We start from the raw sequence: 64,762 nt of genomic DNA, 5'->3' as shown, positions 1-64,762 counted from the left end.
CTCTCCTGAAAATGAGGGAAATAAAGACATTTCAGTTATTAGTGAACAAATGTATTTTCGCTCATGCAATTCTTTCAACAAGCACAAAGTAACACTCATATCTAAAAGAAGAAGAATAAAATAACTCCCAACATAAACAGAAGAACAGGCCAGCTTCAAACACGAGTGCTTCTTGCTATGGGACAACAACAGCTTTTATTGAGCACATTTATTTATGCAAAGCACGCATAACAGCTCTTTTTAAATCTAATTTCAACTCATATTGTATTTCCGTAGTTCAGACAGTTCACGTCAAACCCTCCCGTAGAGTATTTCAGTGTTACCGGCAGCACATGAACTCATCAGCAGACCAGCTTGATCCAGAGGAAGGAACTAATCCAGGGCAGCTGCTGACTCAGAGGCTCACACGTCACAGATTCAAACTGCAGGCCACGTCTCAGAAGTCTCTTCCTATTGGTAGAAAGAACAGCAACAGAATTCATCCAATGTTTGAATTGGAAATACACAGTAAATATTTGACGAAGAAGAACGTTTAGATCCCCATTGACCACATGCTACAACAATGGATATTACAGGATTACATATTAATTTGCGGCCCTTGACAGCCTTCTATAAATATATGAAACCACAGTTGAATTGCTTTCATTTAGTATGACAGTAAATTGATTCTATTCTCTGAATTATGGCTGCTAACAAGCTAAGAACTTGATCCCACTCACAGATGTTTGGCAACAAAGCTAAAATTAAGTAGAAGTAAAATCAGGAAACTGTAGTTATTAAAGTAGAACACTGTCTCCTGTGAATGTAATAATGCATCATAATATTATCATTACTCGTGCATTTAAATAAAAGCAAGACTTTTCTGTTGTAGCTGGAGCTCACTTTGAACCACTGCAGATAATGATCATTTTCATTATGGATTCATCTGCTGATTATTTTCTCCATTAATCAGTTCCATTAGTCCAGTCTCATCATATGTTTGTTGTGCAAACCTGAATCTGTGAAGTAATTTGTTACTAAAGCTGCCAGATACATGTAGTGAAGTACAAACGTTTTCCCTCTAGTCTAGCTGTTTTGGGAAGGGGGCACAAACACATCTCATGGCATCTAGCCATGTAGAGTTTTGCTCTTTAGATGTCTAGTTAAAATAAAAAGTAAGATATGGATCATCTGGACAAATTGTACTTAAAAATGTTGGCAAATAACAGCTAGTAGTAGTTGACCCTTCAGGTCAACTGAATTAATTCATGAGAAGAAGACATGTGCTGTTACAGCATGCCATGTGACATCTTTGTGTCTCCCAACATGCGACGGCCCTCTCTCTCGTTCCACTCACAACCGTCTCCTTCCTTTTTTCTAGCCATGGAAATCCCAAACCGTCCCAACAGACAACTCATTCAAATTGCAGCTGGCATGCATCCAGACTAAAGTGTCAGGTCAAGTTGGATCTGAATAGAGATGTCAGCTGCTGTTTGTCAGTGTTAGCCTAGTTTTAGATAGTTTCGAGTGTTGGTTTACGAGAATTACTTCGGTTTTGAATAAAATATTCAATTGTTTTAGAAATATTTGTTGTTGACTTTGGCTTGTTTCTAGATGTTGTCTTTCTCTTCAAACAGTTCATTATTTTGTGCTTTCTTCTTCTCGAATAGTAATTCATCCTCAATGACTTTCACATTGGAAACAATTTACAATGTTTGTTTTTTTCAACCCTTCACATAATGCAATTTATTTGATTTGATAATAAAATGAAATAAAATGTCCCAACACTTTTGTTTCATGACAATGTCGTCAGGCCCTCTTCTTTCTCAGCCAATCAAATGCACCCTGCCTCGTAAATGTGCCATATACAGGACTCAGAACATTTATATAGCAGCCAACAACTATTATCTATGTGAAGGTATAGAGGAGTAATGTCTACCTGAGCAGAGAGTGAGTCACTCTCCCTCCAGTTGCCTCTCAGGTAAACACTGTTAGCTCTCTTAGCTGCCTTGCACCTTTATGATAGCAAGCTTAACAACTGTGACCAGAATTAGCCAGTTAGCGCCTGTTAGCGAGAAAGACTACAATGCTTATGTAATTATATACTGCCTAGCTGCTGCTGTAAATAAAAACATATAGCTGTTTATAGTTATTTAGCTTAACAAAGCTGCACATGCTACCTACCTGTTAGCTAGGCGGGCTTGTGAGCTTGGTTTATGGGTCAGCATCACAGTGAAGAGAAAGTGTTTGTGCTACAGTAGCTCCAGAGCAACCAAAGAAAAAGTCTGTTTGCTCTTGACAGCAGTTGTTGATGGTCTGTTGGGCCTGGACAATGACCTTTGACCTCTTCTCAGTATTTAGTGTGTATCCAAAACCTTATATATCTTCTTTATCTGTGCCAAAGACCTCTATTGTTGTCCAAAAACTATTAAAACACATCAGTGAGCCACACTGTTGCACTGAGGAGCATCTTCTTTCATTAACATGAACACACACACTGTAGTTTATTTGAACTCAATCCCACGTACACCGTCCAACTGCCCTAAATACCCAGTAGAGCACCAACTGTGGCCCCATGATAATAGTCCCCAACAATGAACGGTTGGGGACTAGCTGTTTTGGAAATTACCAAATAAAAAATTAAAAAAATTAATATTCTAAATATTAAAATGATATCTATCCTTAGTATTGATAAATGGGCTTGAAACCAGGAGCCACAGACCAGGGTGGAAGTCAAACACTAATAACAAACGGACTAACACATTGTTGGTTTAGGTTTTTCATGGAATTTCATTGCTGTGAAAGATCATTGTTCGTGTTCCTCAGAGAATATGTTTTTCCCAATTACACTCCTTGAGCTTTTCTCTAGTTGCTCCATCAGAAAATGTCAAATTGTGCGTTTTGAAACTGAAATAACATACACACTGTCACAGATCCTGTTTCATTTCAATAAGTAACACAACAAAAATAAGAATTTAAAACTGAATGTCTAAGGCTCCTGTTAATCAGATCTGGAAAAATGCTACCGACTTATAAATCAGAGAGTGAGTAGCTTCTCCTTTTTGCATTCAGCTTGTGTATCCAGGTGATACAAATGCATTTAAGGAGCAGAACCTGCCAGAGGGTCAAATAGCAGTCAAAGCTATCAGCCTGTAGATAATTAGTCAAGTAACGTTAGGCTTGAAAGCTAGTTATTGTATTTATCAACCATCAAAAATGAGAAGGTAACAGGGTGACTAAGACTATGCTAAACTAAGCTAATCAGTAAATGCAGAGTCATGCCTATGTTCCACAGCGGCATCCTACCCCTTGCATATCTACGTATATACATTTTGGAGATATCGGGCCAACAAAATCCGATGCAGACAGGCAGTCTGGCTAGTACTCGTTGCCTTCGTTGGTTGGGTTGATTAGGATTCGTCATAAGGAATGAGATTGATTATGGTTAGGGTGAGACCATTAGAGCGAGCCAATCAGAGGAAGATTATGTCAGGTCAAGCCTTCGCCATAGTTGTTAAAACAAGATTACAACTGGAAAGGTGGGATACCTTATTCTGCATAATAATTAGCCATGTACTGTACATGTGTGTTTGTAGTATTTTCTGGAAAATGAGCCTTAAGATCAATGGGTGTTTGTTTTCAAGATAACATGCTCTCGGACAAATTCGATTTTGGAACCCAGGGTTGAGGGAATATAGGTCTGAGGGAACATAGGGCTAAGGGAACATAGAGCTGAGGGAACATAGAGCTGAGGTAATATAGGGCTGAGGGAACATAGAGCTGAGGGAACATAGAGCTGAGGTAATATAGGTCTGAGGGAACATAGAGCTGAGGGAATATAGGGCTGAGGGAACATAGAGCTGAGGTCATATAGGGCTGAGGGAACATAGAGCTGAGGTAATATAGGGCTGAGGGAACATAGAGCTGAGGTAATATAGGGCTGAGGGAACATAGAGCTGAGGGAATATAGGGCTGAGGGAACATAGAGCTGAGGGAATATAGGGCTGAGGGAACCAAAGGTTGCGGGAACATAGCGCTGAGTTAACATTGGGCCAGGGTAACATTGGTTTGAGGGAACATAGGGTTGAGGGAACATAGGGCTGAGTTATTGTAGGGCTGGGATGACATAAAGTTGAAGAAACATAGGGCTGCTGGAACATTGGATTGAGGGAATATATAGGCTAAGGAAACAAAGGTCTGTGGGAAAATAGCGCTGAATTAACATAGGCTGAGGGAACATAGGGCTGAGTTAACAGAGCTGAGATAACATAGGCTGAGGGAACGGCTGGGGTAACATTGAGTTGAGGGAACATAGAGTTGAGGGAACAAAGGTCTAAGGAAACATAGATGCGCTCCTGTAAAAGCAGTTAATATGATAATTGTGGGGAATACAGAATTGTACTTCTACAGATGTGAAGGTGTTATGTCTGTTTTTTTGTAATTTTTAGATATACGTTATTAAGTATAGGTGCTGTACACACGCACATGTTTCATTCTGCACTCCGTCTGTCAATTTAGGTATTATGAGAAGTCTAGACAGGGGTAATATTTGACAAATCCTTGTCGTTTCACCCCCATGTGAAGCAGCTGTCTAGATCCTGTTTCTTCCACCTACGAAACATCACAAAACTGAGATCTGTTTTATCTACGGTTGAATTAGAGATGATCATACACCAGTGGCGGGCCGTGGATTTTCTACTGCCCTTCAGTGGATCAGTTGTTTACATTTTTTAATAAGATGACAAAATAGCTATAACTTTGTGATTCTGTTTAAGCCAGCAGAGAAGGCTTAGCAGGCCTTACCGGCCCACCACTGTCATACACGCTTGTATCTCTTAACATTGATTACAGCAACGCACTTTTCTCCGCATTCAGTAAATCTGCGATTAACCGGTTGCAGGTAATCCAAAATGCTGCTGCCAGATTACTGACGAGGGCAAATAGACGGTCTCATATCACCCCATTTCTCAGGTCTCTTCACTGGCTCATAGAGCATAGGATCCACTTTAAAATCCTCACCCTCACATACAGAGCCCTACACGGTCAGACTCCTTCATATGTGGCTGAACTACTTCGCCCTTATTCTACAGCCTGCAACCTCAGGTCCAACCAGTTAAACCTTCTGTCAGTCCCACACACTCGCCTTAAGACCCATGGTGATACCTGCTTTTTTTATCTGTTTTTATTTATTTAATTGTTTCACTATTTGTTTTATTGTGTTTTTTACTGCTGTAATGTTTTTAGCCGCTGTTGTCGTCAGTCTGGTTTTAACACGTTTTTTCTTGACTCCTGTAAAGCACTTTGTGACCTTTTTGTCTGTGAAATGTGCTTTATAAATAAACGTATTATTATTATTATTATTATTATAATTAGAGCAGAACTACATATTAAGGTTATCACAGTTGATGTACATTGATTAAACACCAGACAATGACAATAACACTGTTGCTCACTCGTGTCATGCATATGCTTTGCTTATATGTTTCTGCTTGGATTTGAAAGTTTGATTCAGTGGAATATTCTAGCTCCTCCTCAATGCTTTAAGCAAGTTCAACCATAATTGTCCCCAATCGCCACACACCAACTCTGTAGAAATGGTTACTGTTTTGGACATGAGATACAAGATTTTCAGACAGCTGGCTGTCAGCAGCCTCGCCGTGTGATGCGCAAATCTGAAAAAGGCTGAATTGGAAATGTAGTCTCCCCATCAGCCTTGGTGTGTGGCAAAATTGGAGCCAGCCAGTTGTCAGCACCCGACAGAAAATCCTCCCAAGCAATTTCATGATATATCCATTTAGCATTCCAATGTTGGGTTTAAAACTTGAAACGTAGCCCTGTAAAACTACTGGCAGAACGTACTATCAAAATGGAAATGTTTCTAAATCAAAGGCATACTTAGTTCATCATAATTACATTTAATATACCCTGATAAATACATTGTAACATTCATTAACGTCAGTAGCAACTCATGAATGCTTACAGTGAAAGGCCTACAGAACATTTCAATCACAGGCTTCATGTTTAATAAGATAGGAACAGCTTCCAAAAAAGTTATAAATTTGATATATGTACATACTGTGACAGTATGTATGAGTACAACTTTACTGTGGACATCAAATATTATCAATCAAATGTGAGCAAATTTTCAGTTGAGCAATGTTCACGTACCCAATTGTCAATAAATGTATTATGCTGTCATTTGATAGAACCGTTCATGGCTGTATTTTAATTTGGTTGATCTATAAATGGCTACACTTATATAAAAAAACATTTGAATGTTTACTAAATACTTTACATTGTTACAATACATTAGCACAACCAGTATATTTCAAATGCCACTCTAATATAATATAATATAAATCAATTGGTATTTTTTTTCAAAAGGTTTTCAGGGTCTAAAAGAACTGTGTATATTTCCTCGGCTTTAAATGTTTTTCTTTTTTCTTTACACATGTATGACTCCAAAAAATGTATATACTTTACAATTTACAAGGATAGTTTTAATAATTTGTACCACTTTGGGAAAATGCTAAACTGTGCATGTTAGTTACTTTCCTTGCTCTTACTTAGGGGTTTTGACGTTTCACTTCGATAAAACTGCAGTGGTCCTGAGGTGTAAAAGAAATTGTCAAAAAACAATGTGGTCCTCGGTTGGAATCCACAGGCCGGTTTATGTCTAACCATCTGCTGTGTGAGTGCTTATTAAAACAATTATGGATAGAAATAAATAAAACATACATCCTCTTTTAGACACCACAACATTACAGAATTCACAGCATTTACAAAAACACAACATTTCAGAAAACATGACATTTAAGAAACCAGAAGAGGTAGCTGCTATCTTTTATCCTTAAAGGTGCAATGTGTAAGATGTGGCCAGAATTTGAGTTTATAACATTCAAATAGTGAACGCACATTATCAACAGAATGTGAAGAGGTTATAGTGACGTTATGTCAAAAACATCTGTGTTGCAGAAAAATCTGCTAAAATGAGTATGCTAACCAGCCAGCTTCGGCCCGACCTGTCTTGTAATACCACTTGTACCTGGAGAGGCAACAGTGAGTCACTTTAGCGTAGCACACTAGTCAATAATAATGATTTGCTCCCCATTGCTGTGTCTACGGTGTATAGAGCAAAAATGTAAGTCGCTTTGGATAAAAGCGTCAGCTAAATGAAATGTAATGTAATAATACATCCATAGTTCATGGACATTTTATAGTTAGTTTATTGGATTAAATCCAAAGTGGCAGACACAAGAGGACATTGTGAGTTGTCGCCCTGATCCTACATTTCTGGCACATAGATGGACCTTTTGTTCGCAGTTAACTTAAATTCAGCCAGTGGTACAAACCCCAGCTCTGGGAGTCTGACCATGTGGGACGGCCCCGGTTCCAACTTTCTGTAGCTGCCGATACACAGACCCAAGCCATTAAACAAACTATGAAAACATACCCTGGCTGTACAGCCCCGGTAAGTATCACAGTTAGTAGATGGCTAACGGGAAATATAGACCGACGCCACACTGAATGATTATGGATGATTTTTTGTATTCTTTGTCCTGCTGCAATTGAAAAGTTGACGGTTGTACATGTAACTGGAGACTCTAACTTTAGATATGGACCCAGTGGTAGAGTTAACATGCTGAACCCTAGTTCTTTGGAGCATGTGACCAGATCTTACACAGCGTAGCTTAAATGCATTGAACTTGTTTTCATACTGATTTATTCATCTTCTTAAAATACTGTAAGTGCTCTCAAGACCAACTGCAGTGAATTGCTAAAGGGAGTAAATTAATAAGCAGTCAAATATGGCTGTTAATACAACTCTATAAATACACACATGCCTGGTTGCAGTTTGAACAGCAACAGTTAATTCTGTGACTGTAGATACACATGGCCAGGGTGAGCATGTTTTCCTCCTCAGCACGACCCTGACAGGTGACCACCCTGACCAGCAACAGGTAATCTCACAAAAAAACAACAATAAATGAGCACACCTTTTCCCAATTCCAACTTCTTGATCCATCCCAGGAAGTGATCTAAGAAGCTGTGTGTTATGTATGTTTTGTTAACTGCATTATGTTTTCCAGTTTTGCACCTTTGGGTCTACCACGTCTCTGTTCCGCTAGCTTTGACCAGACAACGTGTTTTCTTATGGTAAATTTTCGTCTTCAGTCTTTCAAATAACAGAAAAATGATACTGGGATATTCCGTCCATGTTATTACATAAGTACGAGTATCTGTCAAATGATGATTGGTCAGAACATTGACTAATTCGTCAGCCGTCACATTTTCCAGACAAAATAGGTGGTCGTTTATCTTTGTTAGAATGATCATCATGTTCATATTTGACCAACCAGTAGAGTATCGGGTACACACGGTGAGTAACTATGATGCAAGAAGCCATACATTCAGTATGAATTCACAAATGACAACCATAGTTTTGTGATCTGGGGAATTCTTTTTATAGAAGAAGTTCAGGGAAACTCATTGGGCTTCATTCAAGAAACACAAACAGATTGGTTCTCAAGTAGCTTGTTTGAGTGATTTAGTAGAACTTGCATTTTAAATTGTGTCCATGCTACAACCACAATGTTTGAGTGGTTGAGGGGCTCATGTGAAAGTAGTCTGCTGTTATCCATACACTAAAATATCAATATGAATTTCCCAAGCTGCAAAACGAGATATATGGAACCATTTCTTCTTCTTTCCATGACAGTACAACTCTTAGGTGATTTTTTAATTTTCCCCTTGCCTCGTCTTTAGCAGGTCCCTCAATTCTGCTATTGATGCAGTTAAAAATTGTACTTTCCTTCATCGATCCATGAAATCAGGACTTAGGACACATGGGGCAGGACCTTTTATGGTATAACTGGCTCATTAATTATACTTATTTGCAGTTCTCACAAACACACGCTTATTTAAGCACATCATGTGTAAATACAAGTACAGGTCCATGTTTATGCCAGTCAGTTCTCTGAAGTTAGGAGCGTTTCCTAAATCTGATGTGTCATACACGTTTGAGTCCACCGTACGAAAAAAAGTGGGAAAGTTAAGATGAGAATACCAAAATGTTCTTGCATGAGGTCCAATGTTCTGCCTGGTCAGTGCAACATGGACAGGAAAGCTGATTCCAATGATATTAAGTGATTGGCTGGATGCAATAGTGAGTTCATATTTATTAAGCCAGCTTTTGTTCATTCTGTTTACTCAGGAGGACAAATTACTACAGTAAGCTGAGGAAAAAATGTCCCACTCGCTAAGAAACCTTTGAGATATTATAACACATGTATCCCCGTTTATGTCACATGCTAAGGCAATTAGCAATAAATAAGAGGTTCCTATAAGTAATCCAGTGTTTTGTTGTGAAAACTACCTGGCTACCAAGAGGCCAGTTTATCAAAAAGTCATTGTAGTCTTTAGAGATTCATCATAAAATCAGAACAGCATCAGAACAGCATCAAAACAGCACAACAATACAAAAGCAGTGAAAAATACATGATCTGAATATTTTTTGTTTAGGCGCGTTATCTCAAGATCAATACTTGGATAGATATCCTAAGTTCACTTCATCCAAAGATACTTTTTTTTTCTCAGCTGTGCTTCCATCCACCTGCTTTATCAATTTGACCATAAGTAAAACCACATGGAGCGATGAGGAGATTATGATGTTCCTCAAATTAATACATGAAGCAAATAGAAATCTCCCATTTCCCACATGGTTTTCCATCGTTTGAGGTTTGACCAGGGCTCCTCTACTTATATCATGTTGAGCCAACTTCTTCTGGTTTAATGGCAGCCACCAACTGTTTATCCAAGACATTATTTCACAGCCCGTTCCCACTCCCAACACGTCAAATTGCACAGCTTGTTCAGTGACCCTTAGACACCAAGGCTTTCCAATAATTCCAATGTAACCCCATCCACTTGGAGTAACTGACGTAGTATACAGTGCGCCAGAGGTGTGTAGGTAGGAGTGGTGCTGGTGGATGGGTCAAACAAAAAACAGGACTACACCCAGGAGACCGCTGTTCGTGTTCTTTGTGAGGCTAAAAGTCGTTGACTTATTTTGTCACTTCAGTTGTTAGTATCATTGCTCCCTTAAGTCAGGTGATTCGCTAGTCACATGAGTTATTTCTATCATGTGTCACTAGTCACGTGAGTCGTTACTATCCTGTGTCACTAGTCACGTGAGTCATTACTATCCTGTGTCACTAGTCAAGTGAGTCATTACTATCCTGTCACTAGTCACATGAGTCGTTACTATCCTGTCACTCGTCACGTGAGTCATTACTATCCTGTCACTAGTCACGTGAGTCGTTACTATCCTGTGTCACTAGTCACGTGAGTCATTACTATCCTGTGTCACTAGTCATGTGAGTCATTACTATCCCAGGGCTCTCAAGTTTTTAAGACAGGTAAGAGTGACATCTCTCTCTCTCTCTCTCTCTCTCTCTCTCTCTCTCTCTCTCTCTCTCTCTCTGTCTCTCGGAGGCGCAGCCGGGGGGGCGGGATTACATTTCACCCAGATACAACAGATACGTTTTTCTGATTGGCTATTCGTGTAGCCCATTTCTTTTTATTGATTGGCAGGGGATTCGGGGGAGACGTGCTTGATTCCTCCATGGTGAGGGCAGCGCGACCAGGTCATGTTTGCGCGCTGCGGCACATTAAATAGCCTAGAGTTTTTTTTCAGCGTGAGAAATACGATGTGTGGCGGGAGGGCGTGACTTAAGACCGAAATGCATGACAGTCACGCTCAATGCGTGACACTTGAGAGCCCTGCTATCCTGTCACTAGTCACGTGAGTCGTTACTATCCTGTCACTAGTCACGTGAGTTGTTACTATCCTGTCACTCGTCACGTGAGTCGTTACTATCCTGTCACTAGTCACGTGAGTTGTTACTATCCTGTCACTCGTCACGTGAGTCGTTACTATCCTGTCACTCGTCACGTGAGTCGTTACTATCCTGTGTCACTAGTCATGTGAGTCGTTACTATCCTGTCACTCGTCACGTGAGTCGTTACTATCCTGTGTCACTAGTCACGTGAGTCGTTACTATCCTGTCACTCGTCACGTGAGTCGTTACTATCCTGTCACTCGTCACGTGAGTCGTTACTATCCTGTCACTAGTCACGTGAGTCGTTACTATCCTGTGTCACTAGTCACGTGAGTCCTTACTATCCTGTCACTAGTCACGTGAGTCGTTACTATCCTGTGTAACTAGTCATATGAGTCCTTACTATCCTGTCACTAGTCACGTGAGTCATTACTATCCTGTGTCACTAGTCATGTGAGTCGTTATTATCCTGTGTCACTTCTCACGCAAGTCGTTATTATCCTGTGTCACTAAGTCAGTTACATAATGTCTCAACGCTATTTTCTCAGGTGGTTTTGTTTCCTAAACCTATCTTCCTGTGAAGACAGCAGTATATTTTGAAAAGACACAATCTGCTTGTTAGGAGCGTATATTCGTTAAAATCCGACGCTAAAGGGCTAGGTAGAGTATCATAGTCTGTAGCTTAGGGCCAGTGACCAAGCTGCCATCTTTGATGAGTTGGAAGGGAGAATGTGTTGAGTATTCACATCACAGATAACGCTTTCAGGAAAAAAATGTGGGCTCCATTTGGATGACATCACGTATACCTTTAAGTCCTAACCCTAATCCTAATAACTCTAGCCCTAACCCCTAATCCTATTTATTGTTTGAGTTGTGTTTAGAGGTTGTACATCGGGATTATATATTATTGTAGCCCTGATTTTTATGTTTAATTTGATACCTAACATGTTTGTTCTTTTGGGGGGGAGGGATTTATACCATGATTTTTTCTTGATTTTCCTGATATAAAAGGGTCCCCCGATTGGGGGACCCTAGGGCTCAACAGGTTTTAAATGTCACGGCAGAGAGTAAAGGCTCATTGATGTAATCCACTCTGACCAACCACCATTTACGGAAGCCTGTAATCCTCAGATAAAGTTACATTAAATCACTAGAACACAGTTTTTATCCTGCTAGCAGTGGAGTTCTAGGGAAGGTTCGGGAGTAGTTACTCTGGTCCAGACTGACATATTCTGGAGAATATTAGATGGATTGTCTTGCAATTCTACAGACATGTATTTCCGCCAGATGGTAAATCCTATTGGCTTTGGTGATGGTCTGACTTTATCTGCCTCTAACCAACCATGAGGTTGACTTATTTGTTTTGTTTGGAATGAAATATATCGACAACTCTGGGATTGATTATTATGAACTTTGGTACAAACATTCATGTTCTCTGCTAAATTAATTATAATACCTTTGGTTTTCCAGAGTTTTTATCCGGCACGGTACTTTGGTTTATGACCAAACAACAGCAAAAGTAATGGCATTCCCCTCAGCCTCAGCTGTACTGGGTAATGTTTATCTGGGATGGTGGATGTGGTAAATGTTACCTGCTAAACATCATCATAATGTTAACACAAACATGTTAGCATTAAGCTAAAAGCACCACTAAATACAGCCTACATCATTTCTTTTTAGATAATCGGCTTAAAGAATATGGCCAAAATGTGTCATTGGGGCATACTAACAATTCAATGTAAAGAGACCTGTCAATTGAGTATCTCACAGCAATTAACCTTCTGGCTAATGAGGAGCTTTTCAACAGCACTTGACAGTTAATGAAGCTGAAAAAGACTGAAGGAATTAGCATCAGTAGTTTGAAAATAGCATTTAAATGACTATTTTCTTTGTTTATACTTTAGAGTGTTAATGAACATTCAAATTGCTGCATGAGGAGAAAAAAAAGAGAAGAAAAGTCAAATCAATGCTCAATCAATCCCAAAGTCTCAATGCTGAATTTGTTGTGGAACTTGTGATTTGCAGAACCAGACATCCAGCATAACAGCACCCTTAGAATTGGGTTCCCATTCTGATGCAGCATTCATACTGCCTGTGTCTTAATCTCTCTGGTTTCAGTCCAGGCCCAGGAGTGTCTCTCAGCAGTAGACGGACCAGTAGATAAGGTTGAAAAAGATGTAAGAACCAGGGAAAAACATCCGGGAGTATTTGTCAATGGCGTGAGTGTTCTGCATGATGTTGAGGGCCCGCAGGCTCTTCTTCTTCTTGGTGGTGGTGGACTCGCTGCTCACTGACAGATGGACCACCATGTGTTCTGGCTTCTCCGGAACCTCGTGCAGCTCTTCCTGCTCCTCCTCTGGCACCATCGGTTCCTCAGTGTAGCCGGCCAGGCTGTTAGTGTCGGCCTCGCTGTAGGTGCCATCCATCATGGTCATGGTTCGCGTCTGGGAGATCCCGCAGGTGCAGGGCAGTGACTTGCAGGGAATAAACATACAATGTAATCTTTATTGTGACAAAAGGGATTTTTTTCAACAACCTTTGTGCGGATTATCAGATAAATGTTAAAATAAGTAATCAAACTCATTAGTGTCCTGAGTAGTTCATTTGTTGGTCGCTCCAAAACTCTGGTCCAGAACAGGAATTCTGGACCAGACAACTATAGGCAATAGTACCACAATATTTGTTATGAATAATCATGGTCCTCAGAGGATAATCTGATTTAACTGTGGTGACAGCTTTCCTCTTGACTGACGCTTTAGTCAACGCTCCAACATTCTGGTCCAGAGGGAGAATTGTCAACAACTACAGGCTTGAATGCAACGAATTTTGGTATTAATTTCACTGTTGAAAGAGGACAATCCCACCTGGCTCATAACAGGGGGGATACATTGTTGGTTTTGCTCTGCTCATTGGACTTGTTGTTTACAATGGTTTACTTTGGTTGTAATCAATTCAATTCAGTTTATTTTATATAGCCCAACATCACAAATACAAGTTTGCCTCGGAGGGCTTTACAATCTGTACACATGACATCCCTGTCCCGGGACCTCACATCGGATCAGGAAAAACTCCCCCAAAAAAGATAGTAAAAACCCTTTCACAGGGAAAAAAGGAAGAAAGGAAGAAACCTGAGGGAGAGCAACAGAGGAGGATCCCTCTCCCCGGATGGACAGAAGCAATAGATGTCATGTGCACAGAATGAATAACGTAACAAAGTTACAGCACATTACATGAATGTGACAGAAATGATTCATATAATGAGTAGTAGACATGGTCCATGATCCAGATAGCCACGATCCATTAAGCAGAAGGATGTAGAGAGGATGTGTATTGCGTCAGGGATGTGTGTTATTTCATCACCAAACCCTGTATATAAATGAATGTACAAAACTACTGCGTTTTTTTTGTTTCTGGCAAACTGAGAATCAAAATGACTGTTATGATAAATGTAATGTTTCTGCTCACAAATAATTCATCGCTCTTTCCATGAGTTACTTAATCAAGTCCTATGAATAATGAACACAGAGAAGCCATTTCAGGAGTGTTTAGTGTGCAGTAAAATGAAAGGAGTCTTTTCATTGCCAAAGGTAAGTACAGACATCAATCACTGGGTCAGTCTGTGGAGAAACAGCAGTGCACATGATTCACTGAGGGTGCCAGACCACCTGCGGTGTAGTACTCAGCAGATGGCTCACGGAAATCAAGTTCAACGTCAGAGCTCACATCCTCCGTTAACCCCAGCAATTCTGAGAGAAAGATTAGTCATGAAAACATTAAAAATCAAGCAGCATTTACTTTAGGCCTGAGGGAGGATTGTTCAGGGTGCCCTCATGTTGAAGCTACCTTATGAGGGGTTTTGCTTTTACTATTTTGCTTCTATGTGTTTGTAATGGGTGAGTTCCTCTATTCGACCCAAAGCAGATCCAGTTATTCCCGTTCAACGGGCTAACTGAACAGAACTGCACTTCAGGCAATGAGATGTTGAACTCTACCAACGTTCTCAAACTAGCGTCAAACTAGCAACTTTCTCAAACTTGCTCTTTGTTTCCGTAATGGATTTTTTCTGTCTTTGCGGTTCAAGAAAATAAGTAACTCACTCTCTCTCTCTCTTACTCAACCATCTCCAGTGTATAAAGCACCGGCTTTATTCTGTGTCCTTTGCTCGTTTGCGCATCTCATTCATTTGACTGTGATGTAAGTCCGACTGCAGACGCTTGAAATTGAACTTACAGATAGACAAAAAGTTAACTTTCTGTGTTGTTCAACAGAAATTGCCACCAGAGTTTCTCTCCTTGTGTCCCAGCTGCTCTTGTCTTCCAGTAATGTGTCCAGACGGCCTCACAGATGCTCTTGTAAGTGAAATTGCAGAGTCAATGAGAGTGGCTGGAGCTTTTGGAGTTCTCTGAACCACTAAAGGGACTGTTCTGGCTCATTACCTGGGAGAGGGATGCCTCTCTTTATAAAATGTTTATATTGCATGTCAGTTTGGAGTTTTTTCTCTCTCACAGCACCAAATAGCAAACAGCAGAAACACACCTGAGACCGCGCCCGTTCTCGCATCTTGCGTTCCCGGCGGTCCTGGACGGTGGACAGGTAGTTGACGGCGGCGTACTCCAACACGGACAAGAAGACAAAGACGAAGCTGACCCACAGGTAAATGTCCACCGCCTTGATGTAGGACACCCGGGGCATGGACGCGTTCACTCCGGTGATGATGGTGGACATGGTCAGCACTGTTGTGATGCCTGGACACAAGAGACACAACATTATAGTTGACCGACGGGGAACTGCATGTTGGAAATGTGTTTAAATCTGAGTGTCTATTTTTAGACACAGTATAATATTCGGCTCTAGATCAGGAAGAAGTGTCGGGCAGCTGGAGCAATACCATGACCACTTATACAACATGATGCAATGTGGCCCAACAGCCTGCAATGAATACTCTGTGTAGGACCCGGCCAGCACGGCTTCTAAGAGATGCAGGTGAGAAGGTATCAGTAGTGGAATATGTACTCAGAGCTTTTACTAAACTAAAAGCAATATAACCACAGTAGAAATACTCTGTTACAAGTAAAAGTCAAGTGTTGTGTAATTTTCATTTGTCGACTGATTTGATCAAAAGACCATCAATACGTCCCTTTTCTCTTTCTCTTTCTGACTCTCTCAGGCTTTCTGACATACATCTTTGAAAACAATTCAAAAATATATAGTTTCAATAAAAAAGTATTTTTTTTAATCCTCAGAGAGCAGGTCACTGTAGTTCGTAGCACACGCGACCCCAACAGAAGAAAACAGAGCATTTGTCGGGGACTATTTTCAGCGGCGGACTTATACACATTTAGTGCTCTAGTGATGTATGGCAGCAGGACATTGGGAATGAGATCTATTTAAAGTTGGGATATAATTATATATTTCCAATAACAGAAGGGGGAATACAAAGCAAACTGCAGTGCAGATTTAAAAAGCGGTCTTGTAAAAATATTCCGTTCTATCAGCTGAATTTTACGAGAGCGATGACATGAGGCATGAGAGGATCTCAGCGAGGGGTGAAACAACAGACGCCTGTACGACACGCACAGCAACAGCCCCAAAACAGAAAATAACTCAAAAGAAAAGTGAGAGTGGGAGGTTTGCGTGTGCATGTGTGTGTTCCTGACTGGTGGAGTCGTGTCACAGCCAGCTTTCATCTTTTCACAGACAGATTTTCCTGAGGCATGCACAATCTCTTCAAAGCCCCTTCTTATGCTACCAAAGCTGCTATTTTTCTTTCTTTAACGCAGATTTAATCTCAATTACATTTCACCAGATGATTTTTAATGCTCAGTGTCTGTGTTTTAACTTGACACGAGTCATTGAAAGACTCACACGTCTTAAACCCAGATGTCTAGAGACGAATCAACGCTTTTCAATCTTTGAATTACCTCAACACTCGAAAAAGATTCTCAAGCACTTTAGCAAGCCTTCCTTTACAATTTAATTGTTTTGAAATGTGTCTGTGATTATGGATTGGTCTTTTGACCTCACTTGTTTCAGTTATTTGATACTACTGGCTTAATTTCCAACTGCGTAATTGCTGCACTGCTTCCATTAAAAAAAGCCCCAAACTATTATTTCTCACATCCTAAATAACCCTTTGGCAAACCACTCTCTCTCTCTGCCAACTCTTGCCTCCCAATACTGTTGTTGACTGCAAGTCATGCCTCCAATAGCGACACTTTCTCTTTCACCCATTACTCTGTTCTCGGCCCCAGACCATGGACTGGCCCGAACACACTATCTTCTTACAACTGGCTGCTGAGATTATAACTACACCAGTGGCACACATTTGTAATCTCTCTATACAAGACAATGTCCTTCCTGATGTCTGTCGGTGATCCCACGGTGCTGAATAACTATAGTCCCATTTCCAAGCTCTCAATTTTAGTTCAGGTCAGGTCTCTGAAAAGCTGTGAATGACCAAACTAAGAGATATATGTGCTTGAATAACACTTTATTTACTCAGCAGTCTGGCTTTAGTAAGCAGCACAGCACACGATCTGCACATTGGAAGTAGTAAATGACATTGTGGACGCCTTGGACAGCAAGAACTATTGCACTGTCCTTTTTGTTAAATATGCAGCTCAGTGCTCTCTTCACAAGGTTCAGTTTAGGTCCCTCCCCTTTCACAATTTATAAAAAATAACGCTGACCCGAATGCTTTGAAGCTCCAACTGTTGATCTAATTGACGCCCAAATGAGTCTTTAAATTACGCCTTTTTTTTTTATAAAGACTACGCATTACCCCAAAATCCCAAATAACCCATATTGTTAATTTTGCATGAACAGGAATTATTAGTTATTCGAAGAACAATTTTTGTCCTCATCTCTCGTGAGACAAGTGAAGCACAACATAAGTAAATAATGACTGCAAGTTTAAGCAAAGTTTGACAGCTTGTCTTGTCGACTTTTTACATGAAAGTATTGTCTGTCTGTAAATGTGTGTCATATGGCTGTTGTGTCCTAACTAGGTCTGTCTATAGATCGAGAGCCCGCGTGTCAATAAAATGTACGGTATAAATTAATAATGGTTAAACAACAAAAACAAATACACATTTATTTTTCTCACCCAGGGACACTCTGGCTGGCACCGCCCGTCTGTCGATCCAGAAAGAAACCCACGAAAGCATCACCATGAGCGTGGCGGGAAAGTATGTCTGCAGCAGGAAGAAGAAGATGTGGCGCCGCAGCGTGAAGTTGATGTAGAGACGATTGTACCAGCCTGAAATCACAGCAGGAGACGAGCTCAAAGATTCAACCGTGTAGAGAGAAGTTACACAACGTTTCACATTTCAAACATGAGGTTTCATTTCCTGCATTTAAGAAATGTGCTCAATAGCTAAGGGTGTGACAAAATACTAAAAATAGAGAGTATCCCGATGTTATGTTTTGTGATACTGTATCAATTCTTAAAAGCATTGAGCGGATTATTAATACGTTTAAATGCAAAGATTATACTTCCTTTGCGCCTTCTCAGTTTGATGTTCCTTATTATTAATAGAAAATGTGATTCATTTAACGATGACACGATGTCAAACCGCAAACTGTCCCGAAAAGGTGCTGGAGCCAAATCTTTGACCTCGAATATATAAAAGGCATACACCAAATGTAGGCGTCACATTTCATTTCTATCTGAATTAAGTCATAAATGAAGAGAAACATCCAAGCCAAGGAGCTATATTTGGTCTGCAGGGGATACACAAGGCTGCAGCAGGGAGCATGTGTTGGTAGATTTCCTTTGGCTGACAGTGGAGTCTATGTCTAAATATAAAATAAGAGTATTTCGATATTTGGCCGGATGCGGTGAATGCAACTCTGAATTGTTGTCTGTAAAGTCATTTAAAGTCTTTTCATGGGATAATGTGCATTTGCCCTCTGACACTAATCTTCAGAGATGTTTACTTCTCACAATGAATTCATCTAATTCAAGACTCCCTTCAGTCCCCTTGCTCATCCTCACTGATTAATGGGAAATTACTTATATGAAGCGCTTTCTAACTTTTGTTTGGAGGAGTGAGAATATGTATATAGATCTTTGCATCATGTCAAAGGAACGTCATATTAACACATGGAAGTGTGTTCTGATGGGACTTCCCTATCAGCGGGAGGACATCGTTTGTCGGTGCCTTTCAGGAGTTTGGGTTGGGTTTGGGCCTCAGAGAGACCTGGTTAGGTTTAGGGAAAGCTCACCCTTGGGTTCAGAAAAGTTATTTGTTTAAGGTTTGGGAAACATTGTGGTGGGTTTTACATATTTGTTGAGCCATCCATTCACCCTGACCTCCCGCTACGGGCACGTTGTGGCAATAACGCCACCTACTGTCCTTCTTTGCTCGATTATGAATCCAATGGCCGCTAAAGGGCTTTTCCTCTTGACTCAAACTCTATCAGACTGTTTTACAGTCACAGCCTTGCCAGCAGCGTTAAAGCAGCACTAATTATAGAACATGTGTCCTGAGGCACAGTAGGAGGAAAGGTCACGGGGTCAAAGAAGCCCAGTCAGCAACTGTAGGCCTTATACGGAAACGACTGCAGCTGTGATTCATTGGGACAAAATAATTGTTAGTCGCATCATGATGTTGTGCATAAGAACAATATTTAACAAGCATCATTTGTTAATTATTTTTGCAGTAGTCCTCTGTGTTTGTGTGTGTGTGTGTGTGTGTGTGTGTGTGTGTGTGTGTGTGTGTGTGTGTACCAGTGCTGCTGTAGAAGGCCAAGCGAGACGTGGTGTGGAACTTCTGGATGAGGAACTGGGACAAGGAGATGCGATCATCAGTGCTGAGAGACTCGTCTCCGCTTTTCCAGTATAGCATCAGGTCTTCATCCGTGTAGGCGTCTGCAAAACACCACGCTGTCCAATCAGAGTCTCCGACATTGAATTATTAATAAAAAAAATAAAAACAATGCCCCGGATGTACAGAAGTGTATAACAATTTCCTTTCGAGCCGCTCACATTGTTGCACAGTTGCTGTGTATTTATGTGTGATGGGAGATGATGACAGCAGCACAAGGCACCACTGAACGCGCTATAACAGAAAACCACCGGCAGGAACGTATTTTTTTATTGTTGCACACAGTACCTTTGATATACTTTAGTGCGTATTTGTTCATGTTTAGTAGATCTTTTGTAAAACATCTATAGACTTCACAATCAGAATTTCCAAACACGCAGACGCAATTCATTTAGAAATAAGACAAACACATTCCGCTGATAGAAATCAAGCATTTACTTATAAGCAGGACACAGAACACAGTATAAATACCACACACTGTGTATAAATACTCAATGTTTATTAACAGGTAACAGACGAGAAAAGTTTTCTCGTCTTTATTAGTACAAGTATAGTGATGATAACTGTGTTTTTTATTAGTATTAGTACAGTGATGATGTTTTATTATTCTTTTATTCACTTGTGAGCAATGCTGCTGTAATCCTGTAATTTTCCCACTGCGGGACTAATAAAGGATTATCTTATTTTATCTTATGATAACTGTGTCTTTATTAGTATTAGTACACTGATCATGTGTACAAACACAAACTCTGTCAAAGTCTCTCCAGCTGTTAAAGTCAACTGACAGCTAATCCAGCTGTGATCAGACGTCGCTTCACGTGACGGTTCATTTCTCCTCGAACATATTTCCTCGCATGAAAAGATGCAAGTGAGGGAAACGTGGCTGCAATTAAGAGACTAGGGATGCAGGCTTGGGAAAAATTGTGTCCTCAACAAAAACGAATGATCTCTGGTTGGCTTTTGTGTGTATGTGTGTGTGTGTGTGTGTGTGTGTGTGTGTGTGTGTGTGTGTGTGTGTGTGTATGTGTGAGTGTGTGTGTGTGTGTGTGTGTGTGTGTGTGTGTGTGTGTGTGTGTGTGTGTGTGTGAGAGAGATAGAAGGGGAGAGAGAGCAGCAGCTGTGCTCAGCGTGGGTCTAAGAAAAATACAGAAAAGGCCTGGGGAGGTGTTCTAGGGAGACTCCTGCTGTGGTGTGAGCTGAGGAGACGAGACGAGAGGAGAGGTTTTCAAAATCCCTTTTTTGATCCATTGCAGGGAAACACCAGACCACTGTCATCAGTTCAGCCTAGACAATAAATAAATAAATCAACTCATCCAAGCACAGAAAAATGTCAACCTATCAGAAATGAACAATCAGATCTTCCTCCTCCCTCACGGAGCATAAACCCCCAACAGCACAAATGCGTCTGAAAGCCGTCACATTGTCCATCATCTGGTAGTAAGTGTACTCCACCCTCAGTCGCCCTTCAGGACCGGGACCAGCTCCACACTGTCAGCACTCTGAGCCCAGTTCCTGTGTGCTAGCGAAAAATGGCCAACTTCTCAATACCAGACCAACAGTTGCATGCAAGTGAGCAAGCTGGCAGATTGCGAAGGTTCCTCAAACAACCACATTACGGGAACCTCAATGATGGTGCATGTGGTCTTGATTTGGTTGCAGGAGGAACAGCTGCTTGTCGTAGCCCAACCGCCCAGCTCTGCTCAGCAGTCGAGTCTGTTCAGGCCGCAGTTGTAAAGCAGCCTTTGAGCTGTCCGAAGTCTAAAAGAGACTATTTTTGACCGGACGGTGCCTGCCAGACTAGAAAAAGTCAACAAAGGCTCTCTGGATGTCCTCGATCAGGCCTCTCCGTGGCGTCAGAGCAATGAGTTTGTACCAAAGAGTTGAGGCAACTAAGTTATTGGCAACCAGAACTCTTCCCCGATACAACTGTGGTAGCAACTAGTTCCATTTCAACAACCGAGCGCACATGTTCCAGGACCCCCTGCCAGTCCGGCCCGCGGGACAATTGTTAAAATAAAAAAAGAAAAGCTGAGCCAGGGATCAAACCACTGACCCACTGATTGAAAAACGGCCACACTATCCATTGACCCAGAGTCACAATTGATTAGAGAATTGACAGTACTACACATATTGCTCAACTGCGAGGGAATCTCCAGAGGAGAGCCCAGGCAGATAAACAGTGGGCTGATGTCTGAATTTTTAGTCTTTATGTTTCTAGTTTATGTAGAAAGACCTTAAAATAGGGTTTATCATCCAAAAGCCTTCACCAATGATTTAAACATAGAGAAATATTGTCGTTATGTATGCGTTATTATGCTGTGATTTTACTGGTTCGGCCCACTTGAGATCAAAATGGGCAGCATGCGGCCCCTTAACTAAAATGAGTTTGACACCCCTGCCCTAAATGCTCTTGATGGTAATTCTTCAGCTCATTGTCCAGTATGGTAAAGAACTCCACTTTTTCTGTTTCCTTGTTTGGTGCATTTAGAAGCAGAAAATAGAGCTCGCTATTTCTGCCCCGACAATCAGCAGCCGACCCTTCACCACCTCAGTAGAGGACAAGGTGGTCCAAAACAGAACCGCTACCCCTGCACTAATATCAGTGCCATGGCTGAGGGCGCACGGCCCGTCCTACCTTGTCTGATGGAACCCTGTGTGTCTCCTGCAGAAACAACGCTTCCACCTTTTTTTGGGTCGAGACTTCAGATATTAAAGCGTTTTTGTTCCGATCTCTCCCACCATTAATATTTAAAGACACTATTCTACGGCTTTGCATGGAGGCGTCAGAGAAGAAAAACAATCCAAATGTAAGAAGCAGAGAACAGTACAGAGGAGAAAACACTGTGACACATTATCATTTACGTTTGAACCTTTTTAACAATTTTACCTTTTTGTGCTTTCCTCAGACTTGAAAGCTTTTTGAGGCGGAAACGTTTCCTCTCTTCCAAAAGATCGAAACCTAACAGTTTTTTTTAAGTACGTCAACGGATCTGAGGAAGTTGTTGTTGTCTCTGAAGTAATCACTCACTTTGACAGACTTTTTAAAGGTTTCATCTAGAAATGAGTTTATGTCTTCTAAGGAGTAGAGATCTGTGTTTTTATTGGAAGTACCACGAACAGATACTGTGTCTCGCTCAGAGTCATAGTCCATGTCGTCTCCACATGACACCTAGCTAGTAGAATCACCCTGTTCTTTATTTGTGGCCGCAAGCCTCGGTCCGGCCACAGGTCCGCTAGCCGGAGGTTTGAACACAGGTCCGCTAGCAAGAGGTTTGAACACAGGTCCGCGAGCCGGAGGTTTGAACACAGGTCCGCTAGCCGGAAGTTTGAACACAGGTCCGCGAGCCGGAGGTTTGAACACAGGTCCGCTAGCCGGAAGTTTGAACACAGGTCCGCTAGCCGGAGGTTTGAACACAGGTCCGCTAGCCGGAGGTTTGAAGACAGGTCCGCCAGCATTTGGATTTAGGATGATCGAAAATAAGTGGTTACCATTGGCACATGGTAACCATGAACAATCACAACATTTTGTCAATGCTTTTTCTTAAGGCTACAGCCATACACCACCGACACATTTTTACAAAAGAAGATGTACTTTTGTGACGATTATATGATGATTGTACTGTACACTACAAAATACACTACATAATTGCTCACATACAGCCACAGGAAGAAATATCTCTCTCAATATGTTTGTGAATGTTTGACAAATTTGGCGACAGAGGCAGACAACAGCTGCTGCTGTTAAGCAAACACAACGCATGCACACATAGAAACCAGTAGGTTTGAAAATCAGTTGGGATGTAACACTGGATAGACGGAGGTGGCATCTCGGAGAGGAGAGAAGAGGAGAGAAGAGGAGAGAAGAGGAGGGTGCACTTAGCAACTGATTGGTTTATGCTAATTTTTTATTCAGAAAACAGCCTTTTTCAATTTTCCTGTAATTTATTTACAAATTAACTTTATGAAAACCATGCAGGGGCAGGCTATTTTTCATCATTTTCTCCACTTGCCAGCAACAACCATTCCTTAACTATTTGTAGCCTATGTATGAATAGTGTGGCTGTTTTGACTGATCCTTATGTTTATTGGCTTCAGTATATATATCTTTTGACACTGTTGTAGTACATATATTTCCTTTTTCAGCAAAGCAACGACGGCTCGCAACAGGAATTTAAGTTAATTAAACCAGAAGCTAAATCCACCCAAAGTGCTTTTTTTTTTAAAAGTGGCGGAATGCGGCCTGCAGCGAGCTGCCATGCAAAGTCTATGGGAAGCTGCGGCGGTTGTACCCAGCTCAGCGAGCTGTGAACGCTTTGAACCGGTAAAGTGCAGCCAAAGGACAAGTTGGGGATAGTTGTATTTTATGTCAGTAAGAAAGAGTCCGGTGGCTCCTGTTGACCTGTGTTATCAAGAATAGCTTTCCATCTGAAACACGGCTGCAGAATAATGTAATTACCTTTGCCGGTGCCTAATGGTGGAGACAACAAACCCAACACTGTCGCAAACAGGCCCCTCCAAGTCCGTAAAGAGCGCACAGTTGAATGTATTTAGTTACATTATGTAACGCACAGAGAGAGTAGCCGTACAATAAACATTTACTCACAGCTCTCGAGTTCCAGTGAGCAGGTCTGAGAATCCAGAGGAAAGCGGCTGAAGTCCATGTTACAGGCTGCCGTCACCGTCACTCTTTTCACCGCAGAGACAAGAACAGACACAGGAAGTAAGAACAGTCATGCTACTGTAAATAGTCATTAATGCCAGTAGATTATCTGAACTCAGTCATATGGTGACTGGAAAAGACCTCTGCATTACACATGGATACCGTGACTTTGTTTCGTGTGCCATTCCTCAATTTATTCTGTGCTGTTTTTAGAATGCTATCACAACATTACAAGCTAAGACATCACATGGAGTAACATGTTGTAGTTCTCCTCAACACATGAACACACCTGTGAATGTGAGCGCCATCGGTTAGTGCCATTGATTTCCATAGTCGGACAGGTAGTCAAGCTCACAGGTGAGCCAAACATCCATTACAGTTTGTTTCAGCTTCCTTCTGCTGTGCTTAATTATTGATCTGATGTTGGATGGACAAGCGAGTAGCAACTAAGGAGCAACCTTTAGGTCTAAAAGTGAAGGGAATGGCAAAGTGCCTTTAAACCTGCATTCTCTCTACTGGCCATCAGGGGGTGACTTCTCTGGTTGTTTAGAAGTCTATGCATCATGTGTTAAAGCGGCATTCTATCTACGGACCACCAGGGGCGACTCCTCTGGTTGTATAGAAGTCTATAAAAAAGTGACTCTACTTCTCTCTTGATTTATTCCCTCAGTAAACATTGTAAACACGAGTTTATGTCTCAATCTCTAGTTTCAAGTCTTCTTCAATACAGCATGATGCTCATTAGAGCCCTGTATATATATATATATATATATATATATATATATATATATATATATATATATAGGGCTGGGCGCATTAACACGTTATGAATGCATTAACGCAGCAATCCCATTAACGCCAACAATGATTTGATCATGCGTTAACAGCATATTGTTTTTTTTAGCATTGGGAGGGGCTTAACACTGCCGCAGACAGGCGCTGCACTTTAATTGGACACTTTCACTTTAAATCTCTACCAGACCATCTGCGCGCGCACGCTTACGCAGCCTCACCGACGGGCAGTTTTTTCAATTTGGCGACTTGCAGACTGACGTGAAAGCACGTATTGTTATACCGTTTCTGTCTAGTTTCTGTCTAGTGAGCAGCGGTTGCTGCCGTGAGCCTCCGCCGTCCTAAAGGTCTCACAGGCGGTCCACTCCCAGCTGCAGTCTCCAAGTCCAGATTGAACATTAATCGTACATGCGCAAAGCCGCCGCTAATCCTGACCTGCACTTTAAGTCAGTATCACTTCTGGATCTGTACTCTTCTCTCAAAGAGGAGAACTTTCCACACATGAGGAGGCCTGCTCAAAAGATGTTAGTTCTCTTTGGATCTATCTCCACATGAGAACAAACATTCTCAGTGATGAAGTTCAACAAATCCAGATCCAGATCCTTTCTCTCTAATACCTGTCAGCTGTCCTTCACATATCTAAATGGAATATATCCAGGGTCATCCAGAATTTATAGAACCATAGTTACCTTCGTAACTTTCGATTTATATACTGTTGTTTACTTGCTGTTGCTCCGAGTGCCTGTTATATTGTTCTGATAACATTACTTTAAAATAAAAGCGTGCAATACACTAGTTTTTCATTAATTATTGAATTTTGCGCATAATGCAATTAATCGCGGTTAATCACAGAAAAATCATGCGATTAATCAGTTCCATTAGATTGTCAGACACTATTAAGCAGTATGTGTTTTATTCAGTCAATCATTACAATACAATTAGTAAAGTCACAATCTAATATACAAAACAGAAAGACTGATAGGTAGAAGCATAATGCTTGTATATTCTTATCCTAAATTTGTAGTAATTTATTTATTAACAATAACAACCGTAGCCGGTGGCAAAAAACAAGCACTTTTACATTGATGGAGAGGAGTAGTCTTGAAGGATTTATTATATTCTAGCGTCTGCAGCGCTCTCCCTCAATACTGGACCAAATTCCAAAATAGTCGCCCTCATTGGTCAGATATTGGTCAAAAACATGAGAAAATATGAATGTAACTGTGTCTAATGTCTCCACATGTGTGCCTTTAGAAATAAAACAATGCCTGCGAGTGACGCCCTCTGCCATCGGCTCAGCAAACACGTCTTTGTAAAAACAGAATTGCTTCGGACCACCTGACCTGTATAGATGCTCTCCTCCAGTGATACAAACGATGTCACAGTGAGCCACTCAATTACCGGCTGCTGCTGGTTGGTGGGAACCCGTTTGCCCCCCAGATGAAATGACCACTTTCTTTGTGCCGCGTGCTAACAGGGCCCTCAGTCTGAAGGGAACATTATTCCGTGCCAAACCCCTTCCAATGAAAATTAATGACAAGGACGAGTGGCTTTCTTCTTCCTGAGAAACAGCTCTGAAGCAGCACTTCAGTACAGTAACATGTGAAAACAGGCTGAGGGGTTAGCAGCTCCGTCAGGCAGCATGACCTGCCTCATTATATAACAGAAGGAAATAACAAGGCTTTGTGGACTTTCACAACGAGAAATAAAAGGAAGAATCAGCTTGTTTTCTGAACTGAAACCACCATTATATCATAAGTGGTCTAATATGTGGTGGAGCTGGACAGGTTTGCGGTGGTTTCTCACTTATTTTAGGCTGTCAACATCTGATCTTGGGTTTAAAAGATGTTTTAACTATGGAACTATGACACTGTGGTTTAGGCATTTAAAAGACTATACTGTAGGGCAGTGGTTCTCAACTGGTCTGGCTCCGGGACCCACCATCACCCCTGAATGACAAGCCGTGACCCAAATCGAGGAACATTCTCAACTTCTCAAATTAATTTAATGAAAAGATGGTGCAGTTTGAACCTGAGATAGTACAGGATACGCATGCCAACACAAAAACAAGTTTAATGATGAACCAAAACGAGCAGCTGGTGGCGATGCTAGAGAGGGAACTATTCCCTTTTACACTCAATTAACTGCATTTTAATTAAAAACTAAAAGTGCATCTTCAGGACACAAAGTATTACAACATAGATAACAATTCAGAATCTTCAGCCATTTTTAAACAGACTCAACAGCTTTCATGCACAAACAAAAAAGCCCAACAACTAAGAAGTAGTTTCAAAAAGACTCAAATTACCTAAATTTAACAGAGAATACACACTCACTGAATCTATGACAAACACTTTACTAGGGAACAAGTCACTGTCTTGAGGAGCAGCTTTTCCACAAATTCAAAATAAATGAAACAAAAAGTGCAATTCAAAAGGATTCATATACAAAATTCACTTTTCTTGTGATTACCTCATCAGTAAATACTGAAAAACATTGTGCTTTACAGAAAATTAAGCAGCACTCAATTCTCCTCACGACCCCAGAGTTTTTTCCTGCAGGTCATGCAGGCAGCGCCATCCAGTTGTGAATTTATATTCAGTAGTATTCTCAGATGCTGGAATGCTACAGACCTCAAGCTGTAGAGGACGTGTCCATCAGGGAAGACCCGCAGCATGATGTTATCCGTGGTGGTGTCGTGGATGAAGGACCTCTTGGAGTGGACAAAGAAGACATCGGGGACCCAGATCTTCTTCACCAGGCGCCCATCAAACGTCATGCTCTTGTTGGTGCTGCTGGTGAACGACAGGCGCTCGTCCTTCCAGTAGTGCCTCAGGTACAGAGTCATGGTGAAGTCCTGGTGGAGTCAAAGGACAGAAGGACGTGTTCAACAGTCTCCACCCAAACCAACGCGCTCTCACTCACAAGAGCTTGATTAGTGGCTCATATTTATAGTCCCATATATATTAAAGTATCCCAACAGTTGCATTAACGTCTGTATGTAGTCAACTACTGACTGTCATTGAAAATATAGAAAGTTCAATTGAACAATATCTCAACAATATTCATCGTTAATTTTAAAAAACTGAACTGAATTGTCCTGCTGCTTTAATTTCAATTCATTCAGGTGAAGTGATGTCAATATAAAAACTAGATATGATATTGTTCTCATCTTCTAATAAGATAAATGAGAGCAGGGACTGTATCTGTGGTGATTGAACCTCTTGTTTCAGCTCTATTCTCCTCTCTGCTCACATCCTTGATGGGAGTGAATTCATGAGTTATGATTCTGATCATATTGAGCTCTGTGGTTATTGTATGTGCCTTCTTCTCTGATGTGAGTGGGTACGTTTGGTCTAAAGAGTTGTGCTTTGCCTCGTAGTGGAGCTTCATATTACTGCTTTTAATAATCCCCACGGCCTCTGAACATATGAGACATACTGGTTTAGAACTGCTCGTGTGAAGACTGAACATGTAACAGTCTGTCCATTCTTGGTCCAAGACTCTGGTCTCTGTCCACTTTTCTCTTCTTGGAGAACGTAATAACTTAATAACTTCTGACGCGTTCTCTCTGAATGATGCAACCCTGCATGTTATGTACAAAGAAAATCTAAAAAGTAGGATTTTCTACGCGTCGGGCCTAATAACACCCTTGAACTGTACATTATTGACGATACAGTACTGTCTCTCGTACCTTATTGCTTAAATACGAGCCCAGAAGAGGACCATCTGTCAAAAACAAATACATGTAACTTAACCCTGCTTTCATTGTGTGGGGAAATCCCATTCTGGAGACTGACTAAAGCACTTTATTGATTCTGACGATATTGATTGTTTATGATGTTCTTTTGGTCTGACAAAGAAGACGTAACTGACTATAAACATTATTAGTCTTATTAGACAGGTGTTGGGGAGTGCACGGACACGTGCATGAGCTTGTGTAGTAATGATCCGGGGCTTATTACTGAGGATCACTTTCAATACTTTAATGGACTTAATGAAAGTGACTGAGTACACAGAGTCGGATACAAGCACAGCAGTTTTAACAGCTGTTGACCTGTAAATCAGGGAAAATACTCACGCTGGTGTGTGTACGTGGTACTATAGTTACCAAATGATAAACATAGTATTAGAGCAATTATAAAAATGCTAAACATGAAAGAGATCATGGATAATTCTTTGATTTTATGTAGCGCTTTTCTGAATACTCAAAGACACTTTACATAGGAATCATTCACCCACTGATGAGAGGAGCTACCATGCAAGGTGCCACATCAGGACTATCTAACATTCATACACCGTAGGCGCAACTACGGGAGCAATTTAGGGTTGAGTGTCTTGCTCAAGGACACATCGACACAGGCTGGCGGAGCTGGGGATCGAGCTGCCGATCCTCTGATTGGGGGACGACCCTGCTCACCACTGCGCCACGGTTGCCTGATGAATGGATGTGGCAACAAAGATCGTCTATTCGAGCGAGAGCTCTTCAAAGACGGCTGTTCCGTGCGCATCAAGAAGGACTGCGGCCACTCTGACTTCCTGCTGCACACTGATGTGAGATGGCTTATAGAGCTCTGTCCGGAGATAAAGGAGTTATTCCATGTTGTTAAACATGCAGAATACAACCAACTAAGAGCATGTCAATATGCTCACGTTTCTGCATTACAATTTAAAACGTGTGTAAATTGTATGTTCCCCTGAAGGAGGGAGCAGCAGGACGTGGGACTGCAAGTCATTTTGATTTACTTTTTGATTTACTTTTTTTTCAGATAGATTTCTTTTTTTTACTTTTGGACTTTGAATGTCACTTGCAGCCCAGTTATTTTGCACTTTCAGAGGCTTGATTGCTATTTTAAATTACTTGTAAAGCTTTAATTGTACTTTTTCTTTACTTTTAAAGCATATTTGCACTTTAATTTGTTTATTTAATGAATTTGTTATGATGATGTTCTGATGTTCAGATCTTGTTACTCAAATACATTTGAAGTTTAAATTCCAACATTTTGAGTCATTATTATGCTATGGGAAACAGTCATTAGATTAGTCGATTAATCAAAAAAATAGTCGATAGATTAGTCGATTATGAAAATAATCGTTAGTTGCAGCCCTAGAGTCAGCCTTTTCCCACATGAAAAATATTAAGTCTAAACACCGTTCCGCCATGACCATTTGGAAGTCTGCCTGAGCAGCAGCTACTGTCCGGACTATGCAACCCTGCTGGTTCCATTCAGTGAGTAAAATGTAATGACCAAAAATGTACAGAATTGTATTGTGTCATAAGGGTTCTTGCAAGGTATGCCAATATTGTAAACATAAAGTATACTCTGTATATTTATACATTAATAATGCTATATATGCTATATATATATATATATATATATATATATATATATATATATATATATATATATATATATATATATATATATATACTGCATAATGTAGATAGATCTTTTTGACTTGGTCATTTTAAAAGTAGCTCGCGAGCCAAAAAAAGTGTGGGCACCCCTGGTCTAGAGTGTATAGTGCAAAAATGTAAGTCGTTTTGGATAAAAGCATCAGCTAAATGCAATGTAATGTAATGTAAAAAACAACCAACCAGCCCCTGAAGTAGCTCCTGGGTAACCCTGCATTCATACCAATCGGGTAAATCTGGCTGCTGTAGAGCATCAAAAGCCCTCAGCTGGGTTATGGACACTTTTTAATTGCTTTTCTATATATCGTATATCAATAAGTTGTTTTACACTGACTTATAACCCAAAATGCTGATTCTTAGTCCCGACCACCTGCACACACAGATCATTTCCAACATATTCAGCATTCTGTCTGATCATAGGCGTGACCTTTAAATACAGCACCAACTTGAATCGCATGTTAGCAAGGTCATCCAATCTTTTGCACTACATCTCAGCAATATTGCCAGAATTCATTCAATTTTGCAACTATGGCGGCCATGGCGTCGCGTACACAACGCAAGGCTCTGCGTCTCTCCAGACTTTGCAAAATAGTAATTATTTACAGCCGACAAGAACTTCTGGACATTCGTTCACACAACTTGGACCACTATATCATCAACCTACGACTCATTCCTGAGATTGTCAGGATACCAGATACTATCGATCCAGTTCCGCCAGCTGGAAGGCCTCGCAGGCGGCGTCGAGATCGTAAACAATGGCGGGGGAAGAGAGGAGGGCTAAGGGCTAAGCTAAAGCTAACACCGCATCGGCTGTCACTACCCAGCATTTTCCTTGCCAATGTGCGGTCTCTGGCGAACAAAATGGATGAGCTGCGGATCATCACTCACAATTGGATTATGGACTGCAACATCATGTGTTTCACGGAAACATGGCTCAACAGCTGCGTTCCCGATAGCGCCGTTGAGCTAACGGAACGCTACATGCTCAGAGCAGATAGATCAGCAGATGACTCCGGTAAGACCAGAGGCGGGGGACTGTGCATTTATATCAACAAAGCTTTGTGCACGGACACCGCTTTAATCAAGAGTCACTGCTCTGTTAACCTGGAATATCTAATGGTTAAGTGTAGACCTTTCTATCTGCCCAGAGAGTTCACATCTGCTGTTGTGACTGCAGCATATATCCCCCCGGATGCTAATGCTGCGCTTGCAATGAAAGAACTGCATGCTGCCATTAGTAAACTACAGACTAAACACCCAGAGGCAGCCTTTATTGTTGCGGGTGACTTCAACCACTCCAACCTGAAGTCTGTACTCCCCAAATGTCATCAAAACGTCTCCTGCCCCACTAGAGAAGACAAGACCCTGGACCATGTTTACACCAAAGTGGCTGAGGCCTACAAAGCCATTCCTCTCCCCACCTGGGACAGTCGGACCATCTCTCTTTGTTCCTCCTCCCCAAGTACACACCACTCATCAAATGTGCAAAACCAGCAGTGAGAACAGTTAAAGTGTGGCCAGAAGGAGCAGAGTCTACACTTCAGCATCGGTTTCAACACACGGACTGGAGTATGTTTGCCATTCAGGCCACCTTGGACTCCCACACGGACATAGACTCTTTTGCCTCCTCTGTTTTGGACTACATCAGTACCAACATCAATAATGTCACCTTCCTCAAAGACATTACAACGTTCCCAAATCAGAAGCCGTGGATGAGCAGTGAGGTCCGCCTACTACTGAAGGCACACGACACCGCCTTCAGATCAGGTGATGCGCAAGACTACAGCTCATCCAGATCCAACCTAAAGAGGGGCATCAAGAGGGCCAAGCACAACCACAAGCTAAGGACTGAGGAGTACTTTAACAACAACTCCGACCCCCGACGCATGTGGCAAGGCATCCAGGCCATTACAGATTACAAACCCTCCAATACAACCCCCCCAACCTGCGACGTCTCCCTTCCGGATGAGCTTAACTACTTTTATGTCCGCTTTGACAGGGACAACCAGGATGCGGAGGCCATCAAGACTTTGCCCCCTGCAGACCACCAGCCCCTCACCCTCTCCCCCACCGACGTGTGTGCTGCGCTAAGCAGGATCAATGCACGTAAGGCTGCTGGCCCTGATGGCATCCCCGGACGCGTGCTCAAGGCCTGTGCTGGGCAGCTGACTGGGGTCCTGACTGACATCTTCAACCTGTCACTGGCCCAAACAGCCGTACCCACATGCTTCAAACTCACCTCAATCTTGCTAGTGCCAAAGCATTCCACTGCATCGAGCCTAAATTACTTACGCCCTGTTGCACTCACCCCCATCATCATGAAGAGCTTTGAAAAGCTGGTCCTGGCTCATCTCAAAACCTGCCTACCACCCACACTGGACCCCCTCCAATTCGCATACCGCCAGAACAGGAGTACAGAGGACGCCATCTCCACAGCGCTTCCCTCTGCCCTCTCCCACCTGGACAACAACAACACCTATGTGAGAATACTGTTCATCGATTTCAGTTCAGCATTTAACACCATCATCCCCTCCAAACTGATGGTCAAAAAGGCACACCAGTGTCTCTTCTTCCTGAGGAGACTGGAGAAAATCCACATGTCTCCTCTGATCCTGGTGAACTTCTACCGCTGCACCATCGAGACCATCCTTACTAACTGCATCACAGTTTGGTATGGCAACTGCTCTGTCTCAGACCGGAAAGCTCTGCAGAGGGTGGTGAAAACCGGACAACGCATCACCGGTACTCCATTCCCTGCCATTGAGACCATCCACCTCAAGCGCTGCCTGCGGAGAGCGCACAGTATTGTCAGGGACACCACTCACCCCAGCCATGGACTGTTTGCCCTCCTCCCCTCTGGGAGGCGCAATAGAAACCTCCGTTCCAAGACCAGCAGGCTCAGGAACAGTTTCTTCCACTCAGCTGTCAACACCCTTAACTCTGCATCACGGTGACAGCCCATCCCATCACTACTACCAACCCCTCTCTCACACTAACACCAGACACCATCGTGTGTGTGTGTGTGTGCATGTGTATATATATATATATATTTTTATATATATATATATATCTATATATATATATATATATATGTATATTGTAGCAGAGAGGGAAAATCAAGAGCACAGAACAGTCCTTTTCACTCCCTGACAGGAAAAGGGGGTGGAGCCAAAAAAGACAATAAAGGATCACACCTGTGAGCAGGGGCAGGGGGAAGGGGGGAAAAACAATCAATTAACCAAACAGCGCCTGGAGATCAGAGAGAGAGGAGTGAGAGTGGATACAAGGAGAAGCTAAGTACGCTATTCAGTTTCTGGTCACTTTTAAGCTTAATTTATGGTTCTCCGTCACGCCGTCGTTGAGCATTCGAAGTTCTGCGTCGAGGGACCGCGTTGCTCTGCAATTAACCGCCATGCCTGCAGGGGTGTGTGCCTGTGTGGCTGTGTGGTTTCAGGGGTTATAGCTGAATTCCGGTCACAATAAACAATGGCGACCAAGTTGGAGCGGCTGGAGCTCATCAATATTGAAGAGCAAATGCTTATATTGCAAATGTTGAAGCGCAGGCGACAGAGAAGACGTTTGCGGAGGTGGTGTAGGAAGACAGACCGGAAAAAGCAACTGCCGGAAATTACGTTCTGAGCGGACCAATCACAGCGCTTGCGGTCCGCGTCAATGCGACGCGTAGTTACGATTTTTTGGAGGTGCACGTCAGGCTACGGCGTAGGGGTCTGCGTCGACGGCGTAGCTACGGCGTAGGTACGCCGTCGACCTGACGGAGAACCATAAATTAGGCTTTAGGCTCGAAGACAGTGGTAGCAGATATCCACTGCAGCAACTAGAAGTAAGAGAACCGACTGAGTGGTAATGGTGCGTCCAACAAAAGAGTGAGGATTTTGGTTCCCAACCAGACGGTGACAGGAAAACCGTTGGAAGCAAGGACCTGACCCTGAGAGGTTACTGGATTTCCTTTCCTGCTTTTGGACCACCAAGATAAGTCCCTTCACCTCCCCATCTCCAGGCTTGTCCTCTCCACACACCCCATACCCAGAACTGGACTTAAATGAACTAAGACATTCACACCTTCCTGCCCATGCACACACCCCGTTGAAAAGTTGAATCTGAATCTGAACTACAACATCAAATCATACACACTCATGGCTCCTCGCTGTAAATGTCTTTTATCAGACATGAACTGCCAATTCTACAGAACGCAGCAGCGAAACACGAGAAGAAAGAACGTATTACTCGCCCCAAAGGTCTTTATATCACTCATCACTCATAAGCACGTCATCGCCCTGAGATAACTTCCTCTCTCCTTATCGAGCTGCACACAGAGCTCCTCGGGCAAGAGGCTGCTGGCTGTTCCCTGGGCTGGGTTTAACGTGATGCACAAGCATCAGGCAGCACATTGTCAGCTCGAGTCCCCGTCTGGTTCCACGCAGCATGTGTTCGGTCACGGAACTGAGTGTAGGTCACCTTTCGGCAGCAGTCAGAGACACACAGACCCTATAGTTATGTTACATAAAGACGATGGAAATAGATTTGAACATGCGTGTGTACACTGTGTATGTGTGTATGAATAGTATGTAAATACTTGATTATGTACTGCATGTATTTCACAGGTGTTTGTTTGTAGGATGTTTGTTTTGCAATCATTGTTGCTGATTCGTTGTTTTGATATTGTATCAGTCTCTTTTGCTTATTCTGCTGTTTTAATGATTACTTGATTTCTCGTCTTTTCTTATTTGTTGTATTACTTTTCTAAAAGCTTGTTGTAACTGTGTTTTTTATATGTGCTAAATATATTCATCTATTTGTTTTAATTGTATGATAATATATAAAAAATGAGGAGGTTGGCGTCTGCAGATCTGAGGTGGGAGCGTGTCGGTGCAGGAGGTCAGAGAGGTATGAAGGGGTTCAGGGCTGTGAAGGGCTCTGTAGGTGATGAGGAGAATCTTGAACTGGATTCTGTGCTGGATGGGGTACAGTGGAGGTTTTGGAGGACTGAGGTCATGTGATCTCTGGTGGGAGTGGGAGAGCAGACGGGCAGCTGAGTTCTGGATGTATTGTAGTGTGTTGATTGTTTTGGTGGATGTGCCATACAGGATGCTGTTGCAGTGGTCCAGTCGTGAGGTGATGAAGGTGAGGATGAGTGTTTCAGCTGAAGAGGAGAGGGAGGGGCGTAGACAGGCGATGTGTGGATAAATGCAGGTGTTCTTACCATATCAACCTCCGAGATGCTGTCCAAGCTCTCCACCTGAACGTCCACTCCAACCGGGATGGCAGGCCCTGTCAAACAAAAGTACATCATGAGCAAATGAATGTGAAAGTAAACTGCAGGCGGTGCTGCCCAAGTATTTATGAGACAAGTATTGAACAATTTCCTCCGCTCAGTTCAAACACACAGTTTCCTTCTTCCTTCTGTCTGGAAACCTGATCCCTCTAAATTAAGCATTTTATCCTCCTAGTTTACTATTTTTGAATAATAGGATTATTCCACGTCTTTGGTGACTCCCTGACCTTTGCTCCAGTCCAATCTAAAAATGTACCAACATTTTGGTGGATAAAAACTAAAACATTTACAATAATAAATTTACAAATAATTAAATAACAATAAATTATTTAAAAAATTGAACAATTGATCAGATATTGAAGTCTGGCATCTTGAAAATCTTGCGATTAGCTGAATTCTGAAGTAAAATAGTGACCATCTTAAAAGTGCCAGTGTCAATTCTTAATTTCCACCTGTATCCTTAACAGTTAAACAGCTTTTATTTACAATCAGTTTAGACTTATTCATTGTTGTCTGTTTGAGAGAGGGGTCTATGTAGAAGTACATTTCTCCCTGTAAAGTATCAATGTGAGTTTTCGGGACCCAAATACAGTAAATGGGATTTAACTTTTTTTTCTAAAAGCATGGGTGACACCAATTATATTTCGTTCCATGTGAACTCATGGTGGCATTTGGCCCATTTTCTCAGTGGGATTCAACTCGTGTGGAATTCAGAAATTGGCAGCTGTCTGCCTTAAGCGGTGTATAAAGCAGGGATCACGACACTTTACATAAATCCACAGGAAGTGGAACAAGTGACCCAAAAACAGAACTGAAATCTGTTAAAGAGTTATTTTAATGGAAAAGAAGAAACACAGGCATCAACTGTTTTCATGCCTTATTCCTAAAACCAACAGCTCTCAGCTTTTTAAAAGAAAAATGTGTTACTGGTACACACACATACATATATATATACATATATATATATATATATATATATATATATTTATATATATATATATATATATATATATATATATATATATATATATATATATATATATACAGTATATATATGTCATGGTTATGTCATGGTTATGTTCATACACATTGGGCAAAGTGGAGTTTTTTTTTCATGATTGGTCAAATTCACCCACCTCATGCGACAGCGTTCCATTTACTGTATCCCATTCTGCTTTACTGTAACTGGATCCTAGTAAACGTTTCATATTCCTTCACTATCGCTGTCATGCTCTCTGACCTCTACATAAGGTTAACAGCATTATGTGTGACCCTCTCTTCAGTCAGCGTGGACACACTTCATACATCGAGCGAAAATGGAGCGAAGATTTACAGGCGATTTGAACCACTTTGCATCACTTATCTATACACTCTGTAATCCAAAGAGATTAGCAGAGACGCTAAATGCTAGATTACAGTCATCAAAGCTCTCCAGATGAGGGCCCGTGAACAGATCCCTGTGCTCGGGATTATTCTCCACTTAATGGGACAATGCCATCAAGTGTGGAGCACTTCTTGTCAGATCGGGCATGAAGGTCTTCTGTGCTGATGGTGACCTGATCAATCAACGTTCAACTCAATATTAAGTCAATCATTCTGGTGTTTAAGAGATGGTCTTGTAGTGTGTCTGATCTTGTAGTGTGTCTGATCTGAGATTCAAAATACACAAAAACAAATGTTCTTTGGGAAAAGATCGCCATGGTCAATCATATTCAACTGGTTCGTTGAAAGCAGCGAAATCCTAATGTCCACTAAGAGGTCAACTGGTTGACACTCAAAGTAGAAAGTAGCATTTTGAATTCCACACCTTTTTAGTCACAATCCATGTGTCCAGACTTCACTGCAGTTGCAGACTCAGGAACTTTACGGGTGCATTCCAACTCAAGATCCACAATTTACAAAGTCTACAAGGTCTTCTCAAGGTATCACACGCCTCCTAGGAAAGCTTATCCCATGGGTGCTTTAGTGGAGGCTCCATGACCAATTGTCAAAGGAGGAGCAGTGTGGATTTCGTCCTGGTTGTGGACAGTGGACCAGCTTTACCCTGAGAAGGCTGTAAGGGGCATGTCATGGGAGTTTGCCTATCAAGTCTACATGTGTTTTGTTAACATGGAGAAGGCTTGCAGTATTGTGTTTTCTCAGAACAATGTCAAACACATTCTTAGTGGGTGTTGGCCTCTGCCAGGGTTGCCCCTTGTCAAAGATTCTGTTCATGATGTACATGGCAAGGATCTCAAGGTGCAGTCAGGCGGAGGAGAGTGTCCGGTTTACTTTTCTGCTCTTTGCAGATGATGTGGTTCTCTTGGTTTTATTAGACCATGACCTTTAGCACACACTGGGGTGGTTTGCAGTTGAGTGGGAAGCCTTCGGGCTGAAAGTTGGCACTTCCAAGTGTGAGGCCGTGGTTCCCCAAAACTGAACAAAAAACAAAAAACGAAGGCATCAGCAGTAATGTGGGCATTGTGCCAGACTGCTGTGGTGAAGGAAGCTGTGTCGGAAGACTTTGATTTATTTAGATCTTTTAACCTTTACCTATTGTCATGAGCTTTGAGTAGTGGCCAAAAGATTGAAATTGCTAATACAAGCAGCAAGGGTGAGTTTCCTCTGTAGCTTTAGAGATAGGGAGAGGAGCTTGGACGTCCAGTGGGAGCTTGGAGTAAAGACAGAGGTGGAGTAGGTCTAGAACACACTGGAGGGATAATATATCTAATGCGGCTTGGGAACACTTTAGTGCTGCAACAACGAATCGATAAAATCAATGAAATTCGATTATTAAAAGAGTTGGCAACAAATTTAATTATTGATTCATCGTGTCGCGCAATTATCACGCCACTCAATAAGTCGCAGAGATGTTTGAGCGAGGAGAGCACACGGCTACCGGTACCGCCGATCATAACGGGGGGGGCGTGAGGTTTTTGGCAAAAAAAACCTGCTGGTAAAGACTGAGAGGGTAAAGACTGAGAGGGTCTTCTGAGTGAAGTCTCATGTGTTTAATGGAGACATGGCTGCTCGCAGATTTTCCGGACCACAGCGCGTCGGTGCCCTGCTTCAGGTGTGTTCAGGCGGACAGAGACGTGATACTGAGCGGTGAGAAGAGAGGCGGGACTGTGACTGACAGGTTCGTACAATTCCAAGTGCGGACTGTGGACTGAAGACGCCCCCCTCTGACATCACATACACCTGATCACTCCACTCTGTATGACAATAAGATAGTACCATTACATTACAACGCTGAGGAAGCAGTGGACACCATCCACTCCACTGTGTCTGGACTGTGAGTCAACAGCCTGCTGCTTTTCTGACTATCACTAGTGACTTTAACCACACTGGAGAAAGCTCTGCCAACTTTTCAACAATATGTCAACTGCCCCACAAGGAACAATACAACTCTGAACCTACTGTGTGCAAATGCTAAGGATGCATACAGGTCTGATCACGACCTGGTCCTGCTGACACCCAGGTCTCAGGACCAGGACTGTGAGGAGGTGGTCTCAGGACCAGGACTGTTGGTGGTCTCATGACCAGGACTGTTAGGAGGAGGTCTCAGGACCAGGACTGTGAGGAGGTCTCAGGACCAGGACTGTGAGGAGGTCTCAAGACCAGGACTGTTGGTGGTCTCATGACCAGGACTGTTAGGAGGAGGTCTCAGGACCAGGACTGTGAGGAGGTCTCAAGACCAGGACTGTTGGTGGTCTCATGACCAGGACTGTTAGGAGGAGGTCTCAGGACCAGGACTGTGAGCAGGTCTCAGGACCAGGACTGTTAGGAGGTCTCAGGACCAGGACTGTGAGGAGGAGGTCTCAGGACAGGACTCTTAGGAGGTCTCAGGACCAGGACTGTTAGGAGGTCTCAGGACCAGGACTGTGAGGAGGTGGTCTCAGGACCAGGACTGTGAGGAGGTGGTCTCAGGAGGCTAATGACGCCCTGCAGGACTGCTTTGAGTCAACGGACTGGGATGTGCTGTGTGGACCACATGGGGACATCAACAGCATGACGGACTGCATCACAGAACACACACCTTTTTGTTTTTTATATCCGATTCATCGATTAATTGAAAAAATAATAAACAGATTAAACGATTCTTAAAATGTGTTGCAGCTCTAGAACACTTTAGGATCCCCCAAGAGAAGCTGGAAAACGTTGCTGGGGAGACAGATGTTTGGATTATCTCGCTCTGCCTGCTGCCACCGTGACTCGGCCCTGGAGAAGCGGAAGAAAATTAATGGATAGTAAAAATTATTACTAATATAAAAAGATGAATAACTTATTTATATAATTACAAAAATATTTTGTTGGACTGAGGTTTAATAAAGCACAGAATGTGCATCAGCTGAAGATTTTGGATTTTTTGTCATGACATGTAAAGGTTGTCTTTCAACCTAATACAGTATGAGGATCCTCAGTTGAGGGTTTAATGTGAATATTATGTCAGCAGTGTTCAGCGGCTGATGTAAATAGAACAAGTCACTGAACATTCTCAAGATATTTATTCTACTATAGACCCCCAACACATATTCTGTACAGTATAAATTGTCAATATCAATACCGTTAAGAATGTTCAGAAACATTCCAAAAGTGAAGAATTTTAATTAATCTCCATGAATCCACATTGCACCTTTATCCTGCTCTGTCAGTATCCTTCAAGGAAAAATAACCGAGGATCTTCATAACCCAACAAAGACCACATTCTTTGTCATCTCAAATATTCAAGGCAAATTTGGCAGTTTAAAAGTAATAACAGGTGTTCCATCTACCATCTCCTGTCTGTTGACTTTACATTTCCAAATGTCCCAACTGCACTCTCTGTAATATCGATTTGATTACAACCGCTGGCTACCACTTACTATGTGACCTTTGTGGTTCATTTCACCGCTGTGTAAGAACCACTCATGGGCATTAATAACAAGGTGGTTACTTATGTTCTATGCAAACATCATATTGTATGATCAAAATCAGCAAAAGACTTGTGTCTTGAAATTCAGGGAGCCGTGAATCAGTGAAACAGAAGATATCTAAAGTTATAATCTACAACCACAAACAAAAAAAGTGAAAGTCAGGATATCAAGACAATCTACAGATGAAGGAGAAATTCAGATGTTTGCGCCTGAAATTATGGATGCCAAAAATGCTCACTTGCACTGCAGACAATAGTTACAAAAAAACTTCCCTCCAGTCACATTCCCACTTCCCCAGACCCGCTCACTGCCTTTCTCCACCTCGCCACCAGATGCCTAAGGCAAGGACACCAGAAAGGCAGTCCAAACAGGAAACTCAATCCGGCAGGTACAGATTTTAGGATTTTCTTCATGCACAACCAGCAACTGCCGCATGTGTGTAAATTGCTTTACTAATTGTATGCACACATATTGTTGGCTGTAGAATAAGTGTGACTGAAAGCTGTATTGTGTAAAGAATGTGAATAAATACTAGCTCATAAAATATTTTCAAATGAAAGTGAAATACGGAAACACTAGCAGAAATAACCAACTGGAATGACTAAGGATAGGCCTTCTCCTTCACAGAGAATCAGTAACCTGATCATGTCAGTTTAATTCAGTTGAATTATGATTTTTAAATCTTAAATTGTTTGGCAATGAAAAGGTCAATCCAATGGCCTCAAACACCAAAGGGCAAGAAACAGCCCTGAGACAAAGACAGATGGACTTTAGTTTGATTACCAATTGGTCACGTGACAATCTGCATCGACTTGATATTAGTTCAGTTTTAGGTATTGCATCAATGACTGTGAGAGAGTCATTTTGTTTACCCTGTAACATCATGATATTAATACGAGTGTGAATCACCCACTCGGCAATGGCTTCTTCCACGTCTGTTTTAAAAGAGATTCCCACTCACTGAGAGAGGCATTAGCTAAACCCTCTGTGCTTGTTTCCTGATCCGCATTACAAACCAATAAAGCTACAGGGAACGGCAACTTCAAAAGACTGCTTTTAGCTGTGAGTGCCAAACCAACCAGTTTACCTCTAGTTGGAAGGAACTGAAATAATACAAACTGAGGACAGAGTATTCAGTGGATTATCCAGAATAACAGGAACACAGTTCCTGAAAAAAAAAGGGTTTTGAAAAGCTGTGAGCGGCACAAGATAAATTCTATTCACTTTTATTGTGAAGGTAGACGCAAATATCTCAAAATCCTAAACAAAGAAAACCAAAACGAGGAGACATACCACAGGAGGAAAAGGAAATAAACATATATTTTTAGATAATTTGTGAGCCAACCATTTTGTAACACAAGCACTTTTATCTTCTTTTATCTTCTTCCCGACAACTCTATATACACACTTCTCTTCTCTATACGGCAACGACTGCACAACAATTCCTCTTGGGATGAATAAAGTTCTATCTCATCTTATCTTGCCAGATCTCATGAATTGCTTACAATCTCTCTGGAGTTCTGTGCATTCCTGAGAGCTGTGTGAAGTGATGTGGATCCAGTCAGTGACTCAGATGTTCAGGGCCTGAAACTCTATTCCGACATGTTTCCAATGAACATCTGAGGCTTTGTTGCAGCACTGACACCTCAGTTCAAGCTGACTGGTGATGACAGTAATGCCTAATCTGAAGAGGGCTTTGTATTTCAACAGCACTTGACTGTGCCCCCAGTCATGTGGACGTCCTGAGAGGACTTTGCTTGCTTCCTTGTCTTCACCCCAGAGCAGTGTCCCTCTACTTCAAACGTTGCCCAAGCTCGGGGACCTCTACATACTCAGCAGCCCAAAACCATGCACACACATGTCTTTGTCACCTCAACCATAATGAGGAGAACAACACTCCTGAACTGCAGGAGTAGCCAGTGGGTTGAACAAGTTGAGTTGTTATGTGTTAGTACACATTATATGGTATTTACATGCAAGGAACCAACTGAAATAACAAATGTACTGTTAGTTACTCGAAGTTCATTAAATGTATGTGTTAACATACATACATTTGTTAAGTGGTTAAAAATGAAAAAATATGCTAAAATTCATATGCAAATAGAATTATGATGGTCATGTACAGTAAATATCAAGACATGCTCAACAATACATTTGCATTACAGTTATATAAGTCTATAACGGTGTTAAAGACTTATATAGTTATAGACTTAAATTCAAAATAAGAGCTACGTGACAAACGGCATCGGATTTACACAGAGTAGGAGATTTACATATTTTTTAGGGGGCAATTTTTGCCCCCACCGTCTGAAATCCAGGGGTATTTCAATAAATATTGGGGACACTTTTTGAAACTTTTTGACGTTCTCGGCCAGGCAAGCCGGTGTCCCGCCGGCACCCTCTGACGAAAAAGGAAGAGCAACTTTTTTGCGAGATCTCATGCGAACTGTCGTATGGACAGTGAGGACGCGCAGCCTAGAGGCAGACAAAGGTGTTCTTTAAAAATGTCAAACTTGGAAAAGATTGAGGCAGTTTGATGCCAAAATGAGATAAACGGCAACAGATGCATTTATAAATACATTTTAAAGACGCTTCTTGGCAGGAAAACGTGCACATTGTGGGTTGCCATAAAGACTCTGAAGTCCCCTCAGAACTTTTTCATAATAACATCCATTCAATATCAAACACCTGTGATTCCACAAACCTAGATTTGATCCAATTGTCCTCACGTTTATTGCTTTCGACCAGGATGTTTCTGGTCAAAGCTATTGATATCTCATTGTGTTTAGAAGAAAAGGACCAATGAACTTCTAAGAGAAAAGTGTGACAAAATTTGACCAAAAGAAACAAGATCTGGACAAGTAAAATCATAGCATAATAACGCATACATAACAACAATTTTTCTCTTTGTTTAAATCATTGGTGAAGCTTTTTGGATGATAAACACTATTTTAAGGTATTTCTCCAATAAACTAGAAACATAAAGACCAAAAATCAGCCCACTGTTTACCTGCCTGGGCTCTCCTCTGCAGATTCCCTCGCAGTTGAGCAATATCTCTAGTAAGTCAGTGGTCCAATCGATTGCGACTGTGGCTCAATGGTTATCATGCCCGTCTTTCAATCAGAGAATCAGTGGTTGGAGCCCCAGCTCCGCAATTATTATTATTTTTTTCTTTTTCTTTTCCTGCAATTTTAACAATTATCCCGTGCGTCGGACTGGACCCCCTGGCGGGCCGGATTCGGCCCGCGGACCGTATGTTTGACACCCTTGCTCTAAACCATACCTCAGGTGGGAGCTGAACATCAGCTCCATCACTAAGAAGGCCCAGCAGAGGATGTTCTTGCTGAGGCAGCTGAAGAAATTCAACCTGCCGAAGACAATGATGGTGCACTTCTACACTGCCATCGTTGAGTCCATCCTCTGCTCCTCCATCACCGTCCGGCATGCTGCAGACACTGCCAAGGACAAGGCCAGGCTGTAGCGCATCATCCGCTCTGGCGAGAGGGTGATTGGCTGTAATCTTCCGTCCCTCCAGGACTTGTTCACTTCCAGGACTCTGAAGCGAGCTAGGAAGATTGCCGCTGACCCCTCTCACCCTGGTCATAACTTGTTTGAGTCCCTTCCATCTGGCAGGAGGCTGAGGTCCATCAGGACCAAGACCTCACGCCACACAAACAGTTTTTTCCCTTCGGCAGTCGGGCTCATCAACAGAGCCCAAATCCCCCACTGACTGTCTGTCACCCCCAGGACAATTTCCTACTGTTCACTCCCCTGCACATCCCTCCACACCTCATATTTATATTTAAATGCACTTGCCACTTAACTTTACACTTATCACTTTCACATAATCACTTCATTCCATGTACTTATTGTTTTTAAATTTATCTGCAGAGCCAACTGTAAATATTTAGTACACCCAATTGTAAATATTCATGGAGTTTTTATTGCACTGTTTTATGTTTATCATGAAATGTTTATTGTTAAATGTTTATTGTTAAATGTTATGCACTTCCCGCCAGGACAAATTCCTTGTATGTGTAAACTTACTTGGCAATAAATGGTGGATTGTTTGTAAAGCATAATTTCCAGCATAACTCCATGCAGGAAAAAAAGTCTAATGTCTGATTGCTGTCTTTCGTGGCTGTTCTCACAAACATAGTTGATGAATTTCGGTCTTCTCCATCTCTGTGATTCTGAGTTTTTAATAGAGCAAATCAAACAAGGGTGTTATCAAAACTGTATTGCTGTGCCACTGCCTACAGATACAGTACGTGTGTAAAATGTGTTTGCTTGAGGCCCATTGCACTGCCATATAGCCTCGGTTTATTAGACAAACAGCCCACCCGTCACTGAATCAGCAACATTTAACACAGTCTTAAAGGGACAGTGCGTAGCATTTATTAAAGGAACTATTAGCAGAAATGGAAAATATTGTTCCTAACTATTTTTCCATTTGCGTATAATCTTCTGAACCCAATAATCAATGTGTTTTGCTTAGAATGAATCCCTCGTGCTCGCTCCTTAATGCTCTTTATCCAATAAGATCTCACCTCTTTTATATCTGAATACGATATCAGACAGCGGGCCTAAGTATAAAATGCACAGCCCGCCACTGCTGAGAAGCACTGGGCTTTCAATTGACTCCAGTGTAAACCCGGACATCCACATCATTATTAGACAGTCAGAGAAACTGATGTAGTCTAAAGAGTCTTCTGGATGAGCGGTTGGATGGACGGGTCAAACAAACACAGGACATTCACCCAGGAAAGTGCTGTTCATGTCTCATGTGGAACCTGATGTAGAGCTTTATAGTTTGAAGCATAGGGCCACTGACCAAGCGGCTGTATTTGAGAGGGAGAATGTGTTGGAATATACTGACATGTCCATTTGGGATGGTTTCCTAAAAGTTTCCTGAAAGTGTGAGCAGACAGTTGCCTAGTTACAAACAACAGTATGCTCTTTAGCGAATGCAGAGCAAACACAATATTTCTGCTACAAAGGACTTAAAGCTGCATTCATTTTTTGTATTCTCGTCGTAAAGCTGACTGTGAAAACCGCCAATTCCAAAGTGAATGGACTGAAAAGTATTTATTTACTTTGCCAGCCGTAATGAGCAACAAACCAATGTGTTTATTGTGCAGCGAATCCATTGCTGTGATGAAAGAATACAATGTGAAGAGGCAATACAAGTCGAATCATGGCTCATTTTCAACAGTTTTCCCGAGGGCTCTGATGAACGGAGGAGGAAAGTATACGAACTGTTAGCATCTTTTCAACGAGGGCAGTGTGCCCTTAGTCGCTTTTGCACAGAACAAGAGAGAGCCATGATAGCATCTCTACGCGTAGCCTGGACACTAGCCAGACAGAAGAGGCCCTTTACCGAGTCGGAGACTGTTAAAGACTGCATGCTTGCAGTTATTGATGAAATGATTGTTGACGAAAAAGTGAAGGCAAGCGTCACTTCATGCATTAAAAAAGTGCCTCTCTCGGACACATCAACTCTCCGCAGACTGGAGCTACTGGCAACGGATATCGAAGGGCAGCTTTTGGAAAAGCTTTGAAAAGCAGAGTTTATGTCTATCGCTGTGGATGAATCGACTGACTGTACCGACATGGTCCAGCTGTGCATATATGTGCGCGGTCGGGAGGAACTACTGGGGCTCGTTCCGCTGGAGGGACACACTACAGGTGAAGTTATTTTTCAAAAGATTGTCATGTTTTTTAATGAGCATGAACTGGATTTACAAAAAGTCTGCTTGTTGATTACGGATGGAGCTCCTGCTATTACCGGTAGAGTGAAAGGGCTGGTGGCCAGGGCTGGTGGCCAGTTTCAAGATGTTCAGTTTACATTATGCATTTTGGGATATGGACCTGCTGTAACTACCTAATTTCTGCTTGGAATTGTTTTTGATAGTTTCCTGAACAGGCTCATTTATTGTTAATCTGATATCTGAATACTATCATACTATTTTCAAATTGTTTTCTACATTTGTGGATATGGACATGTCAGAAAAGCAATGTCTCATTTTTTGTTTATGTTTTTTATGTAACTTTTGCACTTCTGCATCAAAGCTTGATACGGCTGTCCTGTGTTTTGGAATGGAATGAGAGTCTGTAACTGATTATATAAAGTGGAAGAAAAGAGATGCGTGTGTGACTGTTTACCTGTGGAAATATACGTTACTGTTTTTCATTTTTAGCCATTATTTGATCAATATTCTGTGCGGCCCTCACACCCCCCGTGATATTCTTATTCGGCCCACTTGCTACTGAAGTTGAATAGCCCTGGTTTAGAGTCAATTGAAAGCCTGGTGAGGCCAGCTAGTCTCTACCTGTGTGTGTCTGTTTGCTGCTGAGCAGGAAGTGTGTTTAATGAGGGCTTTTTTATGAGGGCTTTTTTCATACAACACAGCTGCCTGATGATTAAAAAGGCTCTGTAGTGCTGAGAGGAATGCTGAATTATCGTTTAGTTTGCAGCCTGATAGACAAATAATAGCATTTGTAAATCTGGGTGATATTCTCATAGTTTCTTCCATTTTTTACTTTTGGTTTGATAATATTTCACTCGCCACCTACTTTTGGAAAATTTGGCAGACTCTGGCCAGAACATGATGAACATCACAAGAGGACAGAAATCATCTTCACCTAAATTACAATTCACAGAAGTAAAGGAAATAACCCATGGGTCCTTGTGTGTTCAATACAATGCATGGGAATACACAGTAAATAAGATTATCAAGACCAAATTGTCATAATGCACAAAATATGAGAATATCAAAGTACCTTCAGCAAGACTGGATGTACTTCTTGAGAGCCATTTTTGGGCCCCGTTTCATTTTCTGTGTGTGTTCTTCAGCTGGGACAAAGTGTCATTGCTGGGTAACAGCTGCCTGATGGCGTAACGGATTGGTGCCTGTGCTAATCTAAGCTGTAAACAGGAGGAACCGCTGCCAGCTTAATCTGCTCATCTCTGCTGGAGTGGGGCCTGCCGTGCAGCCACAGGCAGAGCTAGGCTAGGCTAACACTGCAAGCTGGACTGAGTGAAGCTAGCAGCTAAAACTCAACTCCAGTCACCTCAAATCAAGCCGATGTCAACAGATGGTATCTGGGTGCTACTGACCCATCCATCAGTGAGCTCTGTTTAAAGCTTAAACTACACAAAAAGGAAGCAGAAACTGTGTTTATTACTGTGAGTTCATGTCCTGTCACAGATGACAAACAGGGATAGCATGTCACTGTGGTGATCGGGGATAAAGCAAACGAAACATTTCTGCTGTTGATGGCATTTAATAAGCTGAACAACTTCTCGTGCCAATTCAATTATCCACCCCTTTAAATGTGACAGCATTTAACTTGGTTTGCAATGATAAAGCGGCAGTGATCCCAATCAATAGAGTGTTACATCCTACTTTAATGTACAGTAGCAAGCGTGATACAATCTGCAAATTGAATCGTGATATCAAACTGGCAGCAGCAGTTACAGCCCTGATATTTGGCAGATATCAAGTTATTTTTAGACTTGTGGGGGATGATTTTCATTCACGTCAATTACTTTATTTTCATAGTTTTGTGTTGAGAGCCTCTAAACAGAATATACAAATTATGGCTTTCTGTGCATTTTAGCGACGCGTAAATGTCTCTTAAACCTTTTCATCCAGACTAAAAGATTAGAAACTGCTCAGAGGCAAAGCTGCCAGAATGATGGTGCAGCAGGGAGGCACCAAAGACCCACAGCTCTGTTGAATTTCCCTGGATAAATAAAGAGGAAAAAGGTACTTAACTTTCCTGTCCCTATTTTACCTTCTCAAGATAAGAATCAACTAGTATATTCTAAGAAATAATGTCTATCTAGAAAGGAGCACTCAGTAGAGTGCAGATGTCCGCCAGTGGTGTGTCTGCAACGAGCAGATTGTGTGATTGTATGAACACAACCACAGCTGTAAAGCGTCGTCAAACCGATGTAATTCAACTCAAAACTGAGAAGCTGTGTAACTTCATTCAAGCAATGGGCTCGATGTCGTCGTATAATACACTTCGTCCAGTTGAACCAAAACACTAAACTAAACTCACCAAGCTTTCTGCCGGCCAAGCAACGACTAAGTAGTTACATTAATTGTCACAGCTAGCGAAACACAACACCCAAAAAAAACAACTATAAAACTGAGCCAGAGAGCAGTGGCCGAAAGGTACTCAGCAGTATGTGTTATGTTAGCTGTAAGCCTTTAGCCAAACACAATGCCCAAAACAATAAAAGTGAGCCTGAGAGCAGCGGCCGAGAGAAGGTTTAGCTTCATTAATAAGCTGTTGTTTTCAGTGATAACTCTCTCATTCACTCTCCATTTGCTTTCTGCATTGGCTGGACTACGTTAGTGTCTTTTCTGTTTTTCAGGCCGGCAGTCAGTTTTATAGTCCCGTATGTGCGTCCCGTATGTGTATGGCGGTTGCTGCGCATCGGGCCTAACAACACCCTTGAACAGTACATTATTGACGACACAGTACTGCCTCTCGTACCTTATAGCTTAATTACACCACAACCAGTGTTCCCTCTAAGCTGCATGCGTGCGCGGCCGCGCAATAGATTTTTCAGACCGCGCACATTTTTCAGACCGCACAAACGATTTTTTTTCAGGGGTTAAAAATCTTTTTTGCGCCAGTGTTTCTGAGATAGGAGTGAGCCATCTCCGCAATAATAAGATCTTTGATGTGACGTGTCGAGTCTTCTTGGCCAATCAGCGTCCCGTTTCTCGACATGCGCTCTCTGTACCTCTGCTAGCGCTCTGCCTACGTTAGCACCCCCTACCCCCGCTGTCCTCCTCCGGGCGCCAGGAGTGAAGATCGCCCAGAGCGCCACATGAGCTCGGGCCGGCGCTGTTTAGGCTACTCTTGGTGGGCCCTGCTCAGCAGCTATAGGCTACCATGGTGAAAAGAAAGGCAGAGCAGGTGCCCCAGAAAAAGGTCTGCCTAACGTTCAAACATGAGTGGCTAGACGAAATAGTCCAAACTGACACAGGTAGGATTAAACTTTCAGACATATTTAAATATGAAGAATATGAAGTTATTAAATTGTTTATATAGGCTACCTTTAGGAAAAATGACACCATGTCAATTTAATAGGCCTAAAATTATTGTTAAGCACTGCATTAGCATTTTTCTTTCAATGAAGTTCCACTTAAATGTTGTACCTGCTGAGAAATGACTAAACACCCGTGATACTTTTATTTTTTTATATATATCAATATCAGTCATAACCAGTGAACCAGTCATAACCTCCCCTTATTGAAGTTCAACAAAGATCCTTTAAGTTCATCTAAACTGACTGGTAAAACACCATCATTAAAATGTTCCCAAAGTCCAGCCATTATAAAGGATATTGAATAAATATCAATCTTGTATACATATTGATGCATTTGCTGTCATCTCTTTGAATCCCCTGTGGCTAACGCAGACTTGTGGTCATTTTCGGCAGGTCGCGTGGTTGCGAATTGCTCACAGTGCTGAACTGTGTGCTCAGAAAAAAAAAAGTGTGCTCAGGGCTAAAAAAAATTAGAGGGAACATTGACCACAGCTACTCCACTCATTAGCAGAGGAGTTACATTATGACGCTTTCAAGTAAAAATTATTATTGGGCACAAGTTAATTATATTGTTATCATAATGTGTTCCAATGTAACCTTGAAAAATGTATTTGTCTCTGTGAAGATGTGGGCACAACAGTCACCGTCATCCCGTTGCTGGGTTAGCCATAATTTTCCTGCTACCAGACATTAGCCAGGAGCAGATCGGGTGGTGGAATATCCTTCGGTCCAAACTGGATTAGTTAAACTCCCATTCCGGCTCTCCACCCTCTCATGCTGGGACATTGGACTCGGCTAATTCGGTGGCCTTTGGTCCAGCCCCATTGTCACAATACCTGATCCAGCTGTTTAAGTCGGGCCCCATATATGATGTCTGATACATTATATCAATGCATCTCTAGCTTTCCCTTCGTTGTTATTTCCTTCATTTACAAATGCACACGCATCAATATGGACAGATGTCAGAATGACGCTGTCACAGCATCGAGGTCAACTGGCACCTCTTCAGCGCCCAGCTACTAGTCCACAATCTGTAAAACACCATGAAATGCTTGATGATGTAGAGCTCAGCAGAACAGCAGAGTTCGTGACAGCTAACGTTAGCCCTCCTGATTATTATTAAACATCATAAAAGACTGGTGGTTGTTGGTTAGTTATTGATTGCAATGATACAATCTAATGTGAGCTCAGTGACATAATGACCCTTCATTCCTCTTTATGGTCCTTACGCTGCAACAGGAAATAAACTGGGACACATCTGAAATGTTTATATTTACTATTGTGAAATGGCTCTTGTGGTTGCACTTGTCCGATTACAATAGCACCATAGTCATCTATTTATCTTAATAGAAAAATATTACAGCGTATAGGTCAAATGAAAGAAGGTATTTGTTGGAAGTTTTAAAACAGTTCGATACATTGCGTCATTGTTTTTACTCAGCCCAAGACCGACCCACTCTCATTGAATCCAGCGGTGTGCTATAGGTGGAGGATATGTTTAAGTAATAGGCTGCACAAAACAACCCAACCTGACCTCACAACCTCCAGTAAATCCTCAACACTGCTAAGCCACCACATTTTCTGAAAAGCACGCAGTGGCTTTGGTATACAGTTGACAGATCATACCATGAGTTGCTCCGAGTCCATACATAAAATGATTTGGCCGATGGGCTATCTCCCTCTTTTCTTTCTGCACGGATTAACAACAAGCTTAATGGGTTATTTTACCAAGGATTAAGGGCAATAATACACCCACACGTTAGCCACACTGGGACTGATAAAAAATGCCATTGGTTGCATTATGGGAAATGTTGGATCAAGTGTTTTGGAGGCTTGGCCCATACTAGGAGCCTGTATTTCAGGAAATACCCACACCCTAACCCATTCTTCTTGAACATTTATGAATCTTTGAATTTCCACAGCTATTAGTGCAATACTACATTGTTTGAGAGAGAGAGCCTTTAATAGGACAGCGTTTGTGATACCACAACCCTGAAATCAAAGGCGCTAAACAGACTTCATCTTTCATTTCATTATTTACCTATGCTTTTCATGGCGTCACAAGTAAAATGTATTTTTGGGGTTCAAGTCAAACAAATCAAAAAAGGAATTTCAAGTTAAGCTTTGAATCTAAACATTGGCCAGATACATTTTATACATATTTTCTACTCCCCTGAAGAGAAATCTGAATTATTTTGGTTGTTCCCCTTTGACCAACAGTTTGGTCTATGGCAAGCTTTCTAAAGAGTAATGTCTAGTTGTCCATAAATAGTACCTTGTGGTACTATTTTTCCCTCACTCAGTGGGGGGGAAATGGTAGGCTCCACGGAGTTTTAACCGTATGCCCTGTGACCCAAACTGATATATACTATATCTACTACTCACAAGCGCAGAACAGACATTCTATAGTTACCCATAAAGTTTTGCCGGTGCAGCAGTTTTTATCTCTTTGCTGGAGCAAAGACAGTCCAGAAAGGAGACACCCCACAGAGACTCAGTTTCAGGTATCTGTGTCACATGCTACTGCGGCTTTAGGAGGCGGGGCAGTGGTACTAAAATGTCTTTTTTTTTACGCACAAATCAGGAGACAGTTTACTTTGTCCGAGACCTTTCTCAGGTCTCTCTTGAAATCTGGCAACTTAGTTTGGCCAACACACCAGTAGACACATTGTCATGATGCTAAATATAGCTGTTAGTTGTGTGTTATCAAAAGAAAATATGAATACATTATGCAAATATAATATAATCTGCTTTCATCCATACATGACAAAAATGCATAATGCTGTTGTTCATCATACCCTTTTTCAACTGAAACTTGTTCTAAATGCAGATAAGACAAAACGTATGTTGTTTTCAAACAGTCAGAGAAAGCCACAGAATATCCCTTCGGTGGTCACTCTTGAAGGAAGTATAGTGGTTGTTGACTCTTATAAATATCTTGGTATTTTGATTGATGACTCCCTCACTTTTCAGTGCTGAAAATACATTTTACGAGGCCCAAAACACAGACAAACAACAAATTAGAACCCAAGTTGTGACGAATCAAAGTTGTTCATTTATTAAACGCAGCGTGTCTTTAATTTGGATAACAACAGGCTTCTCTGTTGGGTCCGAGTCTTTATCGACTTGCCCATGTGAAGGAAGGTTGGGCTGTGTTGAGGGCATTTTCAATTTTCAGCCTCTTTCATTCTGATGCGGCTAAGCCTGTAGCTTACTGATCTGTTTTGGTGGAAAATCATGTTAAAGCATTATTCAATATAAAAAAAAGGGTAAGGGTATAAACACATCTGGAGGGGGTAGACCTTTCTAGGGAAAAAGGATGGAGTATGAGACTCTTTATACTAATGCGACTAGAGCCGTGTATCCTGTGCTGGGACTTTGTGCCTGTACCCGGGATATTTTTAGTCCTATTTCCACTATGACCTCCTACCACCTTCGCTGTCTTTCTCCGAAGTAGCAATCGCTCAAACTGGGGTGGAGGCGCACTCACTAAATGATGGCAACAACAGAGTACAACTTCAGAGGAAGAAGACAAGCAGAAGATTTATTCCTTTGTCGCCCCATTTCAAATCAAGGATGTGGGTTCATCTCAGTGTCCAAATATCTTCATGAATGCTCGGTCGAGTGTTGAGCAGTTCTACAAGCGCCATGGGATTGCTCAAAAGAATTACAAGAGACCCACACTTATTAGTATATCTACACAGAGCCAGCCTTGAACTACTCTCTGAAGTATTACAGTGATAAAATACCACTATCTCTAATTGTTACTCATACCATGAAAAGACATCAAGACATGCAACATCTTGTAAACTGTGGTCTTTTGATCTCACACTAAACAACAGTGTGGGTGTTTAATCACTTGGCTTACAGCTTCTAAGTGATGAGGCATCTGCTACACAGAGAAATCCTTTATCAAAACCCAGAAGAGACATTGATAAAAAGCTTTAGATCCGAGTTTTTCTGCAGCTGTAGGATACAGATGCTTCATGCTTTGAGATGATTCCAGTAGGAGACATGAGGGCAGACGGAAGTGGAAGTGGAAGTGGAAGAAGATGAAGCCATTATGTGTTGGGGTTGTCCGTCCATCGGTCTTAACGTCTGATCCATTCTCGTGAACGCTATATCTCAGGAATGCCTTGATGGATTTTTTATCAAATTTGGCATAAAGGTTCCTACACTCAAGGGTAAACTGATGATATTTTGCTGGTCAAAGGTCACTGTGATCTTGCATCCGTTCCATTCTCATTCTCCGTTTCATTACATCTGGCTTGAACGTCCACTAGGATGAACTGAATTTGAATGGTCAAAGGTCAAGGACGCTGTGCCCTCACAAAACTCATTTTTAACTGAAGGATTCACATGCTATTTATGACAATGTCACACAAATGTCTAATAGGATAAAAGCATCAAGTGATGATTATTTGGACCATCCTGGATGTAACTGCAACATGACTGTTTGGTGAAGGCACACAACCCCAAGGTGGTTTTCTGGCATTTTGCCTATATTGGTTAGTTGACAGGAAGTGGGGGGAGGTATGTTACCCAACAAATGCTCCTGGTTGGACTCAAACTGACATTGTAAAGGTTGCGTGGCATGCGCTGTAACCATTCGGGTACCAAGGTGCCACAACTCTCACATGAAGGTCAAGTTAGTTTAAACTGCTCAGCTTTCGAGTATGGCTTTTTTCATACAAATCCTTTAATTTGGTAATTTTGTAATGAGAGGGACAAGAATGACAGTGATCTCTACAAACTACTGTATGCAATGAGGCCACTGTTTCCTAATCACCTCATACATCTCCTTAGCATTTCTGAACTGACATTTCTTGTTACTTATATAAAGTAACATATCTTCGTCATAGAGCAGAAACCTCCAAAACCGTTACTTTTCAGGAAATGAAGTGACTGAGCGCCAAGGTATGAGTGAGTCTCTGAACCTTATATAGCACAGGTCACTAATAGGCGGACCGACTCCAGACCCAGACACCGTTGTCTCCAGACCCGGACCTGTAATTGATAAATAATTAAGAATTGAGCGACGTCTCGACTCAAGTGCGATATTCACATAAGGGAGAGGCAGTAGAAAGAGCCAGGAGAGAATGGGAGTCAGAAGTTATTACGTTCTCCAGGAAGAGAAAAGTGGACAGAGACCAGAGTCTTGGACCAAGAATGGACAGACTGTTATATGTTCAGTCTTCACACGAGCAGTTCTAAACCAGTATGTCTCATATGTTCAGAGGCCGTGGGGATTATTAAAAGCAGCAATATGAAGCTCCACTACGAGGCAAAGCACAACTCTTTAGACCAAACGTACCCACTCACATCAGAGATGAAGGCACAGAAAATAACCTCAAAGCTCCATATGATCAGAATCATAACTCATGAATTCACTGTCCATCAATGATGAGAATATTTATCTGAAACAAAAGGTTTAATTACCACAGATGAAGTCCCTGCTGTGAAGTGATCTCAATCAAAAAAGCCACAACATATTGTGGCTTTTTTGATTGAGATCACTTCACACCTCAATTAAATTAATTTAAAGCTGTAAGGCAAAGACAATTCAGTTCATTTGTCTAAAATGAGGTACTATATTTCAAAAGCTTTCTGTAATCCAGTCCTTATTGGACTTGAAAGTACATTTATTTATTATGAGAATATATATTATTTATAATTCATCCAGTTCATTTGAAAACTGCCCACATTTTTTGGGGGGATATTATTAGTTAAACTTTCTTTATTTGATTTGATGGCAGTAAGTCATAGTGCAAGTTAGACATTGTTGTGATGTTCCAGACCTTTGCATGAAGAATTGAATTCCCCTGTTAGTAAGAGGTCATGAGGGGAGCCGCCCCTAACACGCCCGAGGCACGTCAGGGGCGGCCTCGGGCCAGCTGCTGCTGACAAGTGTAAACATATTTGCAAAAACCCTGCATTCTGCATGATGTATCGTGCAATTAGAATGTAAATTAAATCAGATTTTTAGTGTCAATTTCTATTCCATGCATAATAAGAGATTTGTATCTTTAATTTGAATATAACCCCCAAAAAATGAAGACCCTGAGTTATAAGGGCCTAATTGTTTCAAACAGAGATTTTAGTTCTCAGCCTCGATTTACGAGCATTTTCCAGAGCTTTTGACCACATCTCTGATGGTCCTCATCAGTAAATGGAGTTGAGAGGAGATGTGATCAAAAGCTAGCTGTGAAGTGGTACTTGAGTTTGTGTTTGTGATCTTGAAAAGAAATGCCCGTATGAGTGTGTGTGGGGAATCATATCTATAGATGAGAGGAGAGCATTCCACACCCACCTCCGAACGCCGGCCTCATGGTGAAGTCATGATCGTCCACTTTCAGCAGCTGCTCCGTCTTTGTTTTGCGAGCCTTGGTCACATCTGGAGGCTTCTTTGCCAAGGAGCTAGAGGAAGATGATATTCATGGTTAGAGGGCAGGCAAATAAAGGGTTGTTTGTTTTGAAGAGATAAAAAGCAACGCACGGACACTGAAGAATACTGATTCAATCTGATTTGACAACTGAAAACAAGGACGGCATCAATTGATCATTTATTTACAAGCCCTTTCTTTTCTTCTCAATTTCGATATTCTAGCGCATTATAGAGACCACAGTAAAAATCTCTCTCTTTTCTCTTCACACCTACGTACCAAAAATTCCATAAAATGTCAACGGCTGAAAGCTCACACAGAAACGAATTATCATTTCATGGTAGAGTTTTAGAAATGTTGATGTCAACCGTGTACCATTATGTGCACACCAGAAAAAAATAGCATTTGTGTCCTTTGGTTGAATGAAAGCTGTGATAATTGTCAGTCCTAGTGTGTGTTGCAGTAATGGCGGTGGAGCTTTGCACCACACGTTGTGTTAAATCCCCTCTGAGGACAGAAGGCCCTGCTGAAGCTGCAACAGACCAATATGTGATCTCTCTCGCAGTGAGAAGAAACCATGAGACATGAGTGCCGCTCCGCTCGAGCACCAAGTCTTTTCATCTCTTATGGAAGTTTGTGTTTCGCATGGCAATAATTAGAAAAATTTGATTAATGTTTACTCGTGGCTCAAGCTGTTATTATGCTCTGAGAGAGCTGCTGTGATGAGCTTGCTCTAGGATTTCTATCACGGCTCACACTGATTGAACTCCTCAGCCCATTTTTGACTTTACTTCATCTTTTTGAGAAGTAACCACTGTGGTTTGATCCCAACATGTCCCCCAAATTTAACTTTGTTTAAAACTACCCTTCAGATTAAGGATTTTCTGTCAGCAGGACAACAATGTTTGTAAATTCCTTGCATAACCTCTGCAAATCATATTTACAAAAACATATTACTATTAACTTTTTGTGATCTCACCTTTTTGTGATCTCACCGCCATTAAAAGGCCAAACATAGGGTTTTTTTGCACTTACATTTTTTTATCGTTTCAGTATATTAATATTAAACATAAATACAAAAATGAGGTTTGTCAAACAATAATAAAGTACAGAAAAAAAAGAAGAGTCAGGGTCACAGGAGGCCACCAGCTGTCTAGCCCCGGTTCATATACAACACATTTTGCAACATGAAGATATCTTCAATGAACATAAATGGAAAGTCGTAAAATGTTGGCTCCTAACGTAGTGAAATATTCACTGACAGCTCTGTCAAAACATCTGATATACAATGTTTGTTGTGACAACATTTCTAAACTTTGTTATGATTCTTCTTTGGCAGCACTTGGTCAAGTGGTCTTGGTTTAATACCATAGCCTGTATATAAGAAGTGGACGTAGTCACTGTGTCGTCACCCATTGGTTTGTGGACTACAGTTTTGAAGCCTTAAGTTCAACATTTTGGCCGCAGCCATCTTTGTTTTTGGCTGTCGCCAATTAGTTTTTTTGCAACCTGAAAGTGACACAAGAGGGTGGAGCTAAGTACAACTAAATGCTGAATAAATCAAGTGTGGGCGACCAAAATGTGACAATTACCTTTCATGAAGTGAAAAACACACAGTGAAAGGGTTAAAGTTCAAAGACAAAACACAGGCAACTCCCAGACCGGACCACTGTGGTAGTGACCTGTCAATCACCTTGTAGCCCCGCCCTGAAGCATCCCCTGCTTTATGGTCTGTTTGACTCTAAATGGACCATCATTTACGAAATGAACTTCATGCTGTATTGAAGAAGACTTGAAACTAGAGATTGAGACATAAACTCATGTTTACAATGTTTACTGAGGGAATAAATCAAGAGAGAAGTAGAGTCATTTCTATAGACTTCTATACAACCAGAGGAGTCACCTCCTGGTGGTCAGGAGAGAGAATGCAGCTTTAACAGATGAAGCATATACTTCTATACAACCAGAGGAGTCGCCCCCTGGTGGTCAGGAGAGAGAATGCAGCTTTAACACATGAATCATATACTTCTATACAACCAAAGGAGTCGCCCCTGGTGGTCAGGAGAGAGAATGCAGCTTTAACACATGAAGCATGTACTTCTATACAACCAGAGGAGTCGCCCCCTGGTGGTCATGAAAGAGAATGCAGCTTTAACACATGAAGCATAAACTTCTAAACAACCAGAGGAGTCACCCCTGGTGGTCAGGAGAGAGAATGCAGCTTTAACACATGAAGCATATACTTCTATACACCCAGAGGAGTCGCCCCCTGGTGGTCAGGAGAGAGAATGCAGCTTTAACACATGAAGCATATACTTCTATACAACCAGAGGAGTCGCCCCTGGTGGTCAGGAGAGAGAATGCAGCTTTAACACATGAAGCATATACTTCTATACAACCAGATGAGTCGCCCCCTGGTGGTTAGGAGAGAGAATGCAGCTTTAACACATGAAGCATAGACTTCTATACAACCAGAGGAGTCGCACCCTGGTGGTCAGGGGAGAGAATGCAGCTTTAACACATGAAGCATATACTTCTATACAACCAGAGGAGTCGCCCCCTGGTGGTCAGGAGAGAGAATGCAGCTTTAACACATGAAGCATAGACTTCTATACAACCAGAGGAGTCGCCCCCTGGTGGTCAGGGGAGAGAATGCAGCTTTAACACGTGAAGCATATACTTCTATACAACCAGAGGAGTCGCCCCCTGGTGGTCAGGGGAGAGAATGCAGCTTTAACACATGAAGCATAGACTTCTATACAACCAGAGGAGTCGCCCCCTGGTGGTCAGGGGAGAGAATGCAGCTTTAACACATGAAGCATAGACTTCTATACAACCAGAGGAGTCGCCCCCTGGTGGTCAGGGGAGAGAATGCAGCTTTAACACATGATGCATAGACTTCTATATCACCCCCTGATGGACAGTTGAAACAATGCTTAAGGCTCTTCATTATTAGTTTAACTTTTCAGAATCAGAGAGATACTCCCTGTTAAATACAGAAAGCTTGATGCAGAATACACAACATGTTTATGAGCATGCAACCAAATCCGCAACCTTTACCAAAGTGCTTCTGTTGCCTGAACTTGAACACGCTGGACTACAGAAGCAGAGTCCACTTCCTGCTAAAAGCCTTCCCTGTTTTTGGCATTTGCTGAAACAGGAACACTGATTAGGAGATAAGTCTCTTTGATTCCCAGATCCTCCGAATACTACGACAATTTCCCCCAAACTAAGCATCAATACAGCTTGCCTTCAAAAGGACTCTCACAAGGACTCTCACAAGGACTACACTCCCAAATCAAATACTATGTATGTTACAAAACACAACAATAGGAATCACATGAAAAGAAAAAGCCTATAGGTTAAGACTTTAGGGGAACATCATAGTCAAAAGCTGACATGTGATGAGAAACCAAAGCTGGTGATTGGTAGGAGCTAGAACACCGCTGCCCAACAACGCTGTGCAACCCTTTGTCATATACACTACATACACACTAAATTGCATTCTCAACTACCTTTAGAGGGGAAGTGTGTTTCCTTCCAGAATATGGTCGTAGTTTTAAACGCGCGGAAATTGAAACTAAACGAAAGCGCAACAAAATAACTTCATTATGAATAGGAAACATGGGCAAGTCCACATTATGATTAGATTTAGTACAAACGTCATGGTTTTGCTAGAGTTAGGGTTTTATGTTTGTTACATTATTTAAGTTACAGGCGTAAATTAAAAAGAGTCAATGTTGCCTTTTGGTTTTCACACAGGACTCAAACACAGGTCTGCTGGATGAAAGTTGTGTTTGTTGACCTAACATCCACCCGACCTTGCCCTCCTCCTGCGGAGGCCGCTGACTTTGTTTAGAAATGCATTTGTGATAAATCAAAAACAAACGTAATCTGAGAAACATACATATCCCTCGAAATGTAATTGAAGATGGAGGTTTTGTTCTTTGAGGACCTATTTTCTTGAAGACCATGAGGCAGTAAAGTGAGATCTTTATTGGCCCATTTATCAACCCTGGCCTGCACCCTTCATGGTTTTGAGGCTCTATGTCAGCGTCAATGTCACATTTCCCACAGCCATGAGAGGCTTTTGTCTGGTTCTATTAACATAAAAGATGGTGGTTTTAGGCATTTGAACAACGGACTGATGTTGTCCGATTCTTCTGGAGAGGTCTCCAACACCTCAAAGTCTCAGCTGAGCAGGTCCGTGTCTCGCATGCAGCTCCACCACCATCAGTGCATGACTGTGTGTGGGTGAATGCTCGGCAGAGCACGGAAATAACTGCAGTCCCGTAACCATTTTTACAGTCCATGCGATCAGAATTTGCCTCATTTAAACCTTTATTTTGTCGTATTTTTTTTCCTTCTATGATAGATGAATCAAGGACTATTGCTAACAATCCTGCTGACATACACAAACTGTTACATGCCCATTACCAATATGTCATCATTCTGCAATAAAGCCAAGGAGATCCACTTGTGACACACCTTATCTCTGCAGTACCCAAACTTCAGACTGTTACTTTTTTTTTTTACCAAACCAGGAAAGAAAAACATCATTTTATGACGAATTTAATACTGAGAAAAAAATAAAAGAAGGTGTCAAGAAAGTTGCATTTCAAACTTGGGTTTTATAACATTTTGATAAAACACACATTTCACCCAACATATATCCTAATGCATCTTTAACTGCAGGTGATGTGGCTCCTTTAATTGTTATTTTAAAATGATATTCACAACTAAGGTAAATGTAAATCATGTTGTTACAATGTTACATTCTGACTATTGTATAACTGGCAGGTTTGGCGATAATGCCAATAATGCCAATGCAATTTAAACTTTTGCCTTTAATAACTCCTGTGTATCTGCACATGCCTGCGCACGTATGTTCACTTACGTGCCATGCTTCTGGGTCTCCGGGGTGCCGGTCCATCTCCGCACCCGGTGGCCGTGCTTACGGCATTCACCGGTTACAACCAGACACAGAAATAAAATCAGAGGTTTGGTCAAATAAGGCATCTCGGCGGCGCTAATCCACAGGTGAGTCCCTTGAAAGCCGCTCTCGCTCGGTTCATTCCAGCAGGGCTCGGCCGGCAGCGCATGGTGGCTCAGCAGAGGATGGACGCATCCTCGGTCATGGCATCGGGTCTCTGCCGCGCGGCGGCTGCGGGAGAGGAGAGCGCCTGTGTGAGCTCTGCTATGCTCTGTGTGCACTTATCCTCACGAGAGAGAGAGAGAGAGAGAGAGAGAGAGAGAGAGAGAGAGAGAGAGAGAGAGAGAGAGAGAGAGGCTGAACATCTGTAGCCTACAGGATCCTGGGAGGGAAATACACACACATACACACACACACACACATACACACACACACACACACACACACACACACACACACACGGATTATGTGCAGCCTGGCATGACACAACAAGAGAGGCAGATTATTCCTCCCTCTTGTAAATAAAAACCTCATCATAGGAATCACGTTTCACTCAACTCAGGGACATGGTGGAGTCTAAAGACAACCCCCATCTTCACTGGAGCTGCTGTGGCCCTGAACAGCATCATCCACCATTTATGATGTACTGTTTGGACTAGTGATGCTGCTGTTGGTGTGGTGGCCCTGAGCGAGACACAGAAGTGTAATTATACGCACATACCATTTAAATGTCTGGGGACGAGTGTTTATTGGCATTGCAAAGCGCTACACACACACACACACGCACGCACACACACACACACACACACACACACACACACACACCACACACACACTCCATGAAGTTATTGTGCATGACACATTGTCAACAAATGTTAACACTGTTGCAAAGTTTTCACTATTTGCTAATTATCGTGCACCCAAGGAATGAACCTGGTGATACTCAATATCTTCATCACTGTCAGGAAATATAACACGCAAGCCCGTCTCGTACCCTCTCAAGGGTTCCTACTGAAGATCACAGATATACAGCATTTTTTTAAAGACTCAGTAATTTCCTGTAGTTTTTAGCAAAGGTCCCCCGTAGAGGGAAATAGTGCATTTGTTGGGGACTATTTTCAGCAGCGGATTAATCCACATTTGGTGCTGAGCGGAGATGTTCCGAGCTGATCCCAATGTGTGTTCACAATGCAATGTGAAGCAAATTTGAACATATATATATATATATATATATATATATATATATATATATATATATATATATATATATATACTTTATTAATCCCCAAGGGGAAATTTGTTGTCATCAGTAGCGCCTTACAACTTGAAGATACAAACACACAAGATAAAAGATAAAATATATAAAGAAGCAACAGGGATGAAAGATATATACAAAATAAAAATAAAATATATATATATATATATATATATATATATATATATATATATATATATATATATATATATATATTTAAATATACACAATAAAATTAAATAGAATAGAATAGAACTAACTGGAATGAAATATATTTATATTTACAGCCGCAGAGTGTATTTATTCATTAACCAAATTAGATAAACAATAGATAGTGCAAAATGGAAAGTATGTATGTGAACTGTAATAGTATACACGTATACAGTGATGAATTAATCCACAGAGGATCTAGCAAGCCGCGACTTGTTGTAAAGTCGTATTGCCGTGGGCAGGAATGTTCTCCTGTAGCGGTCCTTGTGACAGCGGAGCGTGAGGAACCTCTTGGAGAAAGTGCTCTGGTGACCCTGCAGCAGGTGGTAGAGAGGGTGGTCCGGGTTGTCCAATATGGACAAAAGTTTCTTCAGCGTCGTCCTCTCCACCACCTGTTCCAGATACTCCAGTTTACAGCCGATGATGGAGCCGGCCTTCTTAACTAGCTTGTTAAGTCTGTTGGTGTCACCGGCTCCAATGCTGCTCCCCCAGCAGACAAAGGAGAAGTACAGGGCGCTGGCCACAACCGACTGGTAGAACATCTCCAGCATCTTGCTGCACACATTGAAGGATCGAAGCTTCCTCAGGAAAAAGAGTCGACTCATCCCCTTCTTGTAGACAGCGTTGGTGTTGGCCTTCCCGTTCAGTCGGCTGTCGATGGAAACATACATATTAAAGTCAACGCATAGATGCAAATGAAAGCGAGTGTATGCTTTCAACTCCAGCACGTGTCTGTCATCACTGACGTCCTGACGATGTTGAATCAGAAATGGTGGAAACAAATATTGCAGCCGTAATGTTCATCCAGAGCTATGATGCCTCATATTAGTAGAGAGCTGACGAAGCTATGCAAATAAACGTATGTGTATAAACCACAGGCTACATGACACTTTAAACGTTGTTTGCTTGTCGTCCTGCAGATAGACCTGACAAAGCTTGAATTCCAATGCAAATTAAAATGAGTGTGTGAATGTGAAACATTTATATCATTTAGATAAACGGGTGGGAGGTCAGGGTAAAGATAGGGTTGAAATATATATATATATATATATATATATATATATATATATATATATATATATAATATGATTATAAGAGGTTTAAATGGAGGTTAAAACAAAAATATTTATTTATGCTGTAATCAAATTTTTATTTTTTATTTTATTTGAAAGTTTTGGCGAGGCCCTAGCACACCAAGGTGCTAGCACAAAAATTAATAACAAATGTATACCCTGGTGGATAAAACACCTGGGTACTAAAGAATGTAATGTTCAAGATCCTGGGAGGTGGTGTGGGGAATAATGTCCGGAGTCCAAAAAGAGTTATACTAAGAATTATTTAATAAAAGAATGATGACAGAACAGCTTATGCAAACCCGATGCGATTGGCTAAAAGTCTCACAGGGGCGGAGTCTCTCTTTGGAGCAGGTTTTGAAGATGGCGCCATAACATTCATGTTTTCCGGTACCTGAAGTCCTCACTCCGCCCTCCTGTGTTTGCTTACGCAATATTTGACCTAGAAGAAATTGTTTTTCAGTTCTATATGTTACAACTGATGAGACTACAGTTTACAATCCCACAGAAACCTTTCATCTTGGCTGGCTGAAATGCAACTCGAATCCCCCACCAGTTCCTTATCTCGTGTCATAAACCACAGGACGAACCACAGGTGGTCCATTCTCTTTGTTCCTTAAGACCAAATGCTCCTTTGTAAAACCCTCAACCACTGTCTGTGTGTAAATTACCTCTGCACTCTCCAGTACAGAGTCCATGGGACCCTCAGCATAATAGTGACTCTGTGACCTGATAAACAATAATCTATTTTAAGCATTGCAATGTACACATGGACATCATTACACAGTAATAAAGTGACCTTCACATGCATACAATTACAAATCCCTCATAATAATATCCCTTATTAATTATCCTGTTTCATGCATTGCAATGTACACATAAACAACTTATTTTACATAGATGTGCAAGTCCAAATGTGACAAACTAAGCTTAAAAAACACTACAGTACACATTTGTTATTTATTTTTGTATTTCATTCCATGTGGCTAAAAAAAAGATGTACATTTGTAATGAATATGTGAGTAACTCAGAGAATAGATGTAGATGCTACATTGCCAACACAATATTTCAGTTACTCCTATTAAAGGAAAAAAAGGTGAACCAATACACATTTGTTCTGGTGATATTTC

General features: G+C 41.7%; 1 protein-coding gene across 1 annotated transcript; it reads right to left on the bottom strand.

Moving 5' to 3' along the window:
- Positions 1–12,958: 12,958 nt before the first annotated feature.
- On the bottom strand, positions 12,959–61,183 carry gabrr2a (gamma-aminobutyric acid type A receptor subunit rho2a; the record flags this gene model as incomplete). Its single annotated transcript, XM_079226825.1, has 9 exons — positions 61,059–61,183; positions 56,089–56,195; positions 35,738–35,805; positions 27,734–27,957; positions 24,252–24,334; positions 19,552–19,692; positions 17,926–18,078; positions 15,357–15,565; positions 12,959–13,294 (listed from the first exon to the last, which is right to left on the bottom strand). Exons 1-9 carry the CDS (start codon positions 61,178–61,180, stop codon positions 12,959–12,961), a joined length of 1,443 nt encoding a protein of 480 aa, XP_079082951.1. The 5' UTR covers positions 61,181–61,183.
- Between the last annotated feature and the right edge of the window lie 3,579 nt (positions 61,184–64,762).

Source organism: Taurulus bubalis (assembly GCF_910589615.1).
Source record: "Taurulus bubalis genome assembly, chromosome: 1".
Taxonomy (NCBI): Eukaryota; Metazoa; Chordata; class Actinopteri; order Perciformes; family Cottidae; genus Taurulus; species Taurulus bubalis.
Note: the sequence above shows the minus strand (reverse complement) of the source record. Positions and strands in the feature narration are given on the sequence as shown.